The sequence below is a fragment of the Argiope bruennichi genome, chromosome 9 (assembly GCF_947563725.1).
Source record: "Argiope bruennichi chromosome 9, qqArgBrue1.1, whole genome shotgun sequence".
NCBI lineage: Eukaryota > Metazoa > Arthropoda > Arachnida > Araneae > Araneidae > Argiope > Argiope bruennichi.
The window spans coordinates 129,043,630-129,115,718 of record NC_079159.1 but is presented as its reverse complement, the minus strand read 5'-3'; the positions used below and the strand labels follow the sequence as shown (position 1 = coordinate 129,115,718).

Sequence of the window (72,089 nt, the reverse complement as noted above, 5' to 3'; positions counted from 1 at the left end):
CCCACCTTATATTTGAAGGGGGGAAAAACTAACAACATCCCTAATGTTAAGTTAGTTAATACAATCACAAGTGTTGAAGTTTAGAAGTAACATTATTGAAGAGTACTGATGAGAGCAACCAAGGTTCCCAATGTAATGCTTTCTTCCAATGCTCTCTTTTCTAACTTCTCTATTCACCAATGAACTAAAATATTATGTTTCAAATAATCATAGCTCACTTTAATATATTCTTAGACAAGTTATCGTTCATTATTTAAAAAAATAGACTTCAAGCTTAAAATAAGCTAATTTTTGGTCCATCAATGATTGACAAACTTTTTGAAAGATATCTTAACTACACAATTAAATTCTGCATCCTACACCACAAAGATAAAACTTAGCTGGATCAAATAGAAATTACTTACAAGTAAAGAATACTGCCTGCTGTAGATGTCCTAAAGCTAAAACATCTACCATGGGTGACAAAGATGCCACACACTCTTGCATCCATGATTGTTCTCCACCTTTTAGTTTGATAGCTTCTGTTCCTTTCCCTTCAAAAGGATCTTCAAAGTCCCAGTCATTATTCCATGACTCTACTGAATAGTTATCTAAAATTGCAGCAAATAATAAAATAAAATAGTGTAAAGAATATAAGCACCACCTCCACTATTAGTAAAATAAATAATCATCTGTAACTAATGAAAAACTTTAAAAAATCCAAATCTATATTTATATAAAGATTTCTTTAATTTCTTTTAATAACTAACTAGTTTTAAAATATTGAGTAACATACATATAAAAAAACTCATCTTGACTCTTAAACATACTTGTATATAAAAAAAGTCTCTTAAAATACAAGATAAAAAAAATATAAATGTCTGATCATATAAAACCAATTATGTAAAGAATTTCCCCAAAACATCTAAATTATCAATTTTAGAGATGGTTCTTCACTGCTGCTTTTTAGTTACATAGCTTTGACACTCTAAGGAATAACTTAAAATGTATTGAGCAAGGAAAATAGCTTTTATACCATCAAGGGTTTTTTTTCAATGATGTTGGATTAACTCCCATTTTACTTTTTCATAGTTTCCAGAACTTTTTAAAACTATATTCTACTTACTATAATAACATTTTAATTATGTTCATACTTGTTCTCACCGGAATGAGGGAATAAGAGGCAATTTTTATTGAAATAAATATAATTCAAAATATAAATAATATTTTTATTAAACATGAACACTGACATTCACATTTAAAAGGTTTTGTAAATATGATCCTTAACAGCTAGACAGTTTTTTAGTACATACATGTAATAACTTTAATTTATATGCATTTTAAAAATAATTAATTGTTTAATCATTCAAAATCAGACTTCATGTGTGTGTTTTTGTCTTCTACCAAAAACTTGCCAGACTAAAATGACATATCAGAAAATTCCTTTCTAAAACTATATAAGTTCAACATACTTTCTTCACTCTTTTTTGACAGTGTTCCCCAGTGACAATGGTTCTTACAAAGAAATCTTGATAATGGATAAAAACTTAACTGCTTCCATAACATTATCAAAAATATAAATTACTGTTAAAGAATATCACATATGCTTACCTATAAATTAAAAATTATTTTATCTTTATATATATATTTCACAGTTTATATATTCTTTATATTAATAGATTAAATTTAAACAAATATGTTTCAGAATTATTGTATTTAATTAAAATAACTAAATATTATGTTTCTGATTTATAGCAATTTGTTTGAATTTTTGTATACATAGATAAACATGCATATTAAAAATACTTTATTTTGTCATTAAATTCTTCATTGTTAAAATCCCCTTCTAAGCTCTTTTTTCATTTACACATCAAAATACTCATTTGTCCCAGAACATTTTGCAAGCTTAATCGATGATAAAAATGTCTTTCTATATATACTGCTCAATATTATTAAATATCTTTATATTTGAAATTTCGATAGTATAACTTTTTAAAGAAAGATGCTTTATGGAAATAAATAATACAAAAAATCGAAGTTTTCCACGACCTACTTTTTCTTAAAATAAAAATAAAATAATCAGAAAAATATATGTAACCTACCAAAAAAAATTTTTTTTTATGAAAAATACTTAATACTCAAAAGAAAAAAATAATTAATTAATTAATTTTATTTAAATTCAAGACATATTATAAATTAAATACTATAATAGAAAGGAACTGTCAAGAGATTAAAACTGCATTAACAATTTAGATACACAATTTTATAACAAATAATAATTAACCGAGCAGAACTCTTCTGATACAAAAATTGTTCTAAAGATCCCTTGTCTCTAAAATTACCAAACTTTAACAAAAATTATTGAAGGCATAATTAAAAAAATAAATTCAATAACAGAAAGTCAGATGTACCTTTACTCCAACTTACCAGGAGTTACAGATTCGTCACCAAATTTAAGAGCAGATTTAAGAGACCGAATGTTAGATAACACAGCACGTTTACTTAAATGACAAGACATAATGCACTGTTGACTTCTGAAATTTAATTAATAAGAGAGTAATGCTTTGAAATATTTATCAACATTGGAAAAACAATTACTACGATTCATGAAGTAACATTTTCATAACACAACACACGGTAAGAAAACAAAACAAATAGCGGTTACAGTCAAAGTTTCATAACTATAGTATGAAAATTTTGACTTTATAGCCAATTTTGTAGCACAATGTGTAATTTAAGGCACTATAATTTCTAATAATCTCTTTTTTAAAAAAAACTGAATAATAATGAATGCTAAAACTAAGGCGCTTAAATATTTGATACATTCTATGTAAATATATTTAAACTTCTATTAAATATTATTTTGAACTTCAATAGCTTCCACTTGAGTTCAATTGGTCAAATGCATTATTGTGACTAATCCCATTCGGTCTGTCTAATCAAAAACTATAGGACAAAGAATTATAAACGTAACATGAAACCGCTTCTGTAAGTTAAAGAAACGACAGGTAGGAATCTGACTCCATATGAGAAAGAAGATCAATGACAATTTTTTCCAAAAGTTGTCTATTTGGAGAATTTTAGGGGGGGGGGAGGTATTTACGTTTTCGCTTGTAGGACAATTCAATATTAATAAAAATCATTACATAAGAAAAAAAATGTAATAATTTTATTAGTAGGCTTTAAAATATTAACTTATCTAAGAGTAATAATTTATTTTTAAAAATAACTATATTTATAAGATTCAACATTCAATAATATTTAAATAATATGTAAAAAAAGAACATATGTAATTTTTCAAAAAAACTGCCTTAGTCATTTGTCAAAATGTATCCTTTGTATAAAAAAGGGGAATGGGTGGGAGGAAAGAATAAAGCAGCACCAAACTAATTAAAAAGCGACGTTAATTAATTATGCAAAAACAATAATTCCATTGAAAATACTAAATAAAATTTTAATATAAGAAATAAAATTATATGACCCCGAAAATTTGGAGATAATACTTCAAAATAATATCTTTAAAAAAAAATCAGAAGTTTTTAATAATTGATCGGCTATTGTAACATTTACTAAACAATGGTTTCATCAACGTTATCGGCAGACATCCCGACATGCGCAGAACGGTTGAAAATTGAACAGAAACGGTTTGTTTGGTACCTGACACGTGACCGTGAATTGACCCCATTGCGCCAAAAATGCAAGTCGCATGCATTTGAATAAAAGCCCTTCGTGCCAAATTGTATCAAAGGCCTTGGCTACGTCCAGAAAAAGGGCACCTGTGGTTTGAGACTTCACAAAGCCGCTGTGAATCAATTCTGTAACACGAATTAGCTGGTGATTCGTCGACAGATTTTTACGAAAACCGAATTGTTCGGATATTAAAATATTTTTGTCGCTGAGGAATTGATTCAGGCGTTTGAGAAGCACAGATTAATACACTTTTCTCAGGGTACTAAGTAGCGAGATGGGACGAAAATTTTGAGGTAAGGTCAAATCAGAATTTGGTTTTGGAATAGGGACAACCACAGCTGTTTTCCAGCAATCGGGAAAATAACATAATTCCATTAATTTATTTATTAAGAAAGTTAAATATAAAATAAATCTAGGTGGAAGGTTTTTAACCATGCGATTTGTAATTAAATCCAATCCTGGCGATTTATTCGGCTTAACTTTTTTCATGAATTCCATAATCTCCGTTGGCCGAACGGGTTCAAGGTTGTTTACGTGTTCTCGTGTCAAAAAGCTCTCCAGCTGATCTGTGACGTATTTCGTCAGGGGGGGTTCGACAGCCACGCGTCTGCGTGGGGGCCGAACGGGTCCTGTAGGCTATCAGCTAAAATTTCCGCCTTTTCAATGGGAGCAAGGGCGAGTTCCCCCGTTCCCCCTCTTACGGTGGGAATCGGGGAGAAGGGTTTTCGAAGAAAGGAAGAGCGGCGCCAGAGGCCACGTGTGTCTAGGTTTTCTAACTGATAAGCTCGCCGTTGTTCAAAGTGACCTAGTTTTAACCCTTTTCGGCCGTATTCACCAAACCGGTTGCTAAACATCGGATCGTTCAACCCATGATCAACGATTAATCATCAACCAATGATCATTGGTATTCACGAACGGTAATTTCACGACTAAGCATCAAGGTTACGACAATCAGCTTTTTCTGCCTTTTTCAACCGGAAATGGATCTTCATTGGTCTATATATATCACATGATTATCAGCTGATGGGTGGCGCTGTTTCGTGTTTTTGTTGTTATTTTGTTTCTTTCCCAGATGTGTACAAGGATCAAACGAGAAAACGAAGGTGATATTGCCTAGTGATAATCTCACCGATTTGCTTACATGATATTATAGCTTTTCGTATGATTGTTTCTCTGACTATACATTATTAACCAAGTATATTTTAAATTTCCACTCTATTATTATGTAATAAAACATTTGAGCATTTGCTCTCTTTTGAATTGAGAATATGCATATTAGCTGTGCTTTGAATAGTTTTCCAATGAATTAAACTTTTACAAAAGGTCTATCTGAATTAAATATTTGAAAAAAATGCATATTAACCTTAAATTAGTTCATTTACTTATGGAAATATTTAAACATTTTTTATATAATTATAGAGTATATACATAAACAATAGAAATAACAAACTGCTGCAAACTGATTTCGCAAGTGAGGAGTTCATTGAAGTTTCTTCTAAACAATGAATTTAACAAAAATTATAGTATCCTGTATTTTTAATATAATAAAAGAGGAGAAAATGTAGTGTATAAAATCTTGCTTACAAGTATTATGACTTTCATATTAGTAAATAATTTTTATTTACACAAAATATTTCAATTTCCAAAGGTTATTTAAATTGCAATGATATCTCTGGCAATCCCATATAATTGTTTGCATGAAGTTTATAGCATATATTACAAACTTCTCTTTAAGATTGTTATTAGACTTTCAGCATTTATTTTTAAACAAATAGGTTTTAAACTTCCACAATATATTATATTTAAAAAAAAATACTAAGATTGTTTTTGGTGTCAATATTTAAATATGTATTAGCTGTCTACATATTCAGTAGTGTTTGAGATAATTTTTTTCCCTCAAAGCGGAATAAAAGTAAAAAATACTTATTCTGTGGTATGCTTTTATTTCCATCGAAAAGCAAATATGGAAAAATTTTCTTTTATTAACTATCAGAATATTAAATTTTTACATATATTTTGTTAAAAAAGATATAAATTTATTGTTATAAATGTCAGAATATATACATATAAGAAGAATATATACATTCAGAATATATGCTGCAAATCAGAAAATTCAAATTATAAACAAAAGTCAATGAAAATTGTATATGAATATTGAAGAATTCTTATGAAAAACAAGAGCCTTTTTTGCCAAAATAAATATTCATGCAATAATTTTTTATAATATTTTATTATTGTGGAAGTGAATTAGCTCATTTGTATCTCATATCTAAAACTTTTTATAAACAATGAATTTAACAACTCTTTAAATTTGAATGAGTTAATTGTCAGTTTGACAACATGTACTTCACAATCTTGCCATTACAAATCTGCATAAAAATAATATAAATATTGATGACAACCATACTTATTTTAGAATTGCTATCCTTGAATAAAAGAAATGATTAATTTGCACATCATAAGCACTCACCACTCACTTTTGTACAAATAAATTGAGTGGAAAAACATCAACAACCAACAATAAATTTTTTAACACTTTCTGCTTGATGATTCAAACTTAATCAAAAAGCAACACAGTTTAACTTGATTAGCCTGTCAGAAACTAGTAATGATATTTTAATTCTTTCAAGTAAATGTGAAATTCCATTCGTTTCAACAAGTTTTGGCCTTTTTTTTTTTTTTTTTTTTTTATTCCCAGGATTTTGTACCAAAAAAGTTATTAATTTTTTGATATTTTAACATTTAGTTTCTACTCATACTTGAATAATATCTGTCACTTTATTATATTAATTTCCAACGATGTTTTTAATTATTCATATCTTCATGACAATCATTACTTCCTGAAATCATAAACCTATGAGCACAACATCTAACTAAATACTGTTAAGTCAGCATAATTTCCTTTGTTTAATTGTCAAATTTTTCAACTCAGGATCTTGTGTATTTAAACAAGGAATCTCTTTCTATATTTAAATTTGATGAAAGATGATCCAAATTGAAATGTTTCAAAAAAGTAAAAGAATTTTTCACAAAATTTTTTTTCTTGAAATCATCTTAAATATTATTCTAATAGGTTACATTAAACTGTCAGTTAAATTAAGTTGAATTTTTAAAATAAAAACCTCTTTTTTAAAATTTTATATTTGCATCATAATTTGTAGAAATTTGAATTAACTCGGATAAGTTATTATCTATACTTGTTTTTCAAATTCCAAAATTTTCAAATCACAATTAATCTGTTTTCTTTGTTTTTCACACACTTCTCAGAATGTCTTAAAATATGCAAAATTAAAAAAGGACTTCTGTATACAAAAATCTATTTTATTCAAATTTGACTTGAAAAGTAACATATATGAATTACAAAAGAAAATTCTGACAGAGAAGTTACAGCTTCTACAAGCATTAAAACAAAGTTCCATGAAAGGTACTTTAAAATATAACATTCATGCTGATTATTAATTCAAAATTCTTCTACAAGAATTACAAGAAAGTGTCAATAGAGGTGCAACATTAATGCTGATTCTTAATACAAAATTCTTCTATATGTGTCTTTTTATTTCTCTAATACATATACATATTGTAATAAGATAATGAGCACATAAAACCACTAAAAAATAACTACACTGATATGAGTCATACATGCATGTCATTTTCTATAAATCATAAAAAGAACAACATCAAATTAAAAATACATTTGATTTTCAAAGATGGGAATAAGGAATTATTTAGTCATTTCTATACAGATAAATTCAAAAAATAATCAGGTAGAGAATACATTAGAAATAATGTTAAAATTTGTTATGTAATGAGAAGGAAAACATTAATAAAAATTGGTAATCATTTTCAGCAGATAACAAAGGTCAAAATTTGATTTCTTTAAAAAATGTTAATTTTATACACATTGTTGAAGATTAAAGCTGAAGTAAACTGATATTGTAAAAGAGATTAGCTATATTGAGTAACTAAGCACATTTTTATATCACACAATTTATAAGTAACAAAAGTAATTTCTTTAAATTTCTAATTATTAATCATAATAAAAACTGCAATAATTCTTTTTCTATAAAATAAATAATAACATAAAAAATCAATTTACTAAAAAAAAAAAAAAAAAAAAAAAAACTTATATACCCATGTGAAAACAGTGTACAATCATGGAAATGAGTCATACAGGAAAGTTTCAAAAATACAAAAAGCAATCCTGTATAATCATCACCAGACAGATGAAAAAGATTTTTTTGTTTGTTGCTTTTCTTTCTTTCTTTTTTTTTTTTTTTTTTTTTTTTTTTCAGCAGGAAAAGGCTGTTCCTTATTTCTTCCATATCTTTGCAAGTCTTTAATCTGAGAAATGTGAAATAAGAATTAATTATATTATAAATAACTAATGAAAAAAATTGCTAATTTAACAATAATACTTACATGACATACTTAAAAATTGATAGTATAAACACAAATATTATAATTTATTTGATTATAATATTAAATTTTTTAAATATTATAATATTTGATATAAGACAAAAATTCCATTTTTTGTAACTAAATTTAGAATTCATTTATACAGTACTTTTTAAAACTTTTTTATATATATAAAAAAAAGACATAAGATATTCTATTCTCAATCACTAGAAATGTGCATTCTAAAATATTTGTAAGTGATTGCAGATAACTTTGGAAATATTCTACAGAAAGAATATTTTTTTTCCTAATCTTTTATTATTTAGGTGGTTGTTTCTCAAAAACCCTTCTTGCTTTATTCATACAAAAATCTGCCGTAATCTTTGATATACAGTGGTATAATGGTAGGGGTAGAAGAATAAGATTTTTCAATATGGAATAAAGCATAATTAAAATGTTAAGTTTATATTGCAAATAATCTTTAATACTTGAATTCTTTATTATATTTTTACAGATTTACAAAATTGAAAAATAAAAGGAGCAAGGTTAAAATTGATTAACATGTACACTGTCTATGTAAAGAATGGGAAAATTTTCTTATAGCATAACAAATGCAAAAACTGTTACAGATGAATTCTAGTTATAAAAGTAATATTAAAAGTTAATTAAAAATGATTTGAAAAAATTTTACATACATACATTATCAATTTTTAATAACTTATATCGCCATAATAACATAATTAAAAAAACTATAAGACTACACAAATGATATGAATATGTATAGATATGAAATAACTTATTTTATTAGCAAGTCATTAGATTAACCAGATAGAAAATATGCAATAAAATGTTTTTAATGGAAGTATTTTAAGGAACAAAAAACTGTAAAACAGTATTGACAAAAAACAGTATAATCGTACTAAACTTGATGAGTTTTCTAAAAGGTATTAATAAGTTTAGAAAATTCTTTTAATTATAATTCCTTTGCTTCAAAAATTTGAATGTTCACGGAATTATACAAATGACAGATTCTAATTTTAATTCCAGAAAATAATAATCAAAAATCAACTCGGATATAACAATAAAAAGGGATTCCCATATGAACGATGTAAAAGGGATAAATGTAAACATACCTCAAGTCGCTCAGATTCATTATTTGGTAGGTAAATGAATCTTGGCCTCATTTCAGCTATACATCTAGATACTTCATTTATAGCCCGGCAACATGATGACTGGATAGTTTGATTGAAATCACCAATTATTTGTTGATGACTTCCTGAAGCAAAAAAACGTAAGGCAATACACAATTTCTCTTCAGTAGTTACAGCACTGTTTCGTAAAATATTGATGCTTAATTTCTCCTTCTCAAATATAAAATGCATTGGAAACAAAATCACATTCATCTAACAAATCCAAATCAGAAACTCTATCAGTGTAAATTATTCACCTCCTATCTGATATCAACTGCAATAGTTCCAATGTATCTAAATCCTCCATGTTTGTTTGAAAACTAATGTAACAGTTGTCCTTCTTGAGAACTGCGCATGCGGAAAACCGTTGATCAAATGTGATCATCGGAAGTCCATGAATCAAAAAATGGGGGAAAACAGGGGGAAATTGACAACGGGTTTGGTGTGGTGAATACCGATTTGACTGCTGAACAGCGTTTAATCATCAGCCGATGTTTAACAACGGTTGGTGAATACGGCCGAAATCTCATCCTGGGTTCTGCGAAGCTCCGTTCTCACTTGAGGATCGTAAGAACGTTGCCAAACTCTTCGCAGGTAGTTTCGCAGTTTAATTTTGTTTTGGATTTCTAAAGGAAGCTTCTCTGGAGGTTTATTCAATTTTGGTTTTGAGGCTTTTGCGAGCGCCTCCGTTAGAATTTTTCCTAGACTTCCAACTGCAAATTCAGCGTCATCATTGCTATTAATTTTGAAGAGAGGAAGGTATTTTGAATTTAAGATATGCCGAAAGTTCTCCCAGTTGGTGGAGAATTGTGCTGGTGAATTTAGAGAAAAGGTTCCAGTATTAAAAGTCAAAACTACTGGAAGGTGATCTGAATCTAAACAATTTAGCACCCTGATTTGAGAGTGGAAAGGAATTAGCTTTAATATTGCGAAATCTATGACGGAATCATTAGAGCTAACTTGATTAATATGGGTTGAGGAGTGGGGCGCCAAAACATTGATTCCGTCTTGCGTTGCAAGATAATTAAACAACTGCAAGTGATATGACCTGCATTCATATCGCACGCAATGATGACGTTTGGGCCTAAATTTAAAAGTTTTTTCAAATCCTCCAGAGGGAACATGTACGAACTCCCAGATCGAACATATGCTGACACAATTTTGAGAGGGGGAGATTTCCTAATTTAACCTCAATAATTGTCGCGTCCATCCTCTCTAAAATGGGAGTGGGGATGACGTGATGTTCAATTATTGATTTCACATAAATACAGGTGCCTCCGTAAATGCGCTGACGATTAAAACTATCTCCAGATCTATCAGTTTTATAAATCCGATAATTAGCGATTAGGGGTGTGCACTCTGGAGGGAGTAGGGTCTCTTGAACCAAAAACACATCAAGATTTTACTCTGATACAAAGTCTCTCACCTCAGCGATCCTGGGCAGCAGACTATTTGCGTTCCAGGTGCAAACTTTAAGATTATGCAAGTTTATTGTGTTGTTACGATTGAATGTTAACGTTGGGGACCGTAACTAAAACTGACGTATTCGTTGAAAAGAAAATACGCCATATTAGCACAGTGGGATGCAGCACGAATTGCTGGTAAAGCTTTTCTATAAGCTTGGAGTAGAAGAGGTGTTTCGCACCAATCTTCTCTCATGAGCATAGCTAGGCCTGAAAAGATGTCGGTAAAAATTTTTGTATTTATTGCATTCACTGGAACCGACTGATTTGGAATAGGGGTTTTAGCAGCTGGTGCGATTGTTTCGCTCTCCACTGGGGTCTCTAATGGAGGAAATTCTGCCTCTGAATTCGTCAGAATTTTTGAGAATGACACATTTTTTTTCACTTTTCTGAAATTTTTAAGAGGTCGATGCATCCTGGGTATATCCCATATGGATTTTTTGGAGGGGTGGTTTTTTTGGAAATTAGTAGTGGTGTTGTTTCTACCACTTGGTTTAGGGAAACGGGGGCATTGGCGCCAGTTCGCAGCATGCTCACCTGAACAATTTGCACAGGTTAGTTTATCCTCGTAGGCTAGTGTGCAGTCCTTAGCCCTGTGAGGTCCTGCACATTTTACACATTTAACAGGTAGTTTACAAGCTTCAGAGCTGTGGAAGAAGCCCTGACACCGCCAGCATTGAGAAGGCCCCTTCCTTCCTCTGTATCGCTCCACTGAAATTTTCGTGCCAAACATTTCAGTGAGAGTGTAGACCGTTTCTGACAGAGGGCCGGTTGCAATTTGTGCATAGAATAACGGCATCGGTGACTTGGTTTGGAATTTAGACAGTTGAGTGATACTGACAACTGTGAACCCTTCCTTTTGTAATTCCGCTTTTATTTCCTCAATAGGAGTGCAGGAGGGAAGTCCACGAAGGACGACCTTTATGGGCCTATCAATTTTAAGCATGAAAGTTTTAAACTCAGCACCCTGAGCTTCGAGGAGGTGGGAAAGGCTCAGGTGCTCTGCCTCAGTCTCTACAGTGATTTTTAAGAATTTATTGCCCATTACTGAGCATAGGGAAGGAGCCTCGAGTTTTAGAATACTGAGCATCGTTCTGAAGTCTGCTCTGGGGGTAACAAAGAAGGGCGGCACTCTTCTTTGTTTTGGTTGTGCAGGTGGGAGTTCGGCATCGATCTCGTCGTCTAGCGCAACCTCTTCTATACCTTCTGGAACTTTTTTAGTTGTAATTTCCTCATTTTTATCATTATTTATTTTTAAGTTCTTAACTTTTCTGATGAGGTGGGCAGCCGGGGCTATAAACCCATCCTCATCAGCTACTCTTTTTTTACTTTCTTTTACTGGGGTGCCTTTCGGCGAATTGACATTTTTATTTTTACTATCACTTAGGTCTAATTTTCTTTTAGGTGCAGCTTTAACGTTGGATTTTTCGTTACTTTTTTCTAAGTTGGAGGCTGCGCTAGGGGCATTTTTGATCCTGACCCTTTCACAAATTAAATTCAGTTTCCTAACATTTTCGGGGAGTTTAAAAAGGGGGATCCCTAGGTTAAGCAATAAACTATTCAAACAGCCGCTTACCTGCTGTATCTCTTTCTTCACTTGGGTGTCCTTTGCTGAAGCGAATGCCTGGGCCCAGTTTCAGAGATTTTCTTTTAAGGATATTGCTTGCGTGATTTCCAGGCTGTGCTCTGCAATATACTCCTTTGTGATTTGGACCGACGATGGTGATGACGGCCTCTGATCTTTAATTGGAACTTCATCTTTATTCTTCCTGCTTGCGCAAACATCCATAACTTCTTCATCTGAGGAAGAGCCCTCTTCCCCCTTTCCGCAATGGTCCTGAGAAGGACCAGTCCAGGGGCTTTGTGCTCTGGTTTCCGTCTTGTGCGGCGAAACAACCCTTGGAAGCAACTCCTGCTCCGTCTAGGACGGAGCCCTCTCCATTTAGAGTCCAAATCTAGAATCTGTAGGACTTACTGATCGCATGCAGACAGCCTCTGATTTCGAAAAGAGATAGGCCGATGCTTTTTCGAAGCCATCGAGTGATAATGATTATCGCTAGAATCAATAAGCTACATATCTCACTATATATCAAAAATATTTCTTTCACACTCAACCTCCACAGAAAAATAAATATTTTATAATTTTAAACAAGCAATTCTTATATATATATATATATATATATATATATATAAATTTATTTCGTGTATTTTGGAAACTGCTCTAACGATTTGAATTAAATTTTATATTTAGATAAAGTTTAGCATTTAAGTTTATCTATATAGAGTGTCTTTCCTGAAAAAAAAAAAAAAAAAACGCGATTTTACACACACGCACACACAAACCTATTTTATAACTAACTATTGAAATAACTATATTTAACTTCCATTTCCAAGCGAGTATAGAGATTTGAATAACATGAACGACGCTTGTGTTGCGGATCTACGGATCGAGACGCTCTTTTTGCTTTATTTTTTTATTTATATACTAGTCGCCTTTGGTGACCAACCGGTTCGGCAATCTTAATGCTCGTTAAAATTTTAATTATTAAATATTTTATGTAATTCCAACTTTAATAGCTTCTTCATTAAAATATTTTAAAACTTCAAATTTCAATTCACTCATAATATTATAAAGGCCTTCAGTAATAACATAATCTGTATCTCTCTAATTTTCTGTTAGCTCCTGTAGAATTTATGCTTTAAATTAAAGTGGAAATGATTAATCTGCAATTAGTATCATAATATTTTTTACTGAAACAAAGCATTTTTTTTTTTTGTAATATGATTACTGAAAACAGAGTCACTGAGCATTTAAATCTTATGGGCACTAAAGAATATCTTTCTTAATTTATGTAATATCTCAAGAATTTGTCAACAAAATTTTTTCAGATTCATCATGAGCAGGTCTATTAATTAACAATGTTTAATTGTAAATTTTACTAAGAAAATAAACAGAAACGTATAAAATAATCGGTCGAAAACAGGCTAAAAAATTACTTAAAAAACGATGAACTTAAACTACATAAATACAATTTAATTACAAAAGCATACAACTAACCTAAAAATAATTTAAATCAAGTCCGCTTCACAGAGAAAGAGATCTCCTCTCTGTGGTCCGCTTCTGTTGAAAATAGATGTAAACAATCAGAACACAATGCGCATGCGTGAATTTTCAAAGGCAGTTATGGTAACGCAAATGAGTGAATTTTTCTACGCCAGTTGGGGTAACTCTATGCAGATTAGAAATTTTTAATTTCCTTTATTCTGTTTTATTTTAATTCAAAAGTACTTCAGAATGAATCTGAGAGATCGATTCATTAACAACATTTAATTTCAAATGCATCAAAAATTAAGAAAATAAACAGAATCGTTTAAAATAATCGGCCGAAAAATGTTAAGCCTAAGCCTCATTACTGTTGGGGAAAAAAAATGCTGAAGCCTTACTCATTTGGTGGTGGGGAAAGGAATGATTTTTTTGGCGGGAAAGTTAGTTTTTAATTAATAATTAAAATTTCAAAAAAAGGGACAGCAGGTGCACATTCCCGACCTCCAAAGTATACACGTACCAAATTTGGTACCTGTAGGTCAAATGGTCTTTCCTGTAGAGTGCCAACACACACACATTGAGCTTTATATAACTATAGATGTATATTCAATACTTTTACTTTTTAACTTTATCTGTATAGATGTCTTTCCTGAAAAAACGCGATTTTGTGCACAAACACAAAATACTTTTTTATAACTAACTACTAGAGCCTTTCTTTATCTGCTCATCATATAGCGCCATCACGGACCCGATTTCATCTTGGTAAAACAGTGTAAATTTAAAAATATGTGTAATGATAGGTAAACTTTAAAATGAACACTGTAGTATAGCCGATTGTTCCGATTAACATGTTAAATTAAGAGCATTCATGATTTTTTTCTTATTTAAATGACTAGTTCATATGTTGGTAAGATTGAAAAATATTCATATGTAATCAGTATGTGATTCGTATCTAAGTATTTTCTCAAAACACACACACAATTTTACAAAAAAATCTGCCGAGAGAAGTTTGGTTTTGCAATTATTTTATTTATTTAATTATTAAAGAGGTATCTGGGGATATTCAATGCTCCAAACAAATCCCATATATGATACCCGCTAAACGGATATAAACGCTATAATTTCTCTTATATATTTAATATTTTTCCATTATGGAAACTACTTGATATTCAACTAATTAAATTGTCTATGCCCGGTTAGCATGATAATTAGCCCTGTTTATATATATGTATATATATAAAGAAACATGGCTTATTTTTAAGCCCTTTTAAAAATAAAAGTAACATTTTAAATAAATTGTCACTGATAAATTTTCTTTCATAGATTTTTAAATACACCCTTCGTAAGGCACAGAAATTCATTCAAATGTAAATATTTTTTTTAAGTGGATAATAGAAAATCTAAATGTTGGCTTCAATGATTTTTATATATCATCAGTAATATGATTGATTGACAATGTGGTTAAAAAAACTGTTTTGCTTATTAAAATTTTTATATTATTTATTTCATTTTTAATGTACCGTGGATTTCTCTTTAATGAAGAAAATATAATGTTCGCGTTAAAATTATTTATTTAAATTAATTTTTTTTCGTAAAATTTTTTTTTATTTAAAATATTTTTTAATTGTAATGCAAATAATAAATTATCTCTTTAACATAAAGCTGTTTTTTCGTTCTTTTTTTGTTACAAAGTGTTCGAGAGGTACATAAAAGAGAAGTGAAATCATTAGTTCTATAGACTCGAAAATAAAATAACATTGTTTTTATTGGAATTGCATTTTATTTTTTCAGTGAAAATTTTAATAAGAGAAATGCACATAAATTGTACTAACAAAATTGCAAATTTTGTTAATTAGAAAATATTTATTAGATAAATAATAGCTCCTTAAAATTACCATTTTTAAATGTTATAATAAATATTACATTTTTTTAATTATTGTAAATTTCTTAAACATGTTTTGTGGAAAGGATTTAACAAATTGGTATCGTGTATAGGTAAGTTACAGCTAAATGCAAGGTATGTGGCTCTCAAAATTATATAATTTTAGGAGTTAAAAACACTAAAGTTAATACATTATTTCACTAATATAAATAATAATTATATATAATAAATTAACGATTTCATTTTTAAAAATTAATTTTTAATTTCAAAATACTATTTAACAAAATCATAAAATCTTTTATGACACTGTTAAATAGTATCATTTTAAAGATCGTCATTTGTAAAAGTTTTCTAATCCCTTTATGTATTTTATTCTTTAACAAAATAATCCAATAAAAATCGCCTTGCATTTACAGAATTTTCGAAAAAAATCTGTCCTCTTTTGTTCAGCGGTTCAAACACGCTTTACAATTAAAAAACACTTTACAGTGGTATTCAAAAAATGATACTATCTACAATTTATTTTACTTATTAAGAGGGTAAAAGTCAAGCTGAGTCTATAAGATACTCTAATCTAATCTGCATAGCACATAAAATTAGTTTAGCAAAATGTAATATATAAGTAAATAATTCCCAGTTTTGGTTCTTGCAAAGTATTTAAAAAAATCTTTAATATTTCCGATGGCTTAAATACTATCATATTGCCTATTGTTGTTTCCATGCAGATGACAAGAAAACCATTCAAATAATAATAATAATTTAATGCAGTTAAATTTAATAACAGGAAAAGAATACCATCTAAGATTTTTTCCCCCGAAATATCCGATTAATCAGTGTCAATAAATGATAAATAAAGATAATTAATAGGAAAAAATGAGTTTTCTTCCTTTTTATTAAAAGAAACCAAGAATTTTTTTTTTCTTTTATATGATTCCTGATGTCAATCGTAATAAGACGCATTAAAAAAATCTGCCGAAAAACTTATGCATCCGAAATCGTCTCAGAACCAGCAATATGAACAGAGGGCACCGTAGCTAATTAAATTTCGCTTTTGTTTTTCTTCTGCAATAAGATTTACATGCTCTATCATTTGCTGTTTCCGCTTATTTATAAGTTCCAACACAAAAATAGAATTTTCAAGCAAATGAATTATTTCTGTTACTTCGCATTTCTCATAAAATTATATAAACCTGAATTGGAGAAAAATATTAAATTCCTTTTATGCAATGCCACACGATAAAAAAAAAAAAGTCGCATAAAGATTTTGCTTCGTAATTGACGAAAGTTTGAGAGATTAAAAACAAAAGAATGGCGTTGACATTCTTTTGTGTTAAGTTCGATTCATTGAATATTTGTAAATTATATTGTACAAATGGATTGCTTTGAAATGAAAGTTTTAGAATGTTATATAGTGAATGTAAATATGTTACGAGTGAAAATGAATAATAATGAAACGTTACATTCTAAACTTATAGCTGGTAAATATGTCTTAAAATATTTCATAAAGGAAAAAAAAATTATTATGTAATGATTTAAATTCAAGCAGTTCCTTATTGGTTTAAAAAACTGTATATCTGAAATATAATTGGTAAGGGAAAGGTAAATTTTTCTGAATATTTTTTTTTATTTGAGAAATGCTTTTTGAAATTTAAAAAAAAAAAAAAAAAAAAGAAAGAAAGGAAAGGAAGGGGAGGAAAAAAAAAAAAACTTGCCTAATATTTTTCTAATACGAAATTAGTTTACAGCTATTCTAAAAGAAGCAAAGGTCACCGCTTTTGTTGGTCCTAGATTTCGTAACCTATTCCTTTTCTTTTCATATAAGCATTAATGTTATTGATACTTTTCTTAATTTATGTAAGGAAATCTTTAAAAAATAATTTGAGTTATTTTTTTAAGACGGAAGGTTTACTTACTTATTTATTTTTTCTCAATATTTCTACAAAATTTTTTACTGATATTATTAACAACGAGGACATTATTTATAAATAGAGAAACTTTTAACAGCTAGTTTAATATTATTATTCTCAATCAGATGAATGATGCTGAAATCCCATAGTTTTGAAAAATTTAGACCTCTGAAAATACACGTTTCTTTTCAATTTGCATTATTAATGTGATAATATGGAGATTATTTATAAACAGAGAAATCCTCCAATGAAATGAGGGTAAATAAGATTATTTTTAAATTCCGAAATAATTTTCTTTTAAAACTTAGCCTCTAAAAATTTTTACTTTTTCTCAGATTCATGTTTTACTGCACGCGTTATGTATAAAGTTCCCGCACCCATACATCGGAAATAAAACAACCTATGAATCAAATACTATGCAAAACAAAAATCGAATAATTTTTTTCTAGATTCTCTTCAAAAATTATTCAGTGCCTTTAGATGCATCCATATTACTTTCCATTGTCATTGTAAGAATAATAAGGTACTATTACTTATATACTGTACCATATTATTTAATATGCTTTCCTACATCAAAATGTAATACTGGTAGTAATTTTTTAAAGTGCTATACATTTCTTTTACGCTACAATATTTTAATCCTCTATTAAGAATAATAAAAATTACTGTGACTCCTTTAACACACATTTTTTCTTTTAGTTTTACATACAATCTATTAAAATAATAACGATAACTGAAATTATCTTTAAAATATCTGACTGAAATTTCGCATACATTGTATTTGCAATATTGTCTAGGGAAAGGAACAAATATGAGTGTTAAGATTTAACTACTATGTGTGCTGACCATTCTGAGAATTTGTTATTGATTGGGAGCATTTGAAAAAAACAAATTTAGCGCAACTTTTCTTAAATATTGTAAAAAATGTATATATGACTATTTTGTATTATTTAACACGTTTTAATGGAAACGACCTTCAGCAACACGTTTATATTAAAAACTTGCGTCTAGAATACCATGTGTCTATATAACTGTCAAATTTAATTAGTATTTTTGATTCATATATGTAGGAAGTGATATTGGCTGCAAACTTCTTTCAGGGGTGGTGATTAACTGAAATATTTAGTTGGTTTCGATTGTAAGAGATGACGACGGATATTGGCATTCAACAGGAGAGGTTAGCCACAACCACCGATGGTAATTGTGGAGGCTCGCAAAGAGAAACACTCGATTCTTGCGGCTGCAATGGACATGTGAGGTCTGACGCTGTTTACGCGCTTCGTTTTAAAAGAAGAAACGGAAGCAAATCCTTCTCAGGCCTTGACCAAGTTGGGCATCCCCATCTCACAGGTGAACCATGCTCCTACTTAAACTGTCTTATCCCATTGGTGTACATAGTCTAATATTGAAATGTTTCATTCGGATATTATTATTCCTTTTTCAAAAATTCTCTTTACCCCCAGACACTGTCCTACATATATATGAATCAAAAATACTAATTCAATTCGACAATTATTTTGCGCGTGCATGAGTGTTACTAAACTAAATGATTGTTTAGATACAAGAGTTTTTCCGAAAGGCAAACTGAAATTATTTTCTAGATAAGATGAATTTCATTTTTGAAAAACTGGTGCCTTCTTAAATGACAGAAATTTTTATAAAAATAACTTTCTCTTTAACATGTCGATTTTTCTATAAGAATTAAAAGTGTGAAAGTATTATTTAAAATGCAATTTCGTCCAGATATTTCCCACTCTTTTTTGCGAAGTGTATGAAATTTGAAACACTGTATCGCTCTTAAAATGCCGACTGATAAAAATCGGTGCATGTGCAAACAGATTACAGAAAATCCGGAGATGTTTCGTGATTGGGAGCTCCGTCTGTTTAAACTTGGTCCTTTACTACCTTTTATGAATTGACTTCGGGAAAGAAAATCTATCAGAAAAAGAGGATCAACATCTTTCATTATAATTAGGCAATTATTAAGTAAAGAGACATGAATATGTCTTTTCTACATCACAATGACTTAAATACACTCATGTCCAAAATTAAGGTCACAAACATAAAATCTGCGAAAAATGAAAAACTATTCATTCTGTTGCCACGAAATTTGGCACCGAGGTACACTACAATGGAAGAAAGAACATAGACACATAACAACATGGAAAAGATTTTAATTGGGAATTGAGAAACAGGTTATATCAAAAAGTGTTACATTATGAATCAGAGATAAAGCATTTATCTCAGGGAAAGCCTGTCTAATATGGAGTATGACCACCGTGCACTGCTATACAGGCTTCACAACGAGCTTTCATACTGTTTATAAGGGTGTCAATAAATGTTTGGGGCAACAAAGCCCATTCTTCCAAAAGCGCTGCTTTTAACTCTTGGAGGGTATTAGGAGGGGGATAACGCTGTGCAATGGCTCTTCCGAGGCCATCCCAAACATGTTTAATAGGACTTGCATCCGAAGACCTCGATCGCCAGTCCATGCGTCGAATATCCTCTTCCTCAAAAAAATCATCAACGATCTGGGCTCTGTGTGGACGCGCGTTATTGTCCATAAACATGAAGTCTGGGCCAAAAGCATCCCGGAACAACCTCACATAGGCTTCAAGGATCTCATCCCTATAGCGATGTGTATCGACAGTACTCGCATCGAAGACGTGCAGTGGTGTAAACTGCCCAACATTATGCCACCCCAGACAAGGATTCCTCTGCCACCAAATCTGTCGATTTCTTTTACGTAGGAGGAATGATTGCGAGCTCCTCGCTCTTTACAGATGAAGATTCGACGAGTGTCACTCTGTGTGGTAAATCTCCACTCATCACTAAAAAGAACATGCCCCCATTTTTGCTGCGCCCAAGACTGATGTGTTGCGCCGGGCTTTTCAGTTGGATGCAGTCAAAGGGGCGCACTCAACTGGTTGCCGGGCATAAAGGGCCCTCTCTGTTAGCCGTATGTATACTGTTTGTCTAGAAATTCTTATTCCAGACGCAGCAGTAAGGTCACGAGCAAGTTGAGGAGCCGTTGTCAGCCTATGCCGTCGTGCGCTTAATGCCAAATAGCGATCCTGTGCAGGCATCGTTGCTCTGTGACAGCCTTGGCCGGCTTTCCTGGTTACAGTACCACATGTTTGGAATTGATTCCACAACCTGAATACTACTTTCGGGGCCACTTGTAACCATCGAGCCACCTCCACCTGAGACTGCCCTGCTTCAAGCCTGCCGACGGCTCACCATCTCAAGGAATCATCTAAACGATTATGAGAACTCATTCTCACTGGAAACATATTAAATTTTTTTTTTGTTTTAATGCAATATTCACAAAATTGCAGGCAAAAATCCCAGATGCCTAAACGGTGTAATTTCAGTAGTTCCTCAAAAACTAATGCTAAACAATATATTTTTCCCACAACAAAGGTTAATATCGTGTTATCGGTCCTTCACAATATACAAAATATAATTTGTTTAAATTTTACTGGTAGCTATTTAGAATTACTTTGAAAAACATTTTTGTGACCTTAATTTTGGACATGAGTGTATATGACTGGCTACACAGCACACGTCTCTATGCTGCCTCACACTTGAATACGGCACACGACTCAATACTCGATTGATTTCAGCTCTGTCCCCTGGTATTTTATAATTTAAGAACCAGAGCAAAGAATTTTCATATCATTAGGATTCGCGTTCTAATGGCTCTGCCTCAAAGTTCTTGTTGATTTTGGCCTGATCGATTTTGTCTCCAAATTCGTCATCAAATGGTCTCCAGATGTGTTGCCGATGCCGGAGGTCATTGATTCGGCAATAGTTCAGCATTCTATAACTATAAAACTGTCTTCCTTGCGATGGAACTAACTAGGCTGGGAAGCAACATTCAATTCTTAGCAACGTAATTTAAAAAAATATTGCTCGCTTCAGGATCCGAAAAGGAGTCTATCCTATTACCAAATGTAAATGTCTCCTCTTTTCATCTTTCCTCTCGCCCCTTTTTGGACGATATAAACGCTTCCTGACACACACGCAAAAACGGGAAGGCTTTTTGAATCCGAGAATGAAAAGTAGCGGATTACATTGTGCCCCCCCCCCTTTAAGTCAGACAGGATATCAAAGATGTATAAGAATCAAGATTCCGACAAGCGAGGCTGAAATTCGCTTGTAAATCACTAGATACAAAAACTTGGCGGAAAATTTGTTTTTTGTACAGACACAGAATGATTTTCTCTACCTTAAGAAATAAATATTTGCTGCTTGTTTCAACAAATGAAAGCCCAAAATTCATAATAAGGATCAGATAAAAATTATTAAAGAAATATGAGCCAAATTTTTTTTTAGAAAGTTAGGAGGAGAAAAGGTCTCAAGATGAATGCTGAAACTTTGAAAGTCAAATTAAAAAAATGCAAAATTTTTAAAACTAAAAGAAAATATTAGCGGTAAATATTAAGTGCAAAAGTGCACAAATATACACGAAGAAAGGATTCTTTTTTCAAAGTATAGAAAGAAAGAGAATTGTAATCGTTACAAATGCCGATTCCAAATTTTTAATGATCCGCTGTTTTAAATCTAACCGAGCCCGAAAAAAAAAAAAAAAAAAAAAAAAAAAATATTAGAATTAAATTCTTTGATCTTCTGATCACGTTTTAGGAACACAATGCCAAAAAGAAGAAAGAAAGAAAAGAAAAGGGATTAGAGATATAAAATTTGGTTTGTGGTACATTAAAACGATAAGCATGTTTCGGATTTTGGATGAAATCCATCCTACACTTTTAAAACCAAAATTGTAAATATATGTCCATTTCTGAGTCAAATACATCAATGGTTAATTATCTGTAAGTTGGTCTATTTTTATATGTAAGAATGCGTTAAATTAGAGCTACAAGCAAGAGAAATGAATATCAGTATATTGTCTTAACATCAAAATTGTAGATATATGTCGAATTTCGGGCAAAAGCATTTGTAGAGTACTCTATCTGTTGGCCCATGTTTATATGAAAATGGCAAATTAAAAATGTAATGAGCTCGATAAAAAGAAATGTGGTGCAGAATGTTGGCAGTAAAGAAGTTTTGATCAGTCGGTCAACATAAAGAGGACCCAAAATACATAGTCGCCCCCCCCCTCCATAAATCTAAACACCAAATGTGCGATATTATGGAAATAGAAAGTTGAGAATACTATTGCTTCTTGAAGATAGAATTCTTATGCAATTAAATGTAAAAATCACAGTTAGTAAACTAAAATAACTCCGACTACAACTTTATTTTAGCATCTTTGCCTCCCACTGAAACACTCTTTCCGTACTTAACTACAGATTCAACTTTTGAGTGGATTAGTCCAAGTTCCTTGGATTGGGTTCGGAAAACAACACAAAACATGGGTTGCTCTTAAATCACAATCCACAAATAACCAGTGGCTCACTTTATGATATCATACAAATATAAAAAAGGGTATAATTTGACTTGCAGCTGTGAGATAGCTGGAAACAATTATTTATCAACAAGCACTACAATAGATGATGATGACATTATTACAAACTCGGCTAGCCAAGAAGCTGACATAGATATCAGAGAGGAAAAGAGTATAAAACGATGAAAGCACAGGAAAGCAACAAATTAGCTGATATTAATTATTATGACACACTTAGAACATCTAAAAACATGAAACCTATCTAAAAAAATGTTTACTGTATTTAATACCAGTAGAAAATTCATGTTATTTCTCTACATCATCTTATCAATTATTCCGAAGCTATTGAACAATCTCTTCTCTTTTCAATCCTAACAATACTGTTTCATCCTCTTAAATAAAAAAGATATGAAATAAATTTTTGAGTTTAATATTCTGAGGATATAATATGTGATGCCTCAGTTAGTTCAGAATTTCCCCTTGAAACATGGCGAATGGGGGAAAGCTGGCAAAGGGAATAAAAATACTCCTGCAATCGTACTAATGGGCACCATCGAGGTAAAACAGTAATGCATGTTTAAAAGTCGAAACTGATGAAAGTGTTAAAAATTAATAGTTGATGTCGGGCCTCATCAACCCTAACAAAGTCACTGAAGACAGCTGAAAGGTGGGGTGGAGGGGAAAGAGAAAAGCATATTTTGTCTAAGATGCCACTTATTCTTGATATGCCATTGACAGTCTCATATAGTAGGGAGTGAAAACTTAATATGATGATTCCACATCTAAATTGAAGGGAACATTAACAATTTTCAACTTTTTTTTCCAGATTAATTCCGATTTCAATATCTCCAATCACTAAGTTAACAGATTCAAAATTATATTGTTTTTTTAGTCTGGCAGAAGTGAAAATGTGGTAATTTCTAGGTATAATTTTTTGAAGATTACAATATTTTCTCTTAGCATATGAGAGAAAACTAATGAAATCAAATGTCACTAAAAATAATAGTTAGACAAGAATTGTGCTCACTGCAGCAGCCGAGCAAATATACAGAGGGCTCTCGGATAATGTGAATACATTTACCGCGGTGAAGTAAACTGTGATTAGTTTCCATTCTGTGCGATAACCAGTCCCATATTATGCATAAAGTAAATTTAACTTTATCACAGTTTGTTTTGTTTTTGTTTAGAAAAATAAATTTTTGTTTAGAACACCAAAGCTGACATCTTATAAAAATTGACACTATATTAGCAATATATACAATTACAATTTAAGGTGAAAAGTGATCAGTCAAAAAAGTGAAGTTCAGTTTAGTTAATTAGATTAACATTTAATTTCAAAGCTATATGAGGGTTATTTGGAAACAGACTAAGCAACTTTGAACTGTGGCCAGATGATAAAGATACTTATGCCATCCTCCTCCCCAAATTTTAATAAAATAGCAACAAAAGAAAAAAAGTTCATTATGCATCTTTCATGGTCCCAAAAATACTGAAAGGTATAATGGAAACCATGAGGCTTTCAAGTAGAAGAAAAATTAAAATTTGTTGTTATTGTCAACAATGGGGATACTAATTTTTGTGTTTTCTCATTATTAATCAAACTGACATATATGAGAAGGAGTAAACAGATAGTTATGGGACTACAGAATAGAGAAATAAAACTTTATATCCAATGCAATTAGATTCTTGGGAAGTTGAAATTCTAATAATCTCCAAACAGAACCAGTTAAGGAAAAAATCTGTCAGTGCAATACCAATAGAACCCACAAGGAAAAGGTTAAAAGAATTTACAACATAAATTTCATAAAAATGGTATCCATAGTTATAATATTGTAACAACTTTATTTACAATTGGCTTCATGTTTTATGCTGTTTAGCAGATACTGCAGCATTTGCTGGTCGAGGCTTTGTAGGGTCATAAGAATATGTTCGGGGTATAGGACCAGTTCCTGCTTTTTGAAATCGCATCTCATCCATTCTTCTGCGGTCTTCAATGGATGCCAATACCTTTTGATCTTCAAAAGCTACAAGGAGAAAAATAAAATGGAAGTACTGAAATCATGCTTTCCAGTGACATATATCAGCAAGTGCTGTTTTTGTAACAATTACACCGAAATTACTTTTGCATAAAATATATAAGTAAAAGAAAATGAAAAATATAATTTTTTATGATACTATTTTAAAAAATCACTGCCAGATCTTTAATTTATGATAACATTATTCTATTACAACTGAAAAAGTAACTAGCTGCTTTTAAATAGATGTAAATATGGAATCAGAAATTAATTTTTATAGACTTCATTTTGTAGTATAATTTTTTGCATATTACTAAAAAAAATTTTTAATGATATATATCCTTCCAAATCAATAATTTCATTAAAAAAATTCTGCTGGTTACACACTAAAATATTAGTTCTGTGAAGAAAATAATGCTTTTAGATATAAAGGATTTGGACAGACATAAATGTGTCCAAACTACATTCCATCTATAATGGTTTGTAAACCAGAATAACAATTTTCAATTTCATGTATCAAAATATTCCATTTTATACTTAATTCTCATTTTTAGCAAATCTTTTTATAAATCAAACCTTATACTATATACTCTAGAATAAAAAATAAAAGATTGAATTACTTTTATGTAAACTAAATGAGGTATCTGTCTGTTTATTTTTAGTATCAAAGTTAATTGATAACTAAGAACACTCATATAAAACAAATAAAAATGCTATATAATTAGGATTAATTTTTTAACTTATCCTCCAATTCAATCTTTTGAAACAATGACCTGGGTTGTGGCTTGAGGAATACATTTGTGTTTCAATATTTTTATTGATTCAGAATGCTATCATAAATTCCATTTAGTCCAATTTATAACTTCTTGAATGATGCTTTACAACAATATGGCATAATTTTAAAAGATTTGAATTTTAAGGAAAAATAGTACACTGTTTTGAAAAAATGGATTCAAAATGTATATGGAAGACAAATCCATAATATACCTCTAATGCTCAATGAATACACTTTTCCTACTACATCATATCATGGAGAACAAAACAAGACTGTTTCTGGACACAAATTTGAATGCCAACAATAGGCAATGAAAATAATTATTGTAATGTAGATACTGAAAATAATGTACAGTTATCGTTACAGTAAATAGTTATATTTATTGAATAATGAGATAGTAAATCTTCAAGCTCAAAATTAAAATCTTTCTGCTTAGCTCAGAACAAAAACAGTAGTTCTGCATGTGGTTAAATTTATGAAAATGATTTTTGAGCATACAATTAACTTAATATTTACAAAATCAACCAAAAATAAATTTGTAGCACTAGTATTGAGTTTGAAATAATTAATTTAGCCAAATATTTACAAACCTTCTTTGACTCCACCCACAAATCCTTTTTTAGGCATAATAAATTTGGGATCAATTGGCCTTTGTGTAGGCAGGTTGAAGAAATCACGAACAGGTTGGATCTTCAGGACACCCACAATGGCCAAAGTACAAAAATTTGTAGTTACCCAATAGTATAACACTGCCTAAAAATATAATATTTATCAAACTTTATACTGAAAATCCAACCAAAAATGATGCCATAATCAAGATAGAAAATTCATAAAAATATACACACAAATCAAATGCATAAGAAAAATTATACATCAATAACATTGAGTATGAAAAATGTTTTAAGCTATATTTAGAAAGAAATTATAAAACAGAAACAGTTTGCCATTATCTGCACTGATCACCCATTATATTTATCATTTAATAAGCAATAGGTTTTTTTAATCTATAAAACAAAAGGCTATTTAACAAATTATTAATTTAGTCAAAAAATGGTAAGTAGCACAAAGTAATTATTTTAAAACCAGGTTTATGCTTCCTTTTATCAAAAAGCGGTTTTGCATTAATTTACTATTCTAAGTTAAATCATAAATTTAATTAAAGACAAATGTAATAAAGTTACAAGTTATAAAAAAATTAACAAAATTTTAACAAGCCATAAAAACCATTTCTTGATGACTCCAATTAAAATTCTCTCAATAATCATGCCCAAGAGCATAAGAAACTCCAATATTTTAATGTGATAAGCTGAAAAAAATGTTCTTGGAACATGTTAGAGAATACCCAGAAAAATTTATAAAGTTTTCAATAAAAGCATGTCTTATATAATATTGCAGTTAGCCTGCTTTTATTAAACAGGTTGCATGGAAGATAAGGTATTTATTTATTAACAGCCCATCCACATAGGGACATCTTCATAAAATAATAAAAAAAGTTGTGAAGATTTTAAATAATTTGAAGCACAGTTTTCAGATATTTGCAGTGAACATGAGCAATTTGGAAATGCATTTAAGCATGCAATTCAAAAATAATCTATAAAATGTTGTGATAAACTAGTAATTTTTGCTATTGTTAGCACCATGGGCATGTTCCAGTAGGGAATGCAAAACTTTCTTTTCTAGGCATTTATAGGCCTATGACAATTAGTTACATCATCTTTTCCTATTTGTGAAGATTTTTAACTCATTTAAAAGCACCATTCACAAAAATTTAAATTGAACATAGATAATCTGCTAATGTAATTCAATAAACATTTATGAAATGTTATAATGATTGATTGATTGCTCCTAATATTTTGCACTATAGTTATTGATCCACTCATAGCTAGAAATCAGCAGGTCAATGACAACACATATTTTGCTTTCACTTGTATTCAAAAATATTTTTATTAGAATTATTAATATTACCATTAATAATTCTAATTAATTATTAATATTACCAATATTTAAAATTTGGTTTCATTAACAATCTTTAGTTAGAGTCCAATGCTACTGCGTATAAAGTGGGGGCATATTCAATCTTTATATGTCTTTAATTATAAATTACTCAATTTGATACACTTTTAAAAACATGAAATGACGATCAATATAAACTGTATCAAAGGATAATTGAAAGCCTACATTCTTTTTATATAGAACACTGTTTAATAGCATATATAAAATCATTGAATGCCAGTAATTATAATCTAATAATAACAGTATAATAAACAAAATTTGCAAATATCAATTATTATAATAGATACATTCATGTATGAAACAACTGTTATAACAGGTAACTCGTGAATATATTTAAAAAAATACTTACAGCTGGGAAATTGATACAAAATGGGAGAGCAATAACTGGCAAGGCTTGCAAAATGTATCTTGTTAGCTTCATGTTTTCAAATCTCACTCCAGATTCCGCACCAATCTAATAAAAATAATGAGAATTAAAACAAAATAAAAAAATTTCATTAATAAATGAATCAATGCAACAACAAACTATTTCAAAGATCATAATTTAAATAAAAGTAAACTGAATGCTTATGAAAAAATTTCAGCCAGAATTTAAACATTACAATATAAACAAAATATACACTTGATTAAAATATCAATTAAAGGAGAGCAAAGAAAATAATTACAAATGTAAGCAAACTATATTTAATAAATAATTAATGATACATAAGTAGTGAATCAAAATAATAATAAAGAACTTATTATCCTAAATGCTAGTTGTAATATATTTGATACAGTGAAAATGTATGATAACTAAAACCAAAGAACTTTGCATAATATGTATTAAGTTCATCATACATACAGTACATCTGACAATTTCCTTAATATATCTGGTATGTAGAATATGCAATACTTAATAAATTTTGCATTTTCCTGAATTCAATAAGTAGAATTTGTTTTATAATTAAAGTTTTATTAGTAACATATAAAATTCAAATACATTTATTTTGAGTTACGCTAAATTTGGATAAAACTTGATATCCATTATAAACATTTATTGTTGTCCATTGTTATTTGTTCAAATGGTGGAAAGAGATTTTTTTTTCATAGCTTATTATTATACAGTTCCAATAATTTACCTTGAGAACAATATAAAGTGTTGTACAAGACATTATAGGCAAGATGTAATATGGGTCTGGAACAGTCAGGTCTGTAGTCCAACTCAGTCCTCCCCACTGCATACTTTCTACAGGAGTTTTAGCCATTGCTCTCAAACCCAGAAAAAAGGATATAAAAACAGGAGCCTAAAATAATGAAACAATTCTTAACCTTTTATCCACTAATTAAAAAATTATGTAGTTTGCTAATTGTTACAAAAATGATATTCAGGTCCTGATTGTTTCCTTTATATTTATTATTTGTAAAATCCACAAAATATATTGCCATTATTTTGAAAAACTGAATAATTTAATATCTTTAAACACAGAACTAATAAAAATTCAATCCTCAGAACACTGTCTTTAATGTTTAAACACATGTATGTAATTATTGCATTCAATATCATAATATGGTAATAGAGTGAAATTAAAAGTTATTATGGTATACAAATATCAACAAACTATTTAATATTAATACATCATATTCTATTTATCAACAGGAATATTAAGTTTCATATATACTTCATATTATTTTTCATTATGAACGATTAGAACAGCTACTTATTTATAATGAACCAAAGTTCAAATCAAATATGACATTCAATAGCAGAGAAATTTCATGTGCAAGTACTTAATGCTTTATTTTTATAAAATAAGAAAAAAATAATAATGATATAGCTATTTTATTTAACATCCAAGAATAACACTTTTATACAGTACTGATAATTAGAAGGTTGTTTACACTAGCTTTTAACTCTCCCTTCAATAAGTTTTAACAATAAAAAAGGAAATAAAAGCACAGATGCATAAGAAAATTGTATGGAAGGATGTAAAATATGATTAATTTTTCAGTCATGTCTGCAAATATTTCAATAAAAAAAAGGGAGTACAAACCTGTGCCATAGGTAAAAGTGCACTTTTCACAGGACTAATATTGTGCTTTTTCATAAACTGAGAAATCTCTAAAGCATATCTTGATGCTATGTAAAAAATGATTGTAAATACATTTATGCTTCAAACATTATAAAATCACATAAATACCTTACAAATAAAACTTGTGGGGGAAAAAAACCCAACATATTTAAATATTTAAAATTTAAGTAACTAAATTTTTAAGTTTAATTTCATTAAAATCTAAAGAGTTATTTGAAATTTTTTTTTTAATGCAGCTTTAACTTTTTATATATGTTACGGCCAAAGCCCGAAGTACGGCCAGTTCGCGAATTGGCCAAGAGGTTTGGCCAAAATCCGAAATACTTGCAATTGATATTGTATTTTCTACTTTGGCTGGCCATTTCGCAAAGTGGCCAGGAATCCTTGGTCAAAGACCGATGTGATAATCTATACTTATAAATAAAGCTCAATGTGTGCGCGTGTGTGTGTAGCTGTGTGTGTGTGCGTGTTGGCGCTCTACGGTCCAAACCGTTTGACATACAGTTATCAAATTTGTCATTATATACCTTGGAGGTCGGGAATGTGCAATGTGGAGAGATTTTTTTTAAAATTTTTAATTATAATTTTAATTGAAAACTAAGCGTTATTTCGGCGTCTTGTTGATATAACCAGAAAACAATACAGCACAAAATCGATTTTTGCATCAAATTAAAGCTAAAAAAATTATCTTTTTATTGATACCAATGTTTTAATTTAGAAATTATGCTTAGATTTTTAAGGAATTTTTAAAGAAATATTTTAACCATATTTTTCAATAATATATTTCGCTCAAAATAAAAATAAAATTATAAAATTTAATCTGCATGAGCAATTAAAAAAAAAAACCTTTTATCAACGTGTTGCCATCACATTGATAGAAGTTTAAATTAAAAAATAAATCAACTATTATTGCAAATTTAATAAATAAAATTATAATTTTCGGCAGATATCTGTATGAAATGAAAAAAAAAAAAAAAATGAAACAAGATATTTTTTGAAAAGTAACAGGAGGAAAAGATTTCTATGAGCTTTGACAAAACCTATATTATTAATTCAATAAAACAATTTAATATAAGGCAAACATAGTTTAATATACTTATCATTCTAATCAGTGACTATCAGCTAATTAGGGGCATACATTTGCTAACAAAATGGTCTAAAGGAACTAAATAATTATATTTAATAAAACTTTAGTCAATAAATGCTCCGATGAATCAGGAATTTTAAATTTTTACATAGGTTCTCAGCCTTTTGAATCATATTTAACAAAATATTCTTGAGACACCAATATTTTAAATAAAAATTGTTGAACTCCAACCAACTAAATCACTTTTCTATAAAAACTGACTGATTTATGAAATTTCAATATCACTCTTCTATAAAAACAGGTGATTTTAGACTACTTCACCGACTGTCTCAATGAAGATACGCTTATCTTCTGCCAGGATTTCTCGACAGTGATTGGCGTGTGGTTATGAAAATGTTGATTACTACTAAAATTGTTGCATAAAAACTTCATAAATCGGTCAGATTCATCGCAGAAGATAGGGACGTTTATTTATTTAGTTAAAGGTTGAAGTGTCAAGAGTATTTCGCATTGTATGATTCCTTCGGACCAAAGGACTGCGTAAAATTTAAAATTCGTGATTTTTTCATAAGTTTATTTACTGACTGAAATAAAATATTTTTATTTGCATCATTTAAATCTTTTGAAAGTAAAAAATTAATTTTACGAAGAATCAGAGAAATTTTTGTTGAATAATTCTTTAAGATATTACATAAATTATTCTGCAGTGCACATATAATTTCACTACCAAACGACTCTGATTTCAATTTTCATATTTAAAAAAAGACATGGTTAGCTTCAATATAAAAAGTTTTTATATTAATTGCAATTTAACATTTCCACTTTAATTCCTACATAAAAGTATGACTGAATCATATAACTACCTAAATATGAAGCTCAAAAATATTTTGCAGAAAAAACTACTAAGTGAACAAGTTACATTAATTGAAAATTTTAGCGATCATTAATACGGCTTGTCGTCAAAGGTGGCTAGTGGTAAATAAATATAATGACATTTATGTATAAAATATATATAAGGTCATGTTGTAGGTGAAATTCGACAGATGGCGCCAACAAAGAAATGTCTTTAAATGATATTAATAACAGAACTATATTTCCTTCATATTTGTTTTAATTAGCCCTTATATTTGCTATTTGTCTTTGCAAAAAATTTCATATTTTTTGAAGCGATATTTCGGGAGGCAATGTGATCTGGGATCTTTAACATTAGGTCCAAGGAGCAGAAAAAGACTAAGGATCACCCTTAAAATTAATTGAAAACTGAATACTCAATTTGCCTTTGTATTCATACACGATACGCAACGCCTTTGCTCAAGATATAATTCGTTCATTTTGACGGGCGCAAATCTAATCTGCACGCTATCACGTTGTTACAGTATATACGTTCACTGAATAATTTCTATTATGGCTTTAATATGAGAACAGAATAACATGAGATCATGTTTTTATATATTACAAGCTTATTTTTAACTCAGAGGTGTCACTTATATTTGAACTCGTTTCTGAAACAGTTGCACTCAAAAAAAAAAAAAAAAAAAAAAAAAAACAATACACAGAAGTACTCATTTTTAAATACTTCATTTTTAACAGGGTGTAAAACAATGTGCTCTTGATGCCTTTCTTTCTACTTTGGCCGATCGTCCCCAGCCATTTCGCGAATTGGCCGGCCAAAGCCCTAAATGAAGAAAAGATCGGACATTGGCCGGTAAGTTTACAGCAACGTTGGCCAGATCGCGGATTGGCTGGCCTATTCGCGATCTGGCCGATTTCGGGCTTTGGCTGTAACATATATATATACAGGTTGTCCCAAAAAAGTGGAACAAACCTTTTATTTCTCTAGACATTGCATCTAGATACCTACTTCAAATTACAAATTCTTGTTTAATAAGGTAGAAAACTGTTGGCTTTTGTGACCACTGATCATAAGAAGCTGAAAAAAAAATTATGAAAGAAATCTTCCAATAATACATAACATTGCTCACTTTGATTGGTAAACAGGTGCAAATTCGACTTTATAAAAAAGTACGGAAAATTGAGCCTTTAAGATATCTCAGTGAAGCAATGGAATGCTGAGAAAGAAAAAATTTTTTTTGCTCATACTTGTGTGGTTTCTAAAAGAACGGCAGTATTTCAGTAACAAAGAATATTTGGATAAGCTTATGATTAATGCTATATAATTATAACGGTATAGTTGTGCACAAATTCAAATGTGGTTTTCTGAAATTCAGGCATCCATCTAGAAAGTGTGTTTACAATACAGTTTAGCAAATACAAATTATAAGATCCTTCATTAAAGACACGAATAGGGAAGATGAGATGTTATACAAATGATATAGAAATTCACATTTTGACTTATTTTTCAAGTTACTCTTATTGTAGAATACAAATAGTCAGATCAGAGCTCAAGATTCCAAAAACGACAACGAAGAAAATATTTTAACTTAATGACTAGAATCAATACAACATTCGTGAAATCCATAGATTATTAACACAATTACATGGTCAATCATACAAGCATCGTCTATAATTTTACAACTGCAACCTACTTCAGGTAAAATCATATTCATCTTTTCTAAAGAATATAATTTGGACAAACTTACATGAAGAGAGAAACATTAATTTTCAAAACAATCACTTCTAGAAAGGTAAAAATCTATTCTTAATACAAGTGATATATTATAGAGCCATTTTTCTATAAATAATTGATTTTTTAAAGCTTATTAATTTGACCCATTTTATACATCAATATATTTAATGGTTATTATGTGGTAAATTAACTTCACGAGAGGGCGCTCTGCGTTCTTCTGGTGATAGCCAGCAGCCGGAGGGTAGAGTTCAGAGTTCACTAGACGAGGGGAGAGAACGGACGTCCGCCGAGAAGGGTGCGACCGGAAACCGAGAAGACGTGATACTCTGAAAAAGGGCCGAAACTGGAATTCATGCGTTGAAGAATTCCTCTGCAAATGCCAGTGCACCACGCGTAGGTGGGAAAGATCCTTTGAACGACATCAACTGTCCATCTTCATGTAATATAAATTCCTTCTTCATCATTGAATTCCATTTGTAAAAACCATCCGAATCATCATTTGTTAATCAAGAAATAAAAGATTAAGCTAATTCAAGTGGACTGATGCATAAAGACCCATCACACCCACAATTATTACAATATACTGTTGTATAAAATGGGATAACTTATGTCTGAAATAAGGGAAGAATTGCCTTTGACACCACACATTCTGTAGATCTTTGCTGATAAATTCAAACAACGCTCACTTTATGTTGCAAATGATTAAATACATCATATATATTGTTTTTAAAAAAAGTAACTTTATACATATATACAAATATATTATTTATAGAATGAAACTTTATATAGTTGTAGAAGAATATGTTATCATTCTTTGATTCTATCCTTTTAATAACCTATACATATTACCCTTAAATATTACAAAAAAAGTATTACTGAAACAATGGTCAAACACTTGGAAAAATGGTCTTAGTCAATAAATTTGCCTTTTAATTTCTCAAAAATTTTTACAGATTACATTACAGCTTGAAACTTTTTGTCCTTATAAATGAATGCAAGAAAAATACTTCACTCATTGAAACTTTTTTGTTATGGGCTGTATAAAAATTAAATTTTTAAAAAATCTTTTCTTTTTATCCTCTTTACAAACCAAGTATCTCATAACTTCTGGGTACTTTATTTGATGAAACTTTGCAATTGGCGGTATATGTCTAGCTGACAAGGCATGTCTGTTCACAGTGTGACGCAAAACAGCACAAAACAGCAAAAAAGCGTAAAAGAAGGAGAAAGGAATTATCTTTGGTCTTATATATCATGAGATTTTGATAGGGATTTCTTTACACATGTCATCCCAGGTAAGGGAATCATAGGGATGTTTTTGAAGAATTTTTATAGATCAGCAATATTTTGTACCTTCACTCGGAGCGTGGGAACCGCTGACGAAAGCATTTTTACAAAGCTTCAGTTGAATTAATTAAGTAGAAAAAGTAGAATGGGATCAGGAAATAAGAGAATATTTTAGAATGAAGTTACTGTGAGCTAAATTAAGATAAAACTTTGGAAAATAATTAGAATTGAAATTAGAGTTTAAAATATCATTACACACACACACACACACACACACAAAAAAAAAAAAAAAAAAAATGCAAGCAGAAACAGTGTAGAAAAGAAAAATATACAAAAGGGATGAATTTAATAGTAAATGAACAAAAAAATTATAGAAACTATAGCCCAATTGGTTTATATTCATTTCAAAATATTTATAAAGGTAAGAAATCAATAGCAAATGATTTTCCCAAAGGCCTTTTAAGAAGCACATAGTCCAGAATGAATTTAAATATATATAAGGCAACAAATATGAGGGGAAAGCCAATATTTTATTGTAAATATACCTTACTATGATATTTTAACAAACATTTCTTTAATGGCCAATAGAGTTTTGTGGTATATCTTAGACATGCTACTATTTTTTTTTTTTTTTTTAATATGACACAATTGGTATTTCATAGTTTGCTTTGAAACACCAGTTGCATTGGTAAAACAAACAGCTTTATTTTGAGTACAAGATTCAGTTGTGCAAAAAATTCTTAAGACCTAAGGTCTCATTTTTTTTTTCAGATGAATATTTCTTGGTAATTTTGAAGATGTATTTCTTTGTGACATCCTTTCACATTAGCTCTTTCCTTGAACTTGATTGTTTGTCACAAGCATTCTACAATTTTAAGCAAGAACCTCTGCTCTATAGTTTCTTTCTGCTGAATTCATGTTTTCTACAGTGATTTCGGTCCACTTTATCTTTTAGATAGTCATTTTTATACAATTGATCTGCAAATTTCTTAAAATGCAAAAAAAGAAAATTTAAAAACTTTTTTTTTAAAGAATGGGGAGGGGGAAGAGCAGAAAACCTTGCATCCGTGGGAGAATCATATTCCTGCTATAGTAAATCCCAGAGTTTAAACAGTTAAAAGGTCTAATTGATGCAATGGTCAAACATTTTTTTTGCTGGGAAAATGTTTATTTGAAATTTTCAGTTTAATGTGATATCCAATGGTTCAGAAGCATAAATTTATCCCCCCCCTCATTTCTCAAATTATTAAAAAATTCAAATCAATTGGGATAGCTACTTAAATCAAGTACTTTATTATTTCTCTAAATTATTCTAATATTATAGAATGAACTGTATTATTTCTAAGGCAACAGAGTTTAATAGTTCTCATTGCAATATTAAATTAAAGCTATTAAATTCTGGTTATTTTCTCCTTTTTCTTTTCACATACCTATATGAAGCAATCATAAGCCAATTTATGAATAATAAATAGAAATAAATAAAAGAAATAGGGTGAAAGAAGAAATTTAAAAAAAAATTTAACCAGATAAGGAAATTACTTACCTTCCATAGCATTTCCTGACTTACGAGCCTCTCCAAATTTAGCTTGAAGATACTGCAGTTGAGGCATGTAATTGCTCATGTTAATGGCATTCCTTTGTGTTTTTATCAAAATTGGCAATAAAAGAATTCTTGCCACAACAGTACCTTAAAATTGGAGATAAAATAAGAAACAACTATTCATAGGAACTTGCATATAATTAATTATAAAAACATTCAAACTAAGAAGAGATTAAATTATGTTATGTTGCTTATCCTCAAAAGATCCGACCTATGTCAGATCAGCTCCAGCAGATTGTTGAACACCAAGAAATCTATAATAATAAGGGGATCAGATGTTAAGTTTCCCTTAGAAAGTCCGATGCAACCCAGAATGTGATCCGGTGAAGCTGGATGATCACATAATTTTTTTCACGTGGGATGAATTTTTCTAACACTTTCAAAGGAAAGACACATTATTTAATCTAGCTAGAGCAGTCTGGGAGCATTGACATATGCATATTTGATTTCCAGCAGAGTGCTAGAGGCTGTCCCCATGTACCATAGGTGCGCAGGTAGAATACGTCATATTAAGCTGAGTTTATATCTTTAATTTGAGTATAGTCCTTTATAAGTAAGAGAAGAGCCAGTGGGCGAGTCATTTTCACTACCCTTTTTGGCCAATCTATCAGCAACATCATTACCACTAATGTTAATGTGTGATGGAATCCATTGGAGGAGGATGTTGTGGGTCTTAGACATCCAACTAAGTTAACTCTCTCAAGTCCTGCAGGTCGCCTAAAAGTGTGCTCTTAGCTGGCGAGAGGGCATACCTGGGCGGAATGGGCTAAGTATGTTGGGAGAATAACTCCTGCTAGGGTCACCCAAGACATGAGGGTCATTCTATTACGCTCAGCTAAAGCCTGCAAGTAAAGGAGAAACGACAGATTTGTAACCTTGACATTGTCCAGGATGCTCCTGTCTTTCTGACCAACAGAAACTGCTCACTTCCTTCTCCTTATGATTTAGTTAAGAGATTAAATTAATGCTTGCTGTCGATTCTTGCACAGAATAGTTTTGCAAAATAAAGTGAAAAATAAATAGAACCTTGCTTTATAAGCATAGTTTGTATCTGAATCACAACCACAGTGTCAAACTCTTGTTAAAGGAGACAACTTCTTGTATAGGAATCAATGTAATGCATTCCATTCTATTAAAAAAAAAGTAGGGGGGTTAGGGAATTGTTGTAACAAAATTTAGAAAAATGTTTCTATTTTTAAAAATATTAAATATTTCTCACCAATAATTCTATTTTTATAATACAACTATTCATTCATCATATGCAAAACAGAAACATTAGGCAATTTTAATGACTTCAGCATAATATATATTTTTTCAAAACAAATCAGCCTATAACATGCATTGTTTCTCGAACAAGTTGTCACAATAAATTTACTTCTGCTTTATTATTTTTTTTCATTAATATTCTTTTATTAATAGAAACAAAAAGACATCTTATAATTAGTATTGGTTGTGATGGTGATAATGTATAATATTAAGTGGTTTATAAAAAAAGACAAAGCTATTTACACAATCAACGTGAAAGTTGGTCTTTAACAGAACTGCAAATGAAGCAAACGAATGGCAGACAAGTATCTATCACAGATTTGAAAATTAAGCATTGCACTCAGTCTTCATCATCAGATTGGATTGGCCATTTCATTTTCATGCAAGGGAAAAGGCATATTCTGAATGCCAATACTTACAGTATTCTAATAAGCCAACTTTTTTACTTCCAGCAGAAGCAATTTGAAGTAAATATCCCAATTTCAGCAAATAAGCTGATATTTTCTCTTCTTCCATTGATGTAAATACTAATCTTGGTTTAGCAGCAACTACTGAATAACTTAGTTGCATATCTAATACTTAATATTTTTTTCTATGACTTCTATGAATTTTTCTTAACTCATATTCATCTCGACTCAATGAAACCTGTTCCAATTTTCTTTTTTATAGTTTTTCATTCTAAAGAAGAAAATATAACCATTATTAGATTTATAATTTGTTTTGTGACTGCTTTCATTTCCTCTATTACTTTCTACGTTGCATGATACAGCTATGTACTCTAGTGTTGGTGCTGAATAATATCTTTTAGATATGAATGTTTGCTTCCATTTTACTCTATCATCTTTTTGTAAATAAGAATGCATTTTTCTTTCTTTTGATCAGCAGCTGTTCATGAATTACTTCAAAAAGAAAAAAATAATTGACATGGTATCAATTAAAGGTAATCTAACTACATAAATCAAAACACGAAGACAAAACGTGCTAAAACTTGCAGGAAGATTTTGTTGTAACCTGCCCTATCATACAGTTTTATACATTTATATTTATTTATAATTTGATATTGCACTTATTAAACAATTTTACATTTTATGTTATAATCTAATTTATAGATAAAATAAATAGGTAAAAACTTTTTCTATGACATCAATTAATTTATCCAAAATCAAAATTCATGATGTATCTCTTTAAGGAAAGAAAAAGAGAAATTGTGGAGCACGCTCACACAATCTCTCGCCCGGTAGGATACCATCTGTGTTTATTTAATAGATTCAGTCATAAAACTTATGTTTGATAAAATTTTAAAAATCACTGTATAAAGTATGCGTTACAACTTATTCCTGTTACAGGTAGCCCTTATCTCCCTTACTTTAACAAATTTACAATAATGTAACCTATTATTTATAACGTATGGTTTTTAAAAGAAAATAGCCTAAAGATGTTTTTGACCACATCTCAAAATTTGGAGAAAATGAGACATAGCAATGCTTTTAATAAATCTGTGGACTTTACATATACTGTCTTAAATAAGGTTATGATGTAAAAATTTCCTATGCTTTCAGCAGCTGTCCGATTTCCTTAGAAGGATGTTGTTCTCAAGCTATTATGACTTCCTTTTCTGACAAAATCTCTATTATAACTTCTTGATGTGATTCAGAATGCAGCTTTATAAGTTCTTTGGTGTCTGTGCTTGACTATGTTCTTCCTCCAGTGCATCAATATTGACGCAATCCATCTCTAGTTCCCAAAAATCTAGGCTAGAGACACAATCTTGTAGATTACGAGCTTCACAAGCTCTCAATGAGAAACACTTCTTACAGTTGTGTTCATCAACACAATCCAGCAAAAACTTCTGCTATGTCAAAATAAGAGTCCTTTTTAAACAAATGCTAAACACAAACTGATAGACAAGATACAGGCAAAATTTTGCATCCGACATCAAAATGTGTTCAGCAAAATATCACACATTAAAGAATTTTCTCTCCATCTCCCTTTTTTTATATATTATGTGAATCACTCATTTTAAGAGATGCTTATTAAACAAGGTTTGATTGTACAACACCTCTAATGTAAGTAAAAATTCATGTCAATGTTAGTAAGTCAATAAATAATAGTTATAATTGAGAAAAAAAAATTAAAACTGCAAATAAATAAATAATACAATTTAAAAAATAAAGTAGACAAATCAAATAGAAACATATCTCTAAGAATATTTTAATGAACAAACATACCAAAACAAATGACAATCATCAACATAGATTTATTAATTGTAAAATGCAGTTGAGACAAAAATTATTTAAATTATCAAATACAAACATTTTCTTAGAGAATATTTTTGATTCAATTTATTAAATAAAGGAACAATTATAATCCGAAATGTAAAAAAAATGATTAGTTTTATAATATTAAGTGCAAATAAAATCATTAAGAATGATATAAATTTTTTTATTACTAAGTATATTAAAAGCCAACTGTCTATTAAATAAACCAAATAAACAAAATAATAACTTATTTCCTGAATTCTGTTATTATATTGTCATTTGAAAATATACATAAAACCAAAATAATTATAAATAAAATAAAATGGTACATAACAATAAATTATATCACCAGCAATGATGTAAGATGAAGCCTTAAAATAATATTTTATAAAAATGATTAGTAATGTTCAAACAATTCATTCTTATTATCTACTCATTTGTTTTTCAAGGATCAATGTAGTTGTATTAATAATTTTATTAATTACATTTTATACAGGCATCGCCTTTTTCCAAGCATTTTTGTCACAAAATCACATGCAAAACACATTTTATGTGTTTAGATTTTTCATTTTCTAATTTATATTTTACACAGCTACACATATCAATTGTTAAATCATAAAAAAGAATACTCAACTAAAAATGACAAACAATAATTTGAAAGGAATTATAAGAAAGATTTATGCTTAAAAAATTACAAGAAAAAGTTTTGTTTCAATGAAATTACATTACTATGAAAGTGATGTTTATAATTGCATTGGTTTTCTTATAAAATGTGTTCAAACAAACAAATTTAAATCTTTTTAAATTACCCATTTGCACAAATCCTGATTTCTCTCCACAAATAAAAATAAAAATCTATTTCACAGATAAAATAAGAAGACAGAATGAAAAATAATAAAACTAATCTTAAGTGGATAAAGTCATACTTGCAACAATTGCTGCCCACCATGGCATCTCCCATGAAATATGTAAATATTCCAGAAGCATTTGAATTAATCCTACAGGTGTCCAATGAGCAAGACCTAAACTGCTAAGTGATGGCTCGATAAATTCTGTAGCAGTCTGAAGGTCACTAGATGCAGCAACATTTGACAAATCAGTTGACACTGAAGAATTATTCACAACAGATGAACTAGTTTCTCCATTAAATTGGGAGATATCTGAAGACATGCCAGTAGTCAACTGTGGATTAGTGACAACAACCTAGTTTAAAAAAAGGCAAAACTAAACAAAATGTATAATATTAAGCAAAAACACGGAACAATAATATTGAAAGGTATTATATCATAACTTGCTATTGTCTTATTCTGAAATATGATTAGAATAATTTATTGTTTACATTAAAATGAAAAAATTGAGTTCATAAAATTATATGATTTAAATGAAATTTACATTTAATTAAAAAGAATTTATATTTAAAAAAATGAAGTGTAAATATCAACAGCATAACATCTTTAATATCTTGTTTGAACCTAAAGTATAATGGATTAACAGATTTTAAACAAAAGATAAAAATTTAAATGGCTTAAATTTGATTATCTTATCTATGTAAATTTTGCTGTTTTATATACACATTTTTTTACTAAACTTGATAAAAATAATTAAATAATTAAAAAAAATTTATTAAATAATTTTAATATCTAGATTTAAAGAAGTTATAATTAAAAAAAGATTTAAAATATAATATTAAATTAATATATAATAAAAGAATCATTAATAAGAAACAAGTTTGATTTTAAATGCAATGGTAAAAAAGAACAATTTTATTTATAGAGAAAATTATACATATTTCATAAATTATAAAAAATAATCTTTACAATCATTTTGAACTATTATGAAAAAAACTCTCTTTTTCAATAAATCATCCTAAAAAGAATAAAATTACAGATCCAATTCATATTCACAAACAATCACACATTATAAAGGCTTCCAATTTCATTTGAAGAAATTTAATTTTGAATTAAACTTTTTTTTCTCTATTTAAAAGTTTATCATTTAACAAAATCTAAGTGTTCCTATGAGAAAGAACTATAATAAATCACATATAATTAAAAAAGTAACAGTACATTTATAACAGAAGATTATTAGATTCTCTGATGAAAATTTGTTTATACTTTTCATAATAAAAATTACCTATTAAATGCTACATTTTTAATAATCTTTGCCCGTAACTACCTTAATTATAATCCCCTTTATTTTTTATATATTTAAAATAAAAAAATGGATAGCTATTAAAAAAATTAATGAAAAACAATTTTCAACAGTTTTGAACAACATGACAAATTTGGAAAAACATTCATAATAAAGGATTTTGCTTTCCTAGTAAATAAATTAATATCAGCAGTAAAAACTTTTTTGCAATTTCTTGAACAATAATAATTAATAGAAAAATAAGTTAGTGTCAATTAATATAAAATTATAGCATCAACAAAGCAATTATAATATTGAGCAAAGCAAACTTATAATATTGAGTTTTTAAAAACTATGCTGCAGAATCAATATGTAATGAATAAAAACAGAAGAAAAATTTTACAGATATATGTTGGGAGAAAGAAATTGGGATCTGATTTACTGTACGGTCACCCTTGGCGCGATTTTTTTTAGATTGGCAATAAATCTTTCTATATGGCAACCCCCATCCGACCGACAACTAATTATAATAGGGTAATTGCATTAACCCTATTGGTCAACTGAATGTAGACGCCATTATTTAATTTTCGTTTGACCACATTGCGCGTGTGTTTTTTCAATCTTCAGCTCCTGCGTTCTTTTATTTGGGTTTTTTTGTGATGGCTGCTGCATGGGGAATGTCTGAGGTAAGTGCGAGAATGTTTGGTGAGAATGATGTTATGTGGTATGATGAGAATGTTAATTTAAGATATTTGTATGGACTAGATAAAGGTAAGGAGACGTTTGAATTTTGTATGAAAGCGGGTTTGATTGCGAATAAATATGAGTGTTGTAAGTGTGGCTAGGACATGAAATTGGTTGAAAGGAATGATATAAGTGATGGTTTTGAATGGAGGTGTAAATCAAAGGTGAAAGGACAAATGCATGACGTCAAAAGGAGTGTGAGAAAGGGTTCTTTTTTTTTAATTGAGTAGAATGACATTGAATGAGATTTTAGTTCAGGTATATTTGTGGGTGGCTCAGAGTAAGGTTGATTTTAATATGAAAGAAAGTAAATGTTCTTCTAAGACTGTGTGTGACTATCGTTCTTATTGTCGTGTGGTTTGTGTGGTAGAGATGATTGAAAGTAGTATGAAAGTGGGTCGAAGCGGCGTGACTGTTGAGATAGATGAAAGTAAATTTGGAAAACGTAAATTTAATCAGGGAAAACGTGTGGAAGGTAAATGGGTGTTTGGGGGAGTTGAGCGCGAGACGGGCAAATGTTTTATGAAAGTTGTGGATGATAGGACGACTGATTCTTTATTAAGTGTTATAAATGAGTATATTCTTCCGGGTTCAATAATAATTTCAGACTGCTGGAAGAGCTACGATTGCCTTTCTAATGAAGGCTTCGTGCATCTGAAGGTTAACCATAGTGTGAATTTCAAGGACCCGGATACAGGTGCCCACACTAATACCATAGAAGGAACGTGCTATACCAGCGAGCAAAGCAAAAACACAGCTCGATTACTATCTAGCCGAGTATGTGTGGCACAAAAAGAACAAGCACATGTGTAACAAGTTCATGGCCTTTGTCGACTCCATCATCCGCATTTACCCTCCTCAAAGAGCCGACAAGGAGCCGGAAGACAGAACATCGTCATCAAAGTAGAGGGGGAGTGAGGTGGAAGGTAGTGAGGAGTCGAGCGATAGCGGCTAATAGGAGAGAGGTATGTTTATGGTTCATTATTAACGATTTCAGCGATTTGTTTCTCGTTTATTGTTCATTATTAACGATTTCAACGATTTGGCCGCCATTTCATTTTTTTCTGCAGGCAACATTTTCCCTACACTGTTTTCTTTAAATCTCGTTTATACAAAAAATCGCCATTTTGGCGAGATTTTGAAAAAGTCGGCAAGGGTGACCGTACAGTAAATTTTTACCAGAAATTGGAATAATTAACATTATTATAATTACGGTTTTGTCAAAATAACAAAAATGCATGCAAAAAGTAATAAAAAGTCATTCCTTTATACAACAGACTTAATAAAGATTTAAACAGAAAATACTTACATGATATTGACTGTTATCAAGGTTTGTAGACATAAAAGATAGGGGACTGGTATATTTGATAGTGACAGATAGATTTGATTTTTTATGTGATGATCTTTGATTATTGAAGATTGTTGAATAATGGCAGCATGCTACATACTGATGTGCTTTAAAAGATGGATTCTAATAAATAAATAAAATGAAAATAAGAGCAATGTACAGTTACAATTTATCTAAAATTTTTTGTAATTAAAAAACTGAAGTGATTTATTCTTATATAATGTAAATATTTCTATTAGAAAAAAATATTATTTTCTACTGAAACAAAATTTAAAAGCTCCACAATCATAAAAGATTAGAAGTTCTTCTACAACAAATCACAGATTTCAGAATTATTTTTTAAAAAAATTAGTCAAAATCTATTATCAAATTAAAAAAGAAACATTCTACATAAATTAACTTATATGTATATAATGTAGATATTTCTGAAGATAAGTCATTCTAAAAACAACTAAAAAAACATTATAGTTTTCACATTGTGTTTAAAAATTAAACATGTTTTAATAAAGATCTAAATGAATTCAAATTATGATTCATTTGAAATTTTGAGTGTGAAGCTATTCTTATACTATTAAACATCAAATCATAGAAAGATTGTATCCAAACAAAGACAAACATTTTATAACTCCAAAATAGGAAATATTCTTAATTTGGAATGGAATAAATAAGACAGAGCTGGTTTCACATTTGAAGAAATTGAAAATTTTATTTGAATATATCTACTCCATACAACAGTAGAAGATACTTCAATAGTTTTATTTTTAAACTATTCAGGCATTACTATTAAAAGGGCAGTAAAATGGATGTTTATTACATATATGCATAGTCTAATAAAAAATTAATATGAAGGGAAAAATACTTAAATTTAAAGTTTTACTTACTAATTCAGAAGGAAATTTTACACTTAACTTACTAGTTTGAAAGGAAACTTTATGATTCTACCTCATTCAATTCCATCACACAAGAATGATTTCATGAAGAATAATTTTAATTATTGATTTTCAAATGTTTCTTCGATCATTTCATGTGAGCAATTTGATTTAATAATTAAAATTTTTATAAAAAACTGATGATAGAAGAATCACATCTAGGAGAATAAGTTTTGAAATTAGAAACTGTATACTAATCCATTTTTCAATTTGTTCTATGAAACACGAATTATTTTATTTCTTCTCATAATATATATATATATATCACAGGTTTAAAGAATATCATATTACCGGTAAGCAATTGGAAAGGGGTTGGGTTATCCGAGATTTTAAGCAAGAAATTGCACTGATTTTGAATATATTTAGAATTATAAATAATTCAAAAGGTACTATCTAAACAATTAACTTTCATTCTATATATTTTTAAACTACGATAAGTAAATTATTACAGTAATGTATTCTATAATTTTTTAAAAAAAATACTTAAATATTAGAGATATGAATTTGCCGGTTAATGAAAAAAAGAATTAAAAAACTACCTTTTTGATGATTAATTTAAAAAAAGGTTGAGAATTATTCTTAACATATTTATGACTTATGTTATACACAACAGAGATTTTCGAATAGGAAAAAAGTTTATTACAAGCCATTATTATGAAAACACAATTAGAAATTGGTAAATTATTCAACTCAATTAAGCCGAAGCATGTTATTTGTTTGGAAGGTAACTAGTAAGGTCATTTCGATATCGATTTCAATCGTATCGACAAATTAAATTTCAAGCTAAAAAAGCATAATTATTGAATTTAAAAATTCTGTTTTCTTAAGAATAAAACCTAAAAGCGAATATTATATAGCATTTTTAATATACTGTTCCTGAAAGTCGACCCAAGATGTTGCAGATATTAAATGTAAATTTCTAAATAATAAATCACAATTCTAGACGAAATTCTTGTGGAAGCTACTAATTTAAAAGAATTCGCATTTTATTTATTGCCGTAATATGGAAGTGTGTGTGTATTTCCTTACTCACTTAAGAAGATGTTAAACATATGATTAAAAGAAATTCATTATTTACAATATCGACACTTAAAGTGAAATGAAATAATTACAGGAAATGATGCGAACATTAAAGTAAAGTAAAAGTTGTGTCAATGCACTTGCGCAGTATGACGTCTTACTTTTATTTAAAAATTGGATATCATGTTTAAATATAATATGAGGGACTTAAACCAATATAACAGAATTGTGTCTTAACATAACGTTTAATTTTTCAAGAATATTGGATTTAGAAGGAAAGTTATTTCCCCACCTCCAATTTTTCGAAGGGCATGCGTAGTGATTCAACCTTTACTTTATATATTTAGTGATTTTTGTGAACAAACCATTCGTTAGGCATTGCATTAATACTGTTAATTCGGCTTCCGAAATATATATATATATCGTATTGTTGATCTGCATATTTTTCATTAGACTGCTGGAATCAATAAATGTTTTAATAGATACCTTATTTGTTCCAAACATAGAATTAATAATGTATTTATGTTTGATTGTCAAGTTATGAAATACCGAAGTATATTTGCATATAATTGTATAAAATTCATCCCTATTCTTGATTAAAGTGGTATTGAACATCATATTGCATTCTAAATGGTCTTTGTACCTGTCATTGCACTGAAGAATTACCTTAACAAGAAAAGATTATTTCATTAGAAAGATCGTGCTACTGTAAGTTGATTTTGTAATGTAGAATGAATTTTTCTCGAATTAATTATTTGAATTGCTGTTTATAACTTCAGCAAAAATAGATTTTGTTTTTTTTAATGGTAAGGAAATTAGATTAGTAAGGATATTGAATAATGTCTAGATAGGTAATTTTTTTCACCAATACGCCCATTTTTTGAGAATTTTCAACGAAATAGTCGCATTGCGTTTTATTTTCTTATAGATTGGTTTTATGAGATACAAACATAGATTAATTTTGTGTGACTTTGAATGTAATGATTCCCAAAATGTTACACTCTAGAAAATATTTATTTTTTCAGTCATTCCAATTTTTTTATGTATAAATTTTCTAAAGACATCCCATAAATTGTTTATGATCTTTAACACTTGGTGATATTATATCATGAAAGGATGCATTAAGTTTTCTAGAGTTATTATTTCTTAACATCAAGGAATTTTCATAAATAGTCACTACTATTGATATGATGATTGTAATTCAAATAGAATATGGATTATTGCAATTTATTTTCTGTTGCATTTGATTGAACATTGTAACTTGAAGGATGTATTTGAATGCCACATTCAATTAACTATATTATTAAATTTTAATCAAAATTGTTATTTCATGCAAATTGTTGTAAGAAACTGATATATTTTTTTCTTCTATATTTTGACCATTATTTTCACATATTCTATAACAGCTTTTCTTCATTTAGAAAGGATAATTTAAAAAATTAATTAAGATCATGTTTTTAAAATATTGGAATAAAATAAAGATAATATATAAATAAAAATATTGCTTAAATGAGCAGTTTGATGTTTTATTTTGTTTTTCCTTTCATTTTATTGCTCTTTTAAAACTTTTCTCTTTATGTTTAATTAAAATAATTTTTCCATGATCTACGTATCAAAATTTATCAACAAAACGTACCATTAAACATCCAATATGTCATTAAATGCAAAGGAAAATGATAACTTCTGGGGATTGTTAATCATTTTGTTTGTAGCAGTATATTATTGTTAAAAATTATCCTATAATTTTTCAGTTTATGTTATTTGTTTCCAGATTTTATTTTGTTAATTTTCTTTTTTATCTTGTGATTATTTTTTTTTAAAAAATATAACAGGATTTTTGAATTTTTTTTCTCTATTTCATTACAATAAATACTTATGAATCTTTATGCAGAGTGTTTCAAATACTGTTCAAGCAACTGAGATACCTTTGATCTAAATTTCATTTTCAACTCTAAAATTGCTTGTAGCAAAGTACATTTTCTTTTATATTTTAAAAACAATTTAATTATATTTGCATCTTATTTGCATGATACCTTGTGCAGTCAGATAAAAATAAAAACTTTTGGAACTCCTTTCCCATTCTCAAACGTGTAGTCTCCAGGTCGGTTTCTCTTCGGGTGTGATAGCCCACATCTATAGTAAAAACATCTTGAAATAAATTGTAAAACTGATTTGAATAATATTGTTTGACCCAGACAGACTCAATTTTGTTAAATACTAATTCTATTTACATGTTTATAAAGGATTAATCTTTTTTAACATCTGAGTTCTAAGTTGGTCTGCTTCAATTTTTAAAATTATTTCAGTTACATCTAAGAATATTTCCCTAGATTATATTTTATCTTAAGCCCATTTAAAATGATGAATGAACCAGACACTCGTAATATTGTATTTCATATGAGAGAAATAAATTTTTTTCTTGCCCCCTCCCCCCCAAAAAATATGTGTTGTTATTCCTATATATATCTTGTTGTTGCCATTTAAAATGGAGGAATTTGAAAGTAAACTATAATGATATAATTTAATAATTTACCCAATTTTAAAGTATTGCAAAGTGGAAAGATAATCGAGGTGATTTTTAAAAAAATTTCCTCGCTAAGTAGTTATAAAATAGAGAAGAGATGGAAACTATTTTTAAATTACATCCTTAAAGAAATTATTTTACTGAAGCATTGAGATTTTTCTCTAAGATAGGTGCAATAGGATAAATACAAGTCTTGAATTTTATAGCAAGAATTCAGTTGGGGGAGGGGAGGAGATTTCACATTTAGATGGAATGTAGCATTTTACCTAAATTGTATTGCTTTCATTCTAAAAGAGCTTGTATTGAAGGTTGAATCTTGCTAATATATGTAGATTATCAAAACAAACAAGGAGTCCAAATTGACTGATTGAAAGATTAAGTAGCCAATTTTATGTGAAAATAATTTATGAAATATTATTTTGATATTTTTCAGCTAAATTATTGCATGATGATGTTAGGTGGCACCCCTAGTGAAGTCAATCCCAATAGTCTGTGGTTAAATAGCAGAGGTATTTGGTTATCTTACCTCATTGCTGTTCTGCTACTTCATTTGGTTCTGCTGAGCTTTCCATTCCTCAGTGTTGCTTGGGTATGGACACTTACAAATGTGGTACATAATGCAGTGAGTTTTTTTAATCTCTTTGTATTTAAACTGATAATATTTATTACTAAACATATTAGATTTTTTTTTTTTAAATATACAAGGGCTTCTTTTGTACTTTTTTCTTTCCTCGCATGTATTAAATTTTTTCATATTAAAACTTAAGCTTAAAAATTTCTTGTTTTGTCTTTTGATATTAAAGAGATGCCATAAAAAAAGGTTTATTTGACATCTTTAAAAAAAACACCCATAACCCATGATACAATTTTTACTAAAGGCTTTTTTTTTCTTTACTTAGAACTATTTTATATTTTGATGATGATTGACATGATTTGATGATTTTGACAACAAGATGAACCTTGATATCATCAACCTTGATTATTATTTACAAATATTTATATTTGAATGTTAGCGTCCATTTATTTTATGGTTAAATATAGCATTTTTTATTTTCTTAAAAACAAATCTACGACCATTAACCAAAGATCATCCCTTTCTAGTCTTTCTCTGTTAACCTCTGTCTCAGTCAACCTTTTGATAGAAAAGGGATGGTTACAGCCTTCATGCCACACTTTTGTATAATTTGCTGTTCATCCTTCATTTTAGTAGCTTTAGTTTTGACATTCTATTATTAAATGAAGTTGATGATTAGACTATTATAGTTTTGGAAGATTTTATGTGGTTAAATAAAATAACTTTTTTAACAGTTTTGTTCAGTAAATTTAAATAGTGCCATTTTTTTTTCATATTAAATATCTTCAACATTTTTCAAATAATGATCAGATTAAGATAACTAATTATCTTTAAAGTATTTTTATTTTTATTAACTTTTTAACCATTTTATAATATTTATAAATGACTTATCCTCTTGCCAGACTATGTTTGTGATTTTACACTTTGTGAAGGGCACTCCTTGGGAATCAGCAGATCAAGGTAAAGTCCGTTATCTCACACACTGGGAGCAAATTGACAATGGTGTACAATTTACTGCCACAAGAAAATTTCTCACTATTGTGCCAATTGTCCTGTAAGTTATAGTTTATTTTATAATGACAGATTTTAAAGTTATTTTTTTGTGTGTTTTGACATTTTTTATTTTATTATCATTGCTTTTTTGCTAATTGCTCAGTTTTTATAATGCATATTATATATATTTTTTTACGATTAGTTATTGTAGTGTGATTCTATCCACATTTGTTCTATATATCTGAAAGGGGGGAAAAAAGCATCTATACTTTTATGTTGTATAGTTTTCCAATTCTTATTTTCAGTTCCTTAAGAAACTTTAAAATCCTCTACTCTAATTAATAATAAATATTTATTACATTACAGGTTTTGGAAAAACTAAATTTTTGCTCCTTTTGTCTGGCACATTTGATGAAATCTCATTTTTAAAATATACATGATTGAATGTCTTTAAAGAGTAGAGTTTCACAATTTATTTATTTAAGAGATTGCCCATTTTTATTAATCATTAATGTGAAAGCATTGTGAATTAGAAATTATAGGCATTAAAAATAGAACAGCGTATATATCTCTTGGAATTTGAGAAACGAGGATAGTGTAATCACTCCTCATTGTATTATTTATATCTATAAGGATAGTTCATTGAGCTAAATTAGTCATAATCCTGCTGAAGCATGGTCATTTTTCTCTGCATTATTTAAGTGGATCTGAATTTCTGAATAGCTATCATAAAATCTTTGAAGTTTAGTGTATATGATGGCATTTCAAACAGATCCAGAGATGCTATGGAATAATAAAAACTTGTTCTTTATCCGTCTTAGTATCTGTAAATCTTATGAAAATTCTTGGTAATTTTTTAAGAATAATATTTTATTAAAAATTTCTTCTTAGAATTTTAGCTTCCATATTTTAAAAACATTTGATAGTTTTTATAATTTTTTAAATGTTGGAGAATGCATTCTATATTAAATCTTTCATTAATATAGATGAAATATAATTTTCTTTTTTTGGGGGGGGGGAGGGGATAAGCGGTTATTTTGTGAAGTTTTCAAGCATCAACCAATTATGTGCACTTGCATGATAAATGTTAAGGTTGTCCTTTAGACATATTAACAAAATTCTGAGGCTTTCAAGCATGTATTTAGGCCTCTGCACCAAGCCCTCATCTTGAAATAAAAAGTTTGCAACTCTTATAACAATTGCCTTTTCAGACTGTTTACTTATATTGTGTACAGAAACTTCTTTTCTTTCTTCTTTTAAAAACAGCTCTAATTGTGCAAAAAAATAAATAATAAGCAAGTAAATAATTTTCATTCAGGAAGAAGCAAATTACACTCGCCAGAATTCCTGGAGAGATTAAATATATTTAAAAAAAAAAAAAAAATTCTTGATTATGCCTATATTTATTTAAAAGAAAAAAAAATGCTTTTGTTCATATTTTCTGATTTGTATTCATATTTTCTTAAGGGCCTCTAGATCTAAAAGTTCTTTAATATTTAATCAAATATTTGAATTTTGAGCCTTGATAATATGAAAGTAATGATTAATAAAAAATAAAAATAAAAAAAAAAGTGAATTTTTTTTTGAATTCCAGGTGCTATACAATTAAAAAAAGAGGTCAAAAGTCTGTTACAACATATAAAATTAAAAAGGATCTACTGGTGCCTTTTGAAAAATATAACTTTGAAGCTTTTAAAATAAAATGCATGAAGGTGCAATAAAAATTGACACATTTGCAACGAAATAGAATTTTACAATGAGCTTGCTGCTTTTACTTCCTGAAATAATAAATGTTATTCAGTGTATTTTGAAAAAAAAATCAAAAGGATTATTTTAAATCTTATTTTATTTTCAATTCCTACATAAAATGAGTAGTGATCTTATTAACAAAGACACAAAATTGCATCAGTTTTCTAAAAATATGTTGCTGATGAAATTAAATAAAAGTCCAAATCACAAAATTAAATAAAATATAAAATACTGTTTGTAGTAAATTAAATATTGCACATGCCACCACAATCTCAATGTGAAAAAGTGTCTTTAAAATATATGTGAAATGCCAACTGGGTGTATTAAAGATTAAAAGTGCTGAAATACGAGACAAAATTGTGTCAATTAATAAAAATTCTATAGATATTAGAAGACAGTAAACTACTGTGTGCATGTGGGTTCACACTTTGTGTGTGGATGTGATTTTCCATGTATTTAAATGTGTAGCAGACTAGTTGATTCAGTTTTTGTAGATGCTAGTCAATTTGATAATAGACAAATTTAATTGATGTAAAGGATCTTGACATTTTAAATAAAAAAAATGTCTAGTTACATAATTTTTTAAAATTTTCAATATAATTTTCAAAATGATAAAATTACCAAAACACAATAAAATAAAAAACAATTATTCTAATGCCACGGAAGTGATTTCACTGTTGTCTGTTTTGCAAAAGTAGATTCTCTCTCTTTCATTGTTTGTTCTTGGACTGTGCTACATGCAATGTGTTAAATGGTTTTATAATTTTGAAATGAAAGGAAGTAATAAATTTTCTGAAGAAAAGAATTGAACTTGAATCTTTGCAAAAGTATGCAAGAAATAAATGTAATTAATCCATAAAATGGATTTAATATTTCCAGTATAAATTGAATTTGGGAAAAATTAAATATGTAGTTGTATTAAAATGGAATTAATGCCATCAAAAAAGCTATTTTTTTTTTAATTTTCTTTTTTTTTTATTAAAAGCTTTTTAAATTACATTAAAAATAATTTTTGTGTGTTGATATATTCTGAAGTTATGGTAGAAAATTTTTAAATAAAATGTTTTTTATTTATGTGTAGAATCATATGAAGGTCAAACAAGCAGAGATTCAATTTTATGTATTTAGATTATAATTTATATTACATTCTAAGTAGATGATTATATTATTGTAGAAACAGCTATTTTTTCTATGTTTGTTATATTGTAAAGATATTGATATAAATATCTGCATATCATTTAAAACAAAGAAAAAGTAATTTTTTTCTTTTTAAAAATATGGAGGAGGGGGGGAAACAGACCTTGAAATAGAAATGCATTCACATCATATTAGAATTTGGTGTAACCATAGAGCTGATATATAAATATAGGGAGCTAGTCGCTTGTTTGTAGTCTAAACAAGTGTACTTAACATGAATCGCATGACTTCGGGGAAATCTGGCCTCTAGAATACCTTTTTTGGCGCCATATCGCAAATCTTAGCATACTCTAAAACTGCCGCACAACATTTTGCTTCCCGGCATTGGGTCTGGTCGGTTTTCATTTCCAGTTAACATTTCCTAAATAATTTATATATATATATATATTCATTCTTTGAAAACTAAGCAAACTGGTTTCGAAAATAATGTTTTCTTTTTTACATCAGTAGCCGAGTTTGTTGATTTAAATTATGTTTAGTTTTTTACTTTGTTTTTGTGCATTATTTAAAAGTGATTATTTTTCTTCTTTAAGTAAACATTTTATTTATTTTCTTTACCTAAAAACATCTTTTAATTTTACATTACATATTCAAATACTTTTATCATTATCTCATACAGATGAAAATACTTTTTATAAAAGTGACCTAGGTTGTTTTTTTTTTTTTCTAAATATTCTGAATAATATTTATTTTTGCAAAAAAATGAAAACGATATTAATTAAAACTGTTAAATTATTTTGAAATAATTTTGAAAGAAAACAAACAAAGAAAAAAAACATTAGTCCAGAATCAAACAGAGGTATCCTGAATGCTACGTCAGTGCCCTAACTACTAAACGACTCGATTGCTTGTTCGGGTAACATATTATTAGTATATAAGCTAATTTGAAAGTTTTTAAGTTGACTATTAAGTCTTAATATTTTCATAAATAAACATTCTAAATGTATACTATCATTATACAAAATCTCATTCCGAACTCAATTTAAAACCTCGTGCCTTCTCCTTGTTAATAGTTTTAAATATTTCGCTTCTGGTTTATAGTGTTGGCGGTAACTTTGCTTCTAACTACTGCAGAAACAAAATTAAATAATTTTTGGAATCTTAAATGTGTTGATTTAATACAAAATAATAAGGAAATTTGAAATTTTTACGAAAACGGTGATTTTAGGGTATGTGCATATCGCAAGTTATTAATAAAGTTAACATTCAGACACAATTTTTATCTGTAAAAATAGCATTTCTTTCTTTAATAGTTTATCTTTAGAAAATCCACTAGTTTCTTATTAGATCTTAATTAAAATTTATAAAAACATGCAATTACTGCTAGCACATTTGTGAAATTTTTCTATATAACATTTTCAATAAAACGTTTTAGTTTCACGATTTCATTCACAATGATGATTTAATATCTTTTACAGTATAATATGATTCGAATATTTATGGTAAAAAAGAAACAACATATTGGAAATAATAAGGAACTTTATTTGCTATAAAATAAATACGCAATTATTAATCGGTCAATAATGTTTATGTAAACATTTGTATTGGCGAGAAAAAATCGCACCAAGCTTACAGCCAAGCACTTGCAGCACATTCGAGATTAAAATAAAACAAATAACAAAATATAATGCAGTTACATCAATTTAAATGAAGCTTAATAATAAGTTAAATAAATTTAATACAATAACTAAACCAAACTATGAAATATTATTCAGTTATAACACTAAAATCACTAAGTGATGGAGGTTACGAAATTTTAAATAGACTTAAAAGGGATATAAACAGAATATGTTTATTGTACATACCTGTGAAATGATACAGGACTATCCTTAGAAGCTTTTTCTTTGCATCCAATTGCACAGCAATAGTTAACCATGGCTTAAATAAGTTTTAAAATCCAACAGTTAAAAGCGAGAAAAAATCTGCCATTGAAATATAATGGGGAGCGGAGAATGTGGTTACAGAGAACAGAAATTCGGTCCCAAGGTCACGTGATTTTATCTTGTCTTACATTAAAGTAGGGTTGCACTCCCTCTATCAGCTTTATGGGTGTAACCATTCTATACCTTGATTATTATGTCTAGCATTAATTTTTTAAAAAAAATTATGTATAATTTGTAATATTATATGATTTTTGTATAAAATATAAGTATCGCTATAAATATCCTTATTCTATTAAAAAAATGGAATTATTTTTTAAAAATTTTTGCAGAGAAGAAAAAAGTCATAAAATTAAATAAAATTGCATTTTTTAAAAAAAAATCCTGCTAAAAATATTTTATCTTAATTCTATGTCATTTCAGACCAGAGTACAAATTATTTAACAGCATAATTATTATAAAATTCCTCATAAGTATCTAAATAAATCAAGTTACAATACTCAGCAAACGTTTTTGTAAATTTTACATCGCAATTGCAATAGAGCAATGCAGACCTACATTTTTATTTGGAAAAAAAAAAAAAAAATTAATGATGCAGTACTAAATTACAGAAATTAAAAATTTCAAAATTTGAATTAAGTTATTAAATAGATGAAAAGTGATAAGAAAAAGTCTTAAGTAATTTAGTTATTATTTTCAGAATGGTTCTTTATTGTCAATAAAAAAAGAATAAGCTTTTAAAATAATTTATTTAGAATATTTACCAACAACATAAATATTTCACTAAATGATATTTTAGTTGGCTCTAATCACTAAAATTTAATTGATGAGTTTTTAAAAATTTATTTTATGAATTTATTTATCAAATACACTTAAATAAGGTTATGGGAATTTTTATTAAGTGTGATTAACTTCTTAAAATTGTTAATACAGCATGTTGCTTTATTTATTTATTTTTTTGGTCCATGCTAGGTATCTACATCTTTATGTAACTTATTTCTTTATATATATTGTTTTGAAAAGTAACTCATTTTCAAGTAAAAAGAATTAAGTTTATGGATGTTTTAATCTTTATAATATATTTAGATTCGTTTTGTTTCTTTCTCTTTGATTATAGATTTTTCCTTGCAAGTTTTTATACAAAGTATGACAGAATGCATTTTTTAGTGAACTTCTCCTCTCTAATAATTGTTCTCCTACCAAAGCTGCCACAATTCCACATGGTGAGGCTCTTTGGCATCAATCAGTACTGAACTGTTTTCTACTCAACAACAACAAAAAGTCAAACTCTGTACATATGTAATGTAGTGTATTGGTCACTGTACTATATATTTTCTACAGCAATTGTCCATTTTACCTAATTTCCTCTTTCTTTAAACTGGCTTCAAATTTTGAATTTATGTAAATGGCAATGTAAATTCTTACAGAATGAGAAGTTATTATTTATTAAGCTTTTATATAGTTTTAGGGTTTACAAAATTAAATATTACTTTTGTCTACTCTCGATTAAAGTCTTATGTTTTGGTTTAATTTTTTAAAATTCTGTTTAATTTCAATTTATTAAATTAATTTTATGAGTTTGGAATTTTTTGTAATTTCATTTACCTGTATGTTGTAATTATTTTGTTTCTGGCTATTATATATTATTAATTGCTATTTTCATTGAGATAAGCCATTTCTAATAAGAAACAAATATCCTGGGAGATAGGGGAAAAGGGAAAACTGATTTCAGTTTTATTTCTGATTACATTCATTATTTCTTAGGTATATTATAAATTACCAGTTTTTGTTTAATTAAAATGCTTCCTTGATTCATAAAAATGAGATTTTGAAAAGTGCATAAAACCCAAATTATAATTTGATTATGATTATTGATAATTTTGTGGGGTATAAAGTTAGTTTAGAAATAAGAAATAGTGCCTTTACTAAAAAACAATACATTTTCTTCTGTGAAATAAATTATTTTATAAAGTTATATAATCTCTATTTATTTTTTATTGTAATTGTTACTTGAAGAAATATATGTTAATTATTTTTTTCCTGCTTACACTTTTTCTTTTCATAGAGTAGAATAAATTTATGAATGCATTATGTTTATTATGCATTAATATATTATTCTGTATAACATACACATTGTTGTAAATTAGCCTTATTAGGCTTGTTTCAGCAAAAATGTAGGATTTTTTAAAAAAAATTAAGAATTTTGTCCTTTCCTCTTTTTTGTAAATATAGAAAAATAAATTTGAAGTTAGGTTACTTTTGAATCACTTAAAAATGTAACTAAACATGATTTACACTATTACTTTAAAACAGAGGCAGTCTATTTTTCTCATTTACTTTTAGTGCTGTGTTGGAACTATTTTTATTAAGCATTTTCTTTTCATTATTTTATTCTTTATATCTTTTGTTTTCTCTTGTAAGAATCTTATGGTATTTAAGAGTAATTTATCTATGTTGATTTTCTAAATAATTAAATGAATCAAAATATAGAGTTTAATGGATTTAAATTTTTTCCATGTTATAAATTCTGTGACTTTTTTCTAAATTTAACTACCATGCAAAAATATATAAGTAATTTTAAAGCATAATGAATTCAATTTCCATTTTTAATGAACCTTTCATCTAGTTTGAATACCATTGTATAATTTATTTTATCTAATTTAAAATTCTGGCTTGAAAAATTCCTCTGTAAAGAAGAACATTCCAGTATTTGTAGTAATTTTGTCATACCTCTTGACTGTAATTCAGTCTTTACTCCAATGAATTATTGTTATTGATTCAAAATGAGCTTACTTTTGAAGTTGCCAAAATGTATTATAGGAAAAAGCTGTATCAGATTTATCATCAAGTAGAAAAGTAGCTAAATTTCAATTTATTTTTTATCAAACTTTTCAAAATATATTTAAAGAAAAAAAATTGTCACTCTGCATTTATTAAATTGATGCATAATTTTGATTTAATGATTAAAAAATTAAACTATAAAAGAACATGCATAAATTCTATGTTGATTTCTTACATATGGCTTTTTGTCTTAAATAAAAGCATTATTAAAATAATAATAAATTATTTAAAGTTCTCAGTCTTTATAATAGGAATAATTCTTCCTTCCCTCATAGAGTAGTAGTAGTGCTATTTTATAATAAATGTTTACTGTGTTTATTCTGCTAGTTTTTATTAAAAGAAGTGGAAATTGGTTTATATCTAATATATTAATGTGAATATTTGGATATTCATGAAAACTTATTTTCTTGTGAATAGGTATATTTTAGATAGTGAGGACTCATTTTTGAATGTGGCGCTGGCGTCGAAATTAGATGGCACATAATATTCTAGTACTGTCATTTTGCTACAATGTTATTAATTTTTAATATGTATCTTATAATAAAATAGATTTTACAATTATTATTGATAACTTTCATATTCAGGTTTTTAATAAATCTATGTTTAAGTTGAGAATATACTATGCTTAAAAATGACAATGAATATCATTAATATAGTGGCCAAAGACTGATTTTGCTCCAAAAATAGTGCATAAATGAGTCTTAAAAATGTTTTTAATTAAACATATTTAATAAATTATATTGTTTTCATGTTTAGAACCTTTTATTTTTCAAAAATTTAAGAAACTGATTATCTATGAAAAATATCCATAATTTTTTCTTTATCCATGAAAAAAAAAATTCAAAGTTTTTTAAGAAACAGCCATTGAAACCAGTTGGCAGCTAAACAAATTTGCTAATATTTAAAAACCTGAATTCAATAATTTGCTAATTAATAAAATTTTAGTTGGAATTATTTATTTTAATTGATTTTTTTTATTTACTTGAACAATAAAATAGGTAAAATTCATTATAAGTGTTGTGATGATACAGTTTATATTACAAAATGTTTAGTATTTCATTGTGATAAATGCTATAACACTTTTTTTTATACATGATATATATTATTATTTTATAATATATTAGGCATTTATATGCTGATTTTTTTTTTTTAATTTTTTTACTGAATTTGGCATTTTTGTTTTAAGGAAAATTTGCCCCTTTTTTTTCTGATAATCGTTTTGTAAATATTTATTCAATGGCCAGCTTTGATATAAAAAATAGAAAATATTTTTTAAGCATCCCCATAAGAATTTAAAACAATGCAATTTTCAATGCTGTAATCAATTTGATGTATTTTATTCTACAAAACTATTTATATGCCTTTAGAATTTCTAGAATAACATATCAAAAATTCCATATTCATATATTCTTTTAAAAAAATGGATGTCAATAATATAAATTTACAATAAAGTTAAAACTGAATTCTAAGTTTAATATTAAGTTTTTTACTTTAAAATTGCACATCAGTAGAATTAAGTATCTGGTTTTATGTTGAAATTCGTGATTATTTTAGAAGTTGATGATTGTGTGCATGGTTTTGTTTATTATTATTATATGTGTTGTTATATTCATATTTTGACTGAGGTACTTTTTTTTTTTTGTTAACAAGTACTTATTAGATATAAATTCTTAGTGACACATTTATGTAAATACTCATTTTGTTAAAATATCTGTTGATAAGTTTACACCGAAGTGTTGTGCTATAGGACATTTATGTGCCTTTGATGTATTAAAAAAATGGCATGCCTTGTTTTTTCTCTTTATATTTTGTGAATTATATCTTTTGATTATACCGTAAAATTAGTGAATAGTTTTATTTTCTAAGTAAAGTTACTTCATTTTTTAAATTGTATTTAGGGATTGTATTTACATATGAGTGAAAGAGAAATGAATGGGTGTGAAGTATAAGTTAACAACAAGACTGATGATCAAGACTTTTATAAGCAACACTTAGTGTGCTTATAAAAGTGGTCACTATAATTAATATATTATCAAAAATATTTTATTTAATAAAATTTAGATTCTTTTTCGTTTTTAGTATCAACTCATGTTGACAATACATGGCAAGTAATGAATTGCTGCATCACCAATGAATAACATAATATGTACATCTAAAGCTTGTGATTATAAAGAAAGCTCAGTTAGATTTTAAAAAAATATCTTTTTCAATTCTATAATTTTATACATTGAATGTTGTTTACAATTACATTATATTCAATGCATTAGAAATTTATTCAGGATTGTTTACAATGCTGTAATGATATAAGTTGAGGCTTTTCCTGTATGGTCAGCTTGAAGTATGTGTGTGTTTTGCTAATTTTAATAATAATAATTTTTTTTTAAATGTAATATAGGGAAGTTAGAAATTTTTAACTTGATATATTTAGTAAAAGATTATTGCTTTTAATTAATACATTTTTTGAAGTAAAATTTAGTTAGAAAATGTAATGTAATGTTTGTTAGAGAAAAAAGATTTAATGAAATGAAGATAAAATCTTATATTATTCCTACAATGCTTTTGCATACCTTGGTTATAATTTTCTTATACTCAATTTTTGCAATATAAAGTTTATTACTGATTTAATCTGTTACTGTTGTCATTTTTTATTAAGAAATTTAGAACTCATTTGGCAATTAAAAAAAAGCTATCAGTATAACTGATTCTTGTATTTTGTTCTCGAGATTTGAAATTAAACAATATTTAGCCTAAAAATTAAATACATTGAAATAATTTCCTATATTCACATAATAGGAATTTTCTTAAAGAAATAATGAATGTCTAATAATAGTAGACTATTAATATTTGAAATGAATAAGTCTGCATTCTTCTTGAGCCATTTGTTCTGTCATTGAAAATTGTAATGTGAATGTACAGCTTTTTTCTAATGCCTAGAACATACGGCTCTGCAGTGCTTGATTTCTGCAGTCTTTTCTTCTTGAAATGTGAGATTTTCTAGCATCTAAGAAATAAAATCATATTTATTTAAAATTTTTTGATTTGACTTATCCCCTCCCTTATACATTTGTTGCTGTTTAATTCAAGAATACACTTTTGACACCTGAAAATTTTATTGAATTATATAAAATGCAGAGCGTGAATAAAATGAATTAATACTTATGAGTAGTTGGTAAAACATATAAATTGATTTTATTTTGCTCACATCAAATGTTTATGAATCAACTTTTTCAAGCATAAATATTTTATCCTATTGAAAGTATAAATATTTTTTCCCTTAAAATTAACTTTATTTTAAAATGCATCTAAATTATTTTGTGAGGAGAAATAAATAGCTGACAGAAAGTAATTTACTGATAAGTGTGTTCTTAATACTCTTTATATCAATGAGCTTAACTTTTTTTATGATTATTTGGAGACATGATTTATATCTGTAGTTGAAAATTAAAATTAAAATCAAATGTTCAATAAAAAAAAACAACTTTACTTGTATTTGTGTTTTATTATTGGCTTCTTTTATTTGTTTTGTTGCTACATTGCTAGTAGCATAGTGATAAAATTGAAGGAGTACACATGCCCTTAGAGTTAGTGTCAGGGAGTATTGCATAAATTTATGTAATTTTTTTAAAGCCAAATAAGATAAGAGGGCAAACTATGATGCTGCACTTCAGATGACATTTATCCTTACATGGCAATTGTGGGCAGAAAATCATGTTATGCTCTAGGTGTTTAATGCTGATTATTGCAATAATTCTATTAATACAATTTTTTGGGAAAATGTCTGTAGATTATTATTTATTAAGGTCTCTTAAGCTCAAACCATTTGTCATACTAATGTCTATATATGTGTGGCTTCCTCATTAGCATTAGAATTATTTTGCATAAATAATTTTTGCATTTCTTTAAAATCCGAACATGTTACTGTACGATGTTTTAAATTAAAGGTCCAAATCTAGAGGGGCCAGAAAACTTCATGTTCGGAATCCAATCCCATTAATCCATCCCTTATTACCTTAGAGATAATGAAATGAAACCATATGGTTATTAAGGGATAATACGAAAAAATTATTTTAAATAAGATTAAACAAGCAATGTTTTTATATATATATATATATATTTTATTTCACTTGATTGTACTCCTGATGTAAGTTATCAAGAGCAGATATCAGTCAGTATGCAGTATTAGAAAATACAGAAACGAGTTGAGAAGAAAAGTTTTTAGTATTTTATCCTAAGTACCCATGTCGATCCCAATTGGATTTAGGCTGCCTGTATTTTATATTTCAATGTGTACGATCTATAATATATACTGCGTATCTTGGACGATGCAAGTGTGCACATTGGAGTAACTTTTTTTGAAATTTTTATTTTAAAAAATTAGCTGAATTTTAGAATCATGCAAAATTTGAAAATTTTGTACAACAATGAGTTATACGTGGTTTCAAAAAAAGGGGGAGGGGAGATATTTTTTCAGTGATATGAATTTAATAATCGTGGGAATTTTTGTTACATTTTGGAAATCTTTTAAAAATATTTTTTTGGGCTGATTTCCAACAATAGATTACATTATTGCCCAGAAATTTAAACTGTTTTTATTATTTATCAGACATTTAATCGCGTGATTTTTTGCAAAGTTAAAGGACAAGGATTTTTTTTTTAATATGGGATTATGATGTTATGGGATTGGTCTTCATTATAAAAGTTCATTTATGTAATAAACAGAAGTAAGACAATTTAAATAACACGGTTTTAATGTTTGTCCTTTTCGCGGAATCATGGACATGAAGTTATATTTAAACGATTTATCTGACTTTAAATATAACCGATATCCTCGGCGAACCACTGAGTCGTCAATATATTTTCATTACGAATCTTAAGGATTATTATTCGTTTCGAGTTTACATCGCTTTGCGAACAATTAACTGTTTATAGTTTTGAATGTCTGATGCATCTTCGAAATGATGTAAGAGTTTCATTATAAGATTTCGACCTTCAAGAAATCGTTTAAACTTTAAAAAATGTCATAACTGCAGTTGAGATTACGATTTTTTTTTTTTTTTTTTTTTGTATATAATGAATATTTAAAATATTTGTATTTGATGTCGGACGAAATATAGCATTTTGAAATTCCATGCATTGGAAGAAGCAACGAAACGAAAAAAACGTTTTCCTATGAGCTCAACGTATGTCATATTTCCTAGTATCAAGGTAAATCATTTTCTTATGAGTGCAACGTATGTCATATATTTCCGATAAATCAGCGTATGTGAAATGAATTGTGCAAGGGCTATAATCCGCCCAGAACAAATTTCCAGGAGATTTTTACTCTCTGAATACATTCCAAATGTTTTAGCCTCAGTTTTTGATGTCCAGATATTTAAGTACGCTCCATGCTTCTAATAATTCTACTGTTAGAAATATGAATTCGAATACTCTTTGTCTCGGGTGGTTTTTGATTTTGTAAAAACCACCTGATACAAAATACCACTGATAAATAGATAGAATGGTTTTATCTGTATGTTAGCTGGAACAGAGCTTAGCTGTGTAAAGTTCTTCCTTCTCTGATGGAACTAATTAAATTTGTAATTTAATAAAGGCCATCCTTTAGCCAGTAGGCCAATTGCTCTCAAAAAAGTAATAATACGAAGGAATGGGATTGCATATTGGCGCTCTATAAGCCAGATCGTTTGATCTACGCCATTAAATTTGGAACTATATATATAATATAATACCTATGAGCATGGAAATGTACATCTCGGTGCGAATTTTAATTAAAAATTGTGTTAAATTTTACAATTTTCCATGATATTTTCATTAGAATATTAGCACATAAAAATACACCATTTCAGAATTTTAAAAAATTACCTTTTTATTGTTGTCGTTTTAGTAGCAGAGCAAGGTTTAGTTGTATTCTGACAATTTTTAGTTTTAATTATTTATTTATTTACTCAATTGCCTTATTTACAACATATAACATTGCTGCTTTAAAATTCAAACCACTTTCGTTGTTTAATCAAATATTTAATCGCGTGTTTTTCATCCATTATTAAAAGAAGATTTTAAGATAAAGAAGAAGGGTTCTGTTTAATGAATGCGTCATTTGCAAGACGAATAAAAGAAAGAATTAATATATATCGAGAAATTTAGAAGATAAATAAACCGCATATTTACGTTTTTAATAACGATTTATATCAGGGCATTGGTTTCCATTAGAATGGTTCATGTAAACAATTGTGAAACATTAAAACCATGTTGTTTTAATCGCCTTGCAATTAACAAAATATATGTAAGACAATTAAAGCGATTTTAATGTTTCACAATTTGATGGAGTCAAGGGCAAAATAACACGGCTTTAATGTATGATGCAGTCATGGAAGTGCAGTCACATGTAGTCTTTCTAAACAATTTAATTCGAATTAAACATAGTACACTCTCGAGTATCCGACCTAGATTTCCTTTATCGTAATTAAGTTAGATATTACAAAATTTTTGTTAAAATGAGAACAGTTTATATCTTTAACTTACGTTTTCTCTTATAAATTCTTGAAGCGTGCAATTCAGTATATAAACTACCAGTACAGAACCTTCTATTTTAATTCAACACGTTACCGGCGGCGTTCACATTCTGCTCGGCTTGAGATAAATGGAGGGCAGCTTGGTACTCAATAAGTGAGAAAATACGTATTATAACTGTGAGTTTTGGTATAAAAACTTTGTCTTCTGGTATTGGTGGGCAAAAAGATGAGTTTAGAGACTTCCGCTGCATTTGGCCGGATGCTTGTAAGTGTGCTGTGTAATCAATATTCCTAGCGAGCCAGCTAGTCGACTGCTCTCTCTATCTGGTGGCGTAGCTAGTAAACCAAAATCCAAATACACTGTTAAAAAATAAAATAGAATTAAGAAAAATGAATTTTACATTAAAATATGTAATATATGTTCTTCAGAAACTTTAATTTTATTGAAGATCGTTCTTATATGTACAATAAATCATTAAAAATAGTGTTGAATGAAGTTCTGGTAATACACTCTTCAACAATATACATCTACACTTTTATTGAAATGTTTACTGATTAGCTATGCGTTTTTTCCATATTTTAAACAATGTAATTATTTCTAATTTCAGAAGAATTCATGGCCATTTTAAAGATAATGCAAATCTCAAAGCCCCATTTTCTATCCAAATTTTTTTTTTATTGATTTTAATTTAATTTTTATTCAGCAATTTTAATAGTAAATTTTGAAAACTGAAATCGCAAGTACGTTTCTAAAAAGTCCATTTCAGTGTTGTACAAATAAAAAAAGTGCACAGTCAAAACGTAAAATTAATTTTAAGCAAAATATCGAAAACAAAAGACAACTTTCTATAACACTCTAAACAATATTGTAAAAGGAGAGAATATATTTTTTTAAACTGTAAAGTTTCAAATTTTTTAGAATTATAAAATAGCATAACGAATAACTTGTAAATGGTAATTAGGAATATTACTAGAATGAAGTTGCAAAATTAATTTAATCAATACTTGATTATGACTTGAATAAATTTGATTGCAGGGCCCTCTGTCATTAAATGAAAGTATAAAACTAAATACCTTTCTATTCTAAAAATTATCAAGAGCTGAGGGTATTTTTCTTTTTTGCTTTTTTTTAACTTGTCACTCTTTGTTAAGACTTTTTCATTATTCCCACTCCCGACTGATTAGGGAAACAACACAATAGGTGCAAGAATGTCCGCTCTGCCCACCCAGCTCCTCTCACGTGTCCGCTGTAGCCACTGTCCGCTCTGACCCTTTATCTGTTCTAAGATGGGGGGAAAATGTGTCCGCTCTAACCACGATGAATTTCGGAGTGTCCGCTCTGGCCACGCACCCTCTATCTATAATAAAGGAGAATGCGTGCTGGCTCTACGAAATTTAAAATGCATGCAAATACTTTGGAGGATGCATATGTGAGCGATCTTTTTTTGAAATTTGAATGAGAATTATAATAAAAAAAATTTTTAACTAGTTTTTTTTTTTTTTTTTTTTTTTTTTTTTAAATACGATAATTTTCGAAAATATTCTTGCACAAAAAATAGCTCTTAAACCGTTTTAAAGATTTTTTTTTTTTAAATAAAAGGGGGGGGATTGAATGAAATGAAGTTGGAAAATTCAGAGTGTCTATCCATCTAACTGTTCGAATATAAGTTCATTCGATAAATACAAAGCGATTTTAAGCCAAGTCCAGAAAGAGGTGAAACAACCGTCTCTTTGTTTGTATTTTCAGATGCACGTGAACGCGATAGTTTGAAAAAGCCACGTCAAATTTCAGTATACGTGACTGCTTGAGAGTAGCTCTGCGCCAAACTTTGCTTTCAGTCTGTTGGGGAAAAAAGCGTTTAAAAGACGAATCCGATTTTCGGAAACCATTCACCGCACACCAGGGATTAATCGCCAAAACACTCGCCACAGATCACACGACCGATTCGGTAAAAATACTAAATTTACGCCAAAGGTTACAATTAAGGATTGCAATACCGGGATACCGAATGCCGGTATTTTGAGCTATTTGTACAATTTTGTAATACCGGTATTCACAAGTTTAAATACCGGTTTTTCGGTATTTACTAGAAATTTTTAAAATGGTCTCCACTATATGTTTAGGGATCGCGAACATAATAAAAAAATATACATTTTTGTTTTTATGTCTCCCTAACGGGCGAAATTAATTAGCTAATTAATGGCTTAGTAAATTGCTTAAATCTAAATGAGTGAAACATGGATTATCCCTGAAAGAAAATATTGTATCCATAAAGACTGATGGAGCAACAATTATGAAAAAAGTTGTGAAGTTGATTGGTGCAAATCAGCAGATGTGCTATGCACATGGAATTCAATTAGGAGTAATAGATGTATTATACCAAAAAAATAAAGAACAGATGAATCCAAATACTGTGAATATAGAAACTTCGGATTCCAACTTTGAAGAGAGTAAGAGTGAGAGTGATATTGACAATGAAGATAATGACAATGTAATTGTTGAAGAAGATATTGCTAATGACGTTGAAATATTAATCTATCAAGAATTGCTTCCTATAATTTATAAAGTTCGAAAAATTGTTAAGATATTTAAACGTTCCCCTATAAAAAAGGATATATTACTAAAATATATACTAACTGAAAATAAAACAGAATATATGTTAATATTAGATTCTAAAACACGTTGGAACAGTTTATTCCTAATGATGGAACGATTTTTGAAACTGAGAAATCCAATCCAAAAAGCAATAATCGATTTAAATCTGTAAATTATTTTTTCAGATAGTGAATTCGACTTAATATCCAGAACTATATCAGCTCTACTTCTAATAAAACTGACTATTGAGGCATGTCGGAGAGATTCTAATAACAGCAAATGCAACAATAAATTTCATGTTGCAGTCACTGAAAGAACAGCACACATCACTATCTAAAGAATTATATATTACATTGAAAAATCGCACAGGAGAAAGGCATATCGAAATAGAAAATGTCTTATGGTATTTACATAATTATAATGATTTTAAAAATGAAAAAGAAGAAAAGAAAATAACCAGTTCAAATGTTCAAGAGTAAATTTTCTTAAAATTTTTTACCCACAAACCTATCCACATTCAGAAGAATTCGGTTCAATTATCGAAGATTATGATGTCACTACTGTCGATAGAGAAAAGGAATTGTCTCTTGAACAAAAATTAGAATTAGCGATAAATAAAAAAATTTTCAACGAACCAAAATACAATACAGAAATGAGCTATATCCAAAACCATCCGACGAGAAATCGATTTATTTGAAGATGAGGGATTTAGAGGTAAATACTTGAAAAAAATATATCTCGCATTGCTAACAGTACCACCAGCTAGCGTAGATGCCGAAAGAGCGTTTTCGACAGCTGGTAATTTTTACACAAAATTACTTTTCAGGCTTAATGACAGTACAATTGATGCATTATTATTATTTTTTTAAGATTACATTTCAAAAATTTGTAATAATACCACAGACTGAATAGTGATATTTACACTTTTTTTGTGATTTAAATAAATAAGATGTTCCTTTACTTTTTTGTGATTATATATTGTTATAATTCATAAGTTACAAATTATTTTTTGTGATATTTAGACTCTCTAATAAAACTGGCAAATAAAACAAAGAAACACCTGTGTTTTCTTTCTTTTTCTAAAATTTCTAATACCGGTATTAAAACCGGTATCCCGGTATTAAGATTTAAAAAATACCGAATACCGGTATTGAAATTTTGGTCCGGTATTGCAATCCCTAGTTACAATTTCATTATTGTATGCCAATGCCATGCTTTGCCGTATCCAGGTTCCATCTTTTTTTGCTGGGAATGGTAAATAACATTTTTAATAAAGAAAGTTTTGAGGAAAGAAAGAAGAAAAGACAGTTTCAAGGAAATCGTTTCCGCTGGTTTTATTCATAAAAAAACTTTTTAACTGTTCGTTTTCTTAATATTCTAGATTTTGTCATTGTGTAGTTGCTACTTTAGTTGCCTGAATGTCTTCAAAAATCAACTTCGTGTTCGACATTGTTCGAATTTTTCTTATGCATTCCTCGTGATCTGTATCAGTTATTTAACAGAAATAAATGTTAAATTGATTTAAAATTTTATTTGAATGAACAACTTTTTTATTAATTTCTTAGTAACTATGATGCACGTCTGTTCACTGAAACTCGATTTTTTTTAAAATATATATATAATTCTCCAATTTTACAACGACTAGATTTTTTATACACATTCGTAACAAAATAAGTTGAGCCAACCTTCCAATTTTTTTTTTTTTTTTTTTTTTTTTTTTTTATAATTATTACTCAGATTTATTGTTGAGCCTTTCACACGTACACAAAAAACTTATGCAAAATTTTTTACGCCCTAAGATTATCTTCAAAGAATAAAACGATTAAAAAAAGCCGGTGATTTTCGGTAGGATTCTAAAAATTATACAGAAATAAAATATTGTTAGGGCGAGTAAAAACTCTAAAGTTCACATTCCCTGCTATTGAATAAATTTATGTTTTTTTAAAAAATGACTTTTTAGTTGAAAATTCCGTAAAAAAGAATAGAAAAATAATAGCAAAAAAACTTTATTATTCAGCAAAAAAAAAAAAAAAATGTGTGCCAAATAGAGAAAAATGCAAAATTCCTAGCTAAATGGAATATTTGATCTCCGTGCGATGTCAGACCATTAATATATACGATAATTGCTTGCAAAATAAAATAATTCCACTCAAATTGAAAACGTTAAATATATTTAAAATAATTAATAATTAATGTTTGACAATTGGAAAAAATGACATAATATAAATGGCCGTAAATTTTATTTATTATAAACTAGCCGCCTTTGGCGACCAGCCGGTTCGCCAATCTTAATGCTTGTTAAAATTTTAATAATTAAATATTTTCTGCAATTCCTACTTTAATAGCTTCTTCATTAAAATATTTTAAAACTTCAAATTTCAATTCACTCATAATATTATAAAGGCCTTCAGCCATAACGTAATCTGTATCTGTCTATTTTTCTGTTAGCCCCCGTAGAATTTATGCTTTAAATTACAGTGGAAATGATTAATATGCAATTAATATAATAATATTTTTTACTGAAACAAAGCTTTTTTTTTTTTTTTTTTTTTTTGTAATATGATTATTGAAAAGAGAGTCACTGAGCATTTAAACTTTATGGGCACTAAAGATTATCTTTCTTAATTTATGGAATATCTCAAGAATTTGTCAACAAAATTTTTTCAGATTCATCATGAGCAAGTCTGTTAATTAACAATGTTTAATTTTAAATGCATCAAACATTAAGAAAATAAACAGAATCGTTTGAAATAATCGGCCGAAAAATGTTAAGCCTAAGCCTCATTAGCGTGGGAAAAAAATGCTGAAGCCTTACTCATTTGGCGATGGGGAAATAAAGATTTTTTTTGGCGGGAAAGTTAGTTTTTAATTAATAATTAAAATTTCAAAAAAAAAAAAAGGGGGGGGACTTCAGGTGCTTATTCTCGACCTCCAAGGTATATATGTACCAAATTTGGTAGCTGTAGATCAAATGATCTTTTCTGTAGAGCTTCAACACACACACACATATTGAGCTTTATATAAGTATAGATGTAATAAATAAAAATCAATACGTTCATATAATTAAATGGTCATCTAAAATTCTGTTACATATATAACAAAATTTCAGTAAGCATGCAACATTTTGAAAGAAAAAGATACGAATGCAAATGTGTGGTTTAAATAAATTTTGGAGAGTTGGAGTCATTTTGGAATTAGACTATTCATTAGAGAATTTTTTTCACTATACAGAAAATATAATTCTCACAAAAGTTGCTTAACACTGGGGGAGGGGATGCAATTACATGTTATCTTATTGTTTCGTTCAACACCCTATTCACTAAATCGTATCACTATGTATGAATATGTTGAAATGTTAAATCCATATTGAATCGCAAGTTTACTCTACGAAATATTTTAGTATTCATGTGTACTTTCTCGTATACGAAGTATAGAGCAAATAGTGCCATCGTCAAAAAATTCGAACTCGAGATTTTGACAAGTCTCTACGGTTTTCAAAAAACATATTTTCGGCATTATATCTGCCTGTCTTTCCATGATAAATAGGACTCCAAAACGCAGATGGAATTGGGTGTATATTCTTTATACATTTGTAGGTTTCTTCAAATAATAATTTATCAAATTTCGTATACTATTAAACGTATATCAGAACTGAATCGTCCAAACCATTTTGCCAAGTATAACACGATATATTCAGTAACAAGGCTAAAATCACTCCAATTTCATGTTTTTTTTTTTTTTTTTTTTTAATCGGAGAGTATGCGAAAGTTTTGGAGAGTTCAATATGTTGCTTTTAGCGATCGACTTTTTCCCTCGGAATTTTAACTGTTTAGTTGTTAAACGATTAATAAGAAGTAAAATTTAACTTGTGTTTAATAAGATTTGAAAAATGCAAAATAAATTGAAAATTGTAATTTATTATATATATATATATATATATATATATATATATGTTACGGCCAAAGTAGGAAGAAAGGAATCAAGAGCAGATTGTTTTACACACTGTTAAAAATGAAGTATTTAAAAATGAGTACTTCTGTGTACTGTTTTTTTTTAAGTACAATTGTTTCAGAAACGAGTTCAAATATAAGTGACACCTCTGAATTAAAAATAAGCTTGTAACATATAAAAAAATGATCTCGTGTTATTCTGTTCTCATATTAAAGCCATAATAGAAATTATTCAGTGAACGTATATACTGTAACAACGTGATAGCGTGCAGATTAGATTTGCGCCCGTCAAAATGAACGAATTATATCTTGAGCAAAGGCGTTGCATATCGTGTATGAATACAAAGGCAAATTGAGTATTCAGTTTTCAATTACCTTTAAGGGTGATCCTTAGTCTTTTTCTGCTCCTACTGTTAAGGATCCCAGATCACATTGCCTCCCGAAATATCGCTTCAAAAAATATGAAATTTTTTGCAAAGACAAATAGCAAATATAAGGGCTAATTAAAACAAATATGAAGGAAATATAGTTCTGTTAATAATATCATTTAAAGACATTTCTTTGTTGGCGACATCTGTCGAATTTCACCTACAACATGACCTTATTTATATTTTATAAATAAATATTATATTTATTTACCACTAGCCACCTTTGGCGACCAGCCGGTTCGACAGTATTAATGATCGCTAAAATTTTCAATTAATGTAATTTGTTCTATTAGTAGCTTTTTCTGCAAAATAATTTTGAGCTTCATATTTTGGTAGTTATATGATTCAGTCATACTTTTATGTAGGCCTTAAACAGTTCTGTTCATTGTACTACTTTCTCTACTGTTCTGTCAGTATCCATAAAATTTCTATTTTAAATTAAAGTGGAAATGTTAAACTGCAATCAATATAAAAGCTTTGATCAATATAAAACTTTTTTATATTGAAGTTAACCATGTCTTTTTTTAAATATGAAAATTGAAATCAGAGTCGTTTGGCAGTGAAATTATATGTGCACTGCAGAATAGTTTATATAATGACTTAAAGAATTATTCAACAAAAATTTCTCTGATTCATCGTAAAATTAATTTTTTTACTTTCAAGAGATTTAAATGATGCAAATAAAAATATTTTATTTTATTTCAGTCAATAAATGAACTTATGAAAAAATGACGAATTTTAAATTTTACACAGCCCTT

The 72,089-nt window shown here is 28.5% G+C and overlaps 3 protein-coding genes across 5 annotated transcripts in view; 1 reads left to right on the top strand and 2 right to left on the bottom strand.

The window, feature by feature from the left end:
• Window positions 1-2,618, bottom strand: part of LOC129983766 (rab3 GTPase-activating protein non-catalytic subunit-like) — an 86,217-nt gene extending 83,599 nt beyond the window's left edge. Inside the window, exons 1-2 of one of the 2 annotated variants that reach the window (XM_056093387.1) lie at window positions 2,407-2,618; window positions 405-590 (exon numbers count right to left, since the gene is read on the bottom strand). In XM_056093387.1, coding sequence (XP_055949362.1) covers window positions 405-590; window positions 2,407-2,497 — 277 coding nt within the window. In that variant the 5' untranslated portion in view covers window positions 2,498-2,618. Of the gene's footprint in view, window positions 1-404; window positions 591-2,390 lie in introns of both variants that reach the window. The other variant, XM_056093388.1, reaches the window with a different exon arrangement.
• Window positions 2,619-24,781: 22,163 nt separating this feature from the next.
• Window positions 24,782-45,807, bottom strand: LOC129984260 (mitochondrial inner membrane protein OXA1L-like). 2 transcript variants are annotated; one of them, XM_056094105.1, is made up of 9 exons: window positions 45,607-45,807; window positions 44,100-44,261; window positions 40,843-41,119; window positions 36,336-36,479; window positions 29,793-29,878; window positions 28,881-29,045; window positions 28,112-28,216; window positions 26,340-26,502; window positions 24,782-24,983 (listed from the first exon to the last, which is right to left on the bottom strand). In XM_056094105.1, exons 1-9 carry the CDS (start codon window positions 45,715-45,717, stop codon window positions 24,817-24,819), a joined length of 1,380 nt encoding a protein of 459 aa, XP_055950080.1. In that variant the 5' UTR covers window positions 45,718-45,807; the 3' UTR covers window positions 24,782-24,816. The 2 variants fall into 2 exon arrangements, with proteins under 2 accessions (XP_055950080.1, XP_055950081.1); XM_056094106.1 differs by lacking the exon at window positions 45,607-45,807 and adding an exon at window positions 45,052-45,175.
• Window positions 45,808-46,260: 453 nt separating this feature from the next.
• Window positions 46,261-61,259, top strand: LOC129984161 (ORM1-like protein 3). The gene is made up of 4 exons (XM_056093962.1): window positions 46,261-46,795; window positions 49,045-49,233; window positions 50,088-50,239; window positions 56,122-61,259. The coding sequence occupies exons 2-4, from the start codon at window positions 49,057-49,059 to the stop codon at window positions 56,255-56,257; spliced, it is 465 nt and encodes a 154-aa protein (XP_055949937.1). The 5' UTR covers window positions 46,261-46,795; window positions 49,045-49,056; the 3' UTR covers window positions 56,258-61,259.
• The last annotated feature ends 10,830 nt before the right edge of the window (window positions 61,260-72,089 follow it).

Bases quoted from the DNA above. Each gene is read 5' to 3' on its own strand.
- LOC129984260 (XM_056094105.1), bottom strand. From the start codon at position 45,717: ATGGCTTGTAATAAACTTTTTTCCTATTCGAAAATCTCTGTTGTGTAT. The intron at 29,046-29,792 runs GTTTGTACTCCC...TCATTATTTTAG, and splicing joins CACTTTTACCTATGGCACAG to GCTCCTGTTTTTATATCCTT. The intron at 28,217-28,880 runs GTAAATTATTGG...TATTTTTATTAG, and splicing joins CACTTTATATTGTTCTCAAG to ATTGGTGCGGAATCTGGAGT.
- LOC129984161 (XM_056093962.1), top strand. From the start codon at position 49,057: ATGATGATGTTAGGTGGCACCCCTAGTGAAGTCAATCCCAATAGTCTG. The intron at 49,234-50,087 runs GTGAGTTTTTTT...TCCTCTTGCCAG, and splicing joins CAAATGTGGTACATAATGCA to ACTATGTTTGTGATTTTACA. The intron at 50,240-56,121 runs GTAAGTTATAGT...CTTTGATTATAG, and splicing joins ACTATTGTGCCAATTGTCCT to ATTTTTCCTTGCAAGTTTTT.